The sequence below is a fragment of the Quercus suber genome, unplaced genomic scaffold (genome assembly GCF_002906115.3).
Source record: "Quercus suber isolate HL8 unplaced genomic scaffold, Cork oak 2.0 scaffold_651, whole genome shotgun sequence".
NCBI lineage: Eukaryota > Viridiplantae > Streptophyta > Magnoliopsida > Fagales > Fagaceae > Quercus > Quercus suber.
In genome coordinates this window covers 333,759-396,593 of record NW_027070092.1, presented here as the reverse complement: position 1 = coordinate 396,593, position 62,835 = coordinate 333,759, and the positions used below count along the sequence as shown (strand labels likewise).

Here is a 62,835-nt window from a genome sequence, read left to right as displayed (position 1 = left end):
CTCTTTATGTTGTTATACAAATTATTTCTTTCATTTTGATAGGTAAAGTGCTCAATTTTAGACATAAAGTATACTTTTTTCTACATATTATTTTAAATATTAAATTTATAATATGGTATAGTCTCTTAGGAATGTCTGAGAAATATGCAATTCAAATCTCATGTATCCATATTAGTAAACAATGCCCAATCAATAGTTTGAAACTACTCCTACAATAAGAAAAATTATAAATATGATCCTCTTTTAGGAGAATGAAAATTTTGAATAATATATTTGAAACTTAAATAATTTAGTTGTATAGGAAAAAAATTAGGAAAATATAGTGCAAAATAACATAATTTAGTAAAATATAGACCACCTAAAAAATGAATAATATCAATCAAACAAATCCAAACCATAAAATTATGATATATTTTTTGAGATAGATAAATGAAAAATAATTTTAGAAATTTTTTAAATTTTTGGAAGACAAATTATTTTCCACAAAATTTAGAGAACAAATTATGTATTATACTGTAACTAAAAAATAATTATTTATTCCCACATTTCGCATGGGTCTGCAACTAGTTTATTAAAAAAATCATGTAATTAAAACTATACATGAAGTATCTTTTTAATCACCATATTATGGGTTGGAGCAAAATTAATCCAAGCATATTTGAATTTGAAATTTTGAAACAAACCTTTTCTGTCATTCAATATATGTTGCAGTACATTCATGAATTAGAAGTTTATGGAATATAAATCCTAACTTCATGCATTAAACTTAGATCAACCAAAAATAAATTGGTGTCTTAGTCAAATGATAAAAAAACTATCTTCAAGAACAGACACTATAGGTTGAAATTCTCTCCAAAAAAACAAAAATAATTAGAGCAACCTAAAGCAAATGATTTTATCAATTCATTTACCAATTAGGCCCATCAATGTTATTCTACAAGACAGCCACTAAACCATTTGGTTCGTACAATACTTATGCCTCTCCTCAACGAGATGCTATCTCTTGTTACAGATATATCATATATGTGGATTGAGATACAAATATATCATATATAGCAATCTAGGGTATTGCCCTTGATCAAATTGCTCTCATTCATCTCACAAAATATTTTTACTTCTACAATTTTTAACTTTTCCTTATTTACTTCTAATTTATTCAGAGATTGAAAGTTGTTTTTTTCAATTCTCAATTTCAATTATTGAGAGCAATTGAACATGGCGCCCAACATTCACAATAAGAGGCTCCCATGATCTATGGGACCCATTTGTTGGAAGAGAGCGCTAGCTGCATGTATCTAAAACAAGTGATAATTACTCCTCAATAAGGTGAGTGCCTATGCAATGCAACACCCCGAGGACGTGGTACTCTAAAACTTAGGCCAAAATAAATAAAATAAAAAATAAAAAAGTTTAGTACATGACTAACGCCCGTGTATCACCACTAGCTTCTATTTCAGTCCTTAGCAAGGCCCAACTGTATCAATCATCATTTTAAAAACACATTACTAACTCAAGGCAGGATGGGTAGCCCTGCCTCCATAACACTTTTTGAGTAATGGTACAAACCCAATATGTATATATTTGTATAATCACTTTGAATGGAACTCAAGACTCAAAGAGATATTAGAATTGAACATAAACATTCTGAGAGAGAAGAAAGGCTGAGAGTAAAGTAACGGTCCCTAGCAGCGTTTAGGGACCAAATTGAGATTAGTGACCAAGATGGTAATTTTTGAAAAAGTTTGGGACCTAGTTAGTATTAGCCCGAGGTGTAATNCCCAATCCCTAAACCAACCAAGACCTGAACCAACAAAGGAGGAGGAGAACGATCGGTGGCGTTTCCGGTGTGATTCGTTACCTGTGGTAGTTGCAGAGGTCGTGGGTCTCGTTCCCTTGACGTTTGGCACACGAACCTAGACTCAAACCCAAATCCAAACAGAAGCACAAATTCAAACTCTTTCTTCCATGGCTGTGGAGCACCAAAGCTAGTGTCCGTAGCACCCGATCGGAGCCTTCAGCGAGGAACCAGCAGCAGCGGTTGTGAGGAAAAGCTTGAAAATTCCTAGAAAACTGTTTTCATGGCACTGATTCGAAGAGAGAGAGAGCAAGATGATAGTTTTGCCGTTGTGGGTAAGGAGAGAAGAGAGAGAGTATGAGAGGGAGAGAATAGAAAGCGTTTGAGAAAGAGAGAAGACAGGGTTTGAGAGGAGAAGCTGAGAATGAGTAACGGGCCTAAACGCCGTTTAGGGTCAATTGTATTCAGGACCAATTTGGTTATTTTTGAAAATTTTAGAGCTTATTGGTATTAGCTCAAACTTCAGTATAGTTATTAAAATTTATCCTTTTTAGTTTTTACTTTAGTGCAACTTGATGTACTCGTGATCAGCTCCGATAGCTGGATGCGTCGAGCAGGTTGAATATTGTGGCACACAGGGGCCTAGTTCAACAGACTATCGGTCTTGGCTTTATTTGTATGGGACACAACGTTTTAGTCGAATCAGTGCCATGAAAACAGTTGTCTAGGAATTTTCAAGCTTTTCCTCACAACCGCTGCTGCTGGTTCCTCGCTGAAGGCTCCGATCGGGTGCTACGGACACTAGCTTTGGTGCTCCACAGCCATGGAAGAAAGAGTTTGAATTTGTGCTTCTGTTTGGATTTGGGTTTGAGTCTAGGTTCGTGTGCCAAACGTCAAGGGAACGAGACCCACGACCTCTGCAACTACCACAGGTAACGAATCACACCGGAAACGCCACCGATCGTTCTCCTCCTCCTTTGTTGGTTCAGGTCTTGGTTGGTTTAGGGATTGGGTTTTTTTTTTTTTTTTGGGTGACAAGATTTGGTGATTTTTGATTTGGGTTTGAAAGGTGGGGTTTGGATATGGTCATCTGTGAATCTGTGGGTATTTTTTTTTATTTAGATTTTGTCTGAAAATTGGTCTAATATAGTATTTTTGTTGGAGTATGAATGATTATGGATATGTTTGTATGCTTTGTGATCAATGATTTTTGGGGGTTTAAGGTTTTATATGGCTAAGCGTATATATTTGTATATTCACTTTGAATAGAACTCAAGACTCGAGATATTAGAATTGAACATAAACATTCTGAGACAGAAGAAAGGCTGACAGTAAAGTAACGGTCCCTAACAGCGTTTAGGGACCAAGATGTCATTTTTGAAAAGTTTATGACCTAGTTGGTATTAGCCTAACTTTACTGGAATTTATCCAAACTTAAAAAAAAAATGATATTCAAAATGTATTAAATAATAGTTATGATAGTCAACAAAAGCCTTTGCTGAAAAATTGACGACTAGAGAATTCTCAGTCCATATGCACAAAAAATAAAAATAAAAATAAAAAGTGTTCCATGTTAAGAAACCATTTGCACAAACAAGGATGTGCTGAAAAAAAAAATGTTCAAGTCTTTGATTCTAATCATTCTCTTCTTCAAATTTTGCACTTCCCTGGACACCTTAACAACAAACCAATCCATCAAGGATGGCCAATCTTTGATTTCCAAAGGCAACAATTTTGCCTTAGGCTTCTTCAGCCCTGGCAACTCTAGCTACAAGTATCTTGGCATTTGGTATGTCAAAGTGACACCACAAACTGTTGTGTGGGTTGCAAATAGGAACCATCCTATTATTGATTCTTCTGGAGTTCTCTCAATCAACCAATATGGAGATCTTGTCCTCCATGACAGTAATAGCCCTCTACTTTGGTCTACAAATATTTCTGTCCAAGACCAAGTGACAACCTCCTCGGTAGCTCAGCTTCATGATTCAGGAAACTTGGTCATAGTCCAGGACAATAACAAAAAGGTGTGGCAAAGCTTTGACTATCCTACAGATACTCAGCTTCCAAACATGAAGCTTGGCTTTAATCTTAGAACTGGGATTAACATGTTCCTAACATCTTGGAAGTCAAAAGATGACCCTGGAACTGGAAACTATAGCCATAAGATGAATCCTAATGGCTCTCCACAACTGTTTTTGTACAACGGTTCAACCCCATATCGGAGAGCTTCTCTTTCACCAGGGAATAATGTATCCATTGCAACAAGCTCATCAGGTCAAAAGTTTTTTTTTGTCAACAACCAAGATGAAATATCTTCCTACTACTCTGATGATGACCGTTCCATCATGACAAGAGTAGTGTTGGACAACACTGGATTGCTTCAGAAACTTATGTGGGATGATGGTGTTCATCAGTGGAAGGAACAATGGTCAACACCTAAATATCAGTGTGACAAGTATGGGCATTGTGGTTCATATGGTAAATGCAATCCTGATAATATTAATAGGTTTGAGTGCATGTGTCTGCCAGGGTATGAGCCTAAGTCTCCAAGGGATTGGTATCTCAGAGATGGTTCTAAGGGTTGTGTGAGGAAGAACTCGGGGTTGTCTATGTGTAAAAATGGAGAAGGGTTTGTTAAATTGGAGCATTTGAAACCTCCCGATTCATCAATTGATGCAGTTTTTATAGGCATGACTATGAGTAGCTCCGAGTGCCAGCAGGCATGCTTGACGAATTGCTCTTGCACTGCTTTTACCAGCATGTATACAGATGGGAAGGGAACCGGATGCTTGGCATGGTATGGTGAATTAATCGACATTTTACAGTATACAGATGTAGGGCAGGAACTAAATGTTCGTGTGGATGCAACTGAGTTAGGTAGCATTCCTCGCTTGCATTTTCTTATAAGTTTCATTCTCTCTTTTTCAATTTCTGAATCACGTTTTCTTCATACTTTCTTTCTTTCTTTCCTTTTTTTCTTTTTTTCTTTTTTTCCCTTCAGCTAAGTATATAAGGAAATCCAAACGTTCTCTTAGCAAGAAGAGGAAGCTGGCTATAGGATTAGTGTCTATTGCTGTGCCAATGTTTCTGGTATCCTTATTAGCCTATATTTGGCTAATGAAGAAGAAAAAAACAAAGGGTAAACAAAATCACTTGTGCTTTGTATTGTTCACATATACATGTGTTCCGCTCAGCTATGACAAAATGTTCCATATATCAGGAGTCATTTGGATTAGTCCTCCACATGATGTGAACTATATTATATAGATCCTCAATTACAAAGTCATATTAAGCAATGTCTCTCAATTATGTTTAGGGACAATGAAGAGAAAAGTGCACAATCAATCATTAAATTTTACAGGTACCGAAGGCTCTTTTGAGGGGAATGAGCTCAAGGACAGTGGTACACATCCAGATTTACTGATTTTCAATCTAAGTTGCATAGTTGCTGCCACAGAAAATTTTTCTCCTACCAACAAACTTGGGCAAGGTGGTTTTGGCTCTGTATATAAGGTACAATTACAATTCATAGACATAGTTGATATCTTGCACATTTTTATCTTTTAATATTCCATTACTGTAAGGCAGGACCAAAATTATTGAAGAAGTGGATAGAGCTTTGTTGCTTCAAAATAACAATCATGAGTAAGCTTAAGTTTGAGTCATGATTTCAGGGTCTATTATCTAATGGACAACAAATAGCTGTAAAAAGGCTATCCAAGGGTTCTAGACAAGGAATAGAAGAATTCAAAAATGAAGTTATGTTGATTGCAAAACTTCAACACAGGAATCTTGTCAAACTGTTAGGTTGTTGCATTCAGGAAGAAGAAAAGATGCTTATTTATGAATACATGCCCAACAAAAGTTTAGACTCTTTTATTTTTGGTATGTCTTCTTTCTAAAAATATATGGCCTTCATGATGTGCCTTTATCATATATGTGCAAAAAAGAATATATTTGAAGTACCTAAAACCACATATTTCAGCACTATTACATCACATTTTGAGTATACTTGAACAAATTTATTGTAGATCATACAAGAAGCTCATTCCTAAATTGGAGTAAACGCTTTGAAATCATCATTGGGATTGCTCGAGGGATTTTGTATCTTCATCAAGACTCAAGATTGAAGATTATCCATAGGGATCTTAAAACCAGCAATGTCCTACTAGATGCTGAGATGAATCCCAAGATTTCAGATTTTGGCATGGCTCGTATATTCAAAGAGGGCCAAACTCAAGACAAGACAAACAGAGTTGTCGGAACATAGTAAGTATAAAACATGCATAAGCATAGACACACACTAGAATTGCACGCATACAAATAAAATAAAACATTATGCAAATTTTAAGATTACTTTTGATACTGGTTACCTGCAGTGGTTATATGTCACCAGAGTATGTAGTATTTGGAAAGTTTTCAACAAAATCAGATGTCTTTAGTTTAGGGGTCATCTTATTGGAGATTGTAAGTGGCAAGAAGAATAGTGATTCTTATCAGGAGCACCCTTCCCTAACTTTAATAGGGCATGTAAGTAACAGAAAACAACAATCTTTTACAATATGCATTTACAGTACCACTTTTTATAGATAATACTACCAACCACACAGGTCTGGGAACTATGGAAAGAAGATAGAGCTTTGGATATAGTTGATTCATCGATAAAGGAGTCATGTGTTTTTGAAGAAGTCTTGAGATGCATTCAAGTTGGGCTGTTATGTGTACAAGAAGAAGTAGTGGATCGACCAACAATGTTGGCAGTTCATCTTATGCTGAGTAGTGAAAGAACTTTTCCTTCTCCTAAACAACCTGCTTTCATTTTTAGAAGACCTTCCGAAAAATTGGATTCAGTCACAGGAGCTTCTTGTTCTATAAATGAAGTGACAATAACTAAGTTTGAAGCTAGATAAATGTAATGATTCTAGTTTAAACAATGAGACATCCTTTGTATATTTTTCTTTCTTTTTTTTTAACAGCACACTATTGCCTATTAGAGCATCCACACTAGATGTGGGATATGTGCCAAATGTTAAATATTTGGCACATATCCCACACCAAACCCAATTTTAGCCTATTTAGTAGAAGTGGCATATATTATTTTTTTTGCAACATTGAACAGTACCGTGGCAAATTTGCCACAGTACGGAATACATGTGGCAAAATTTTTTTTCTTTTAATGTGTAGATTGTGTTGATGAGTTGTAATAAATATTATTTTAATGTGTAGTAAATATTATTTTAATGTATAGAATTGAATTATAAAACATCTGATAAATGAGATGTTGTAAAATGATGTGGTAAAATAATAAAGTAAGCCTTTGGTGTGGTAAAATGACATAATTTTTAGAACATCTGCTACGGATGCTCTAACCCTCTTGAATTATGCCATTTGCATATATAATATGTACTAGGATTTTGTATTGAAAAAAATGTGCCTTTTTTGTTTAGATCTCATAGGTTCAAGTGTACATTTTTAGACCCCTTAAAACACAAGTTGTTTAACTTAGTTATTTAGCTAAGTGATTACTTAGATAAATTAATCAAATCTAAGTTAACACAATCAAATCATATCATGTAAAGCAATGCGTAAATATAAAGAACACACAATATGATAACCTAGAAAAACTAAACCGATGAAAAATCTAGGGAGGATTTAACCTAGCTATTCTCAAGGTAAAACAGATCCATTATAAAATAATTGAAGTTTTACAATAGAACTTAGACCACTAACATCCTATTGCTATTCTCGTGTAGAAAACCTACTACCACGATGACGTGACAGCTTCTTTCTCTGATCCACAGCAACCACAAGTTCTCCTCCTTGTGATATTCTTTAAGCTCTTGAAACAGCAACTGAAGAGATCACCAAGCTCTTGACATCAATCTTGATCTTGATAACTCTAAGTGTGTATGAAAGTAAACACCTCTAGATCTCACAAAAGATTCACACACACAGCATATCGAAGCAAAACATAAACCCTACACGTCATATGGGCTTGAGCTGAGTTGGAAATTCTGCAGAAAAAATAATCTGCACGAGTTTCGATTAATCAAGTCTAATTTTCAATCGATCGAGTCTTGCAAAAATTGAATTGTAATTTCCTACAATTACTCGATTCTAACTTTACACATAAACACACTTTAAGTAGCCTAAAACTAGATTCTAAGCTTTGATCATGGTTTGTCAATATTACACATTGAAACTCTAATACATTAAGTTCCTAAAGTCTTAGAACCTAACATCAAGTATGTGGTAAGCAAACTCAGAGAGTTAGGAGCCATTGAAACAAAATTAAGTTGAAGAAAAGCAATCAAAAGGGTTATACTTGGGAGCTCTGTGGTTGTGATATATTATGCGAGCACTTGTAGCAGTGGAGCTAAAAAACTATATAACTATTTTAACTTCACCAAAATACAAAAATAACCATACAGCAGTGGAGTTAAAGCTTTTTTTTTTTTAACTTCATTACTACAGTACACATCCATAGATAGATGATGTGCACTGTAGCTTAGAGCTAAAAAATATATATAATTTGTTATTCCCAACCCGATTGTGTGTGTGACTGTGATGGTTGTGTGTAGTAGATATATTATTTTATTGTAATAGATATCTTATTTTATTGTGATATTTATATTATTTTATTATGTTGAAAGCTAAAATAGATTTACTGTTGCAACATGTGTGTAAGTAAAATAGATAAAATAACTTTTTATGGTGCCAAATAGCTAAATTTTTAGCTCCACTGTTGTGGATGCTCTTGCTTCCTTGACTCTTGTCCTTTATTGAATAGTTTAAACAGGTACTTATGACAGCATGTCTGGAGTAGCTAAACCAACACAATTGACTATATCGTCAAAGGTGGCCGAGACTGTTATGTCAAGTGCAAACGAAAATGAGGCCTAATTGTACCATTAAGTAGCAAGCTAGGCAAACTATTAGGTAGAGAATTGATTCTTCCTTCTTGTTCACAAACTGCTTCTTTGTGTCTTTTCTTTTATTTAAGAAATTTAAACAAGTTAAAATCATTGTACCTCCATGGGGGTCATTCAAATATAAGTAGCAGTACAAATGTGAAGTGGAATTCTGTCACATATAAACCCAAAACAAATGATTTTATCAATTCATTAACGGACTCACTGTCCTTGAGTATTTCTATCTTTGATTTTGGTTCCAAGTTCCTGTAAAAGCATAAACCTTGCTATAGTATCTTGAAAATTCGGTTAAATNAAAAAAAAAAAAAAAAAAAAAGTAACTAAAATTTGGACATTACTTTTTAGTTCTAAAAAAACTTTTTGAAACCCAATTTTTCTACCATACAATCAAAAACACCAAGAAACGTATCAAAAGTAATGTCCAAATTTTAGTTACTTTTTTTTTTTTTTTTTTTTATACAAGATAGAATTATAATCTAAGTGTATATATGTGTGAAGTTTCCTCTTATTTTCATTTTAGTATGACAAAAATTATATATTACATTTGTGATTATCACTATAACAAATGAAAATATGATTATGAAATACATTACTATTTATTAAATTAGTCCAAACTGCAAAAATAAATTTAATGAGACTACCCTAAAATATTATTACGCGCAATGCGCTGGATCCGCAACTAGTTTAGATAATTATTATGGGATGCCTTTGCTGCAAGACTCTACCAAAACTGTAGAATTTGATGTCAATGGAAAGAAAATTAAATCTAAGGACACGTTTAAAACTATATAAGGTAGCAATAGACAACCGAAAAAAAGACTAAGGTAAAAGATTATCCAAGTTTAGACAAATCTTAAAAATCCATGAAGACTAATTGGATGTGAGAAATTCTACAAAGATGTATGCTTGGCTATATGAAGAAATTGAATTTGGATATATAAAATAGGAAGAAGACTAATTGAATTGAATTGAGTTTCCTATCACAAGTCCTCTCCCTCCTTATTGTTTTGATTTAATTTTTGTTCAAGCTAATACTTAGTTATTTTGAAAGTGAGAATTTGAATTTATATCAAAACACAGTCTTGGCTATGTATTTGAATGTGCCTATCGATTATTTGACTAATATCGAAGGTATTTTTGTGATAAGTTTTGATTATCATGATAATATCTTTTAAGAGAATGAGAATTTTGAATAAAAAATTTGAAACTTAAAAAGTTTAGTTGTAAAGAAAAAAAATTAAGAAAACATAATGCACTATAACATAATTTAGAGGAATATGAACCACCTTAAAATTGATAAGTACCAATCAAATACACCCAAAAATAATAGAATTGTATATTTTTAGAGATAGAAAGATGAAAAATAATTTTAGAAATGCTACGCCTACAACGTCTTCACAACAAGTTATAGTTGGTAAGTTGTTATCAGTTATAATTTAAACATATCACTATAATTACCTTTTTGTCCACTAATAACAACTAAGAACAACCTGCTACGTATGATTTGTTGTGAAAGGGTTGTAAAATTATTGTCGACATAACATATATCTCAATTTTTAGGGAGAGCAAATTATTTTCAACAAATTTATGAGAACAAATTATACTTATATCAAAATTACAAAGTAATTATCTATTCTCACATATCACGTGGGTCTGGACTAGTTATTTTAATGCTTGACTCAATTAGGTAACACTTATCGACATTGATCATGTATATATATCTAAAAATTGAAGTGTAGTAATTATTATTGGTACACTCCCATTGAGTCTCCTGATCCACCACATCATTAGGCTTTTTCATATTTATTTTTTAAAATTAATTTTTTTACAATATTAACTATAGGGTCACAATTCGTAGCTCAAACCCAAAAGATATGAGATATGAGATATGAGCCTAATGAACCAAGTACAATGAATTTGTAGAGAGTGGATGAAAGAGCTAGGTTTTGGTGGATTGAACAACGGTTAATAAGGATTTCAAAAGATGAATAAGCACGAAACACACGTAAACCTCAGTAAAATGATTATCCGAGGAGATAGAGTGTGAATTAATCCAATAGTTCTGAAGGTTAATACAGTTCTTAGTGCTACAGTAATTCATTTTCTCTCTTTTCTCTCTCTCTCTCTCTCTCTCTCTCTCTCTCTCTCTCTCTCTCTCTCTTATTATGGGAGATCTTTTACATTATATAGTTCCTTTCAGACCATTCTGATTGTACACTTATTAATTATCTAAACTTTTATTCGAGTGCATGTCCTATCAGACATCTTCTTTGGCTCTCTGTGAATGGTGATAGCTGAAACTGCACTGTTCAGGGGTCTTCTCCACATAAATGCGGCCAGAAAAGTTGCTGTAGTGCAATTAATACAGTGGTAGCAGCTTTTCAGTTAGATATTTCTGTGTTCTTATCATCTTTGTACATGCTTGAGGTTCATCCTAATCGTTGGAACTCCCTGAAAGGTCACCCTAAATTATCCAAATGCATGCTTAACTGACATTCATCGTATTCGAGAAGGAGCTACTCCTCAGACTATATTCCTCCATTCTTTACTTACGTGATTCTCCACTTTGTTGCCTCTCCCAATCATTTACTCCTCCTCGGACATGTCTACGTCCTCGAATACGGCCCAAGGCCCAATATACAAATTTGGGTTCTTATCCCCACATTAACTATATAAATATATTGGCTTTACAAATTCATTTTAGGTGGTTTTAGGTTTACAAATTCATTTTAGGCGGTTTTAACTTTACATATTCATTTACTTTAATTTTTATGTTATAACTAAATAATAAATCAATGGAAAATCAAAACAAAAGTGTTGTCTACGTATATTCCTTTTAGGCGGTTTTAAATTTAAATATTATTTTTCCCTTTTATCTTCTTTATTTTGGCTCTTCTTATTTCATCATCTTATTATCAATTTGCCACCCGATCTCTTCAATTCTATGCATATTTTTCCTATACAAAAATATGCTCTCTCTCTCTCTCTCTCGCTCAAATTTTTTTGTTTTCATTTTTTGTTAGATTTATTATTATTATTATATTTCTTGCATTTCTACCTTAGATTGATGAATGTTTGTGTTTTTTAGAATTCTACTTTTGATTGCTTATAATTGAAAAATGAAATCAATGAAGAATAAAAAATATTTTTTAAAAATTGTCTGTAAAAAATGTATTCACAGGTCTTTCTTAGTTATTGACGGTAGAAAAGATACAACCCGATAGCCGCCCATAGGAGGATCTCCAACTAGAGGTTTGTACCCTCATTATCCTGTTATTGACTAATTCATATGTGTTCCTTGATGCAATTTTTTTTTTTTATCATTTTATTTACAACATTAAATACTTTTAATGAATGGTTCTTGTTGTTGATCTAATTTGGAAAAAAAAAAAAATCATATTATAATATGTTATATTTTGTGTTGTTATCAAGTGTAGGGACTCAATTTGGAAAAGCCCTTATAAATCAAAAGGAAATTCATCCCATAAGCCCAAACAATACATTTTTAGAGGGTGGGTTCAAGAACTAGGCCCTAACAAACGGACAACGCCCAAAACAAGACTTACACCTGTTGAAGACCGGCACACTAAATTTATTCATCAAGGTTTTTCCTCGGCGTCGATCCGAGGATCCTACTCGAGGTCCCCCTCACCATTGTTCTGTTGGTTCCCCTTATATAGCCCTTTTCTCACCATCTCTTTCTTCCACCTATTGATCATTCATGCGCTTCCTTTCTGACCGTCCATCCCATCAGCTGTGTTATCAGTAATCATGTGATTTGTAGTGGCCAAGGTTGCCCTGTCCAGAAGTCACATCTCCATTAGTGCGGTCAGAGGATTAGGTGAGCGCATTTATTGTGGAGGTGACAACCTGTCCTGGGCTTATTCCCCCACTTGGTGTTGTCCTCGGTTCACCGAGAACAGGGTCATCCTCGGCGGGGTCCTTACAGCTCAGGCCTTTATAAAACGTCCTCGGGCGATTCTCCATCCTCAGCATGGGCCTTGGGCCGGACGTAAAATGGGCCGAGGCTATCAAACTTTCAGGCCCCACATTAGGTTTTAGCTTATTTGGAAAATAACAAAATAGTTTGAACAAGCCAATGAAGAACAGTTACTTCTATTGAAGACAATGCTCTTTGTGCAATTTACTTTCACTATTTAAAGATATTTTGTTTAACAAATTAGTAGTAAATTGTTTTGTATTTTTTATATGTTCTTAGATGCTTGGGTAATTGTTTTAAGTGCTTACGAATATTTTATGTTATTCTTCATCTTCCTTATCTTATTAATGTATTCTTTGAGATTTTTAAGAAAACAAATTCAATTTTGTGTTTAAAATTATTTATTTATCTATTTATTTTTCACATATTGGATTAGAAGTTAGATTAGATTATGACAACATTAATACAATACTTCTTCTTCTTTTTTTTTTTTTAAATATTTCTCTACTTTTTTCCCCTTTGGAATTGTATTTTTTGTTTTTTTTTTTTTTTTTTTTTTTAAATAGAGCTTTAGTGACATAATGGATTAAATAGGACCGCATATGACCAAATTGGACGAAGAGGACCAAATGGACCGAATAGAATCAATATGAACTGAATAAGACTTTTGAATATTTATCATTTTATTGCATTTTTAGGGCTCATATTTCTAATGTTTATTTCAGTATTTTCTTTGTATTTTTAAACTCAAAATTAAAGAGTTGAGTCCAATTATAATAAAATTTCATACTTTTCACCCAAAAATGAAGAAAAATGAATTTTTGAGCTAAACTTGATAAGAAAACCTACAAAAAGAATCAATTTAAGGCCTAATTAGTCTAAAATGGTCTGAAGGGGGACTGAAATTGACCAAGTGGGCGAATTAGATCAAGTGGAACAAATTGGACTGAAGTAGACCTAATTGGATTGAACATAAATTTTTTCATTTTTAGGGAGAACAAATTATCTTCAAAAAATTTAAGAGAAAAAATTCTACGTTATATTACAATATAAAATAATTAGTTATTCTGACACAACGTATGGATCTACAACTAGTTGTTTTAATGCTGACTCAATTAGGTAACACTTATCCCTATTGAATGTCTTTATAAACTGGGTCATCTACTCATCTGTGGGTAGGGGTGTCCACGAGTCGGGCCGGGTCGGGTTTGTTCCCAACCTGGACTCGACCCGAATGAGGTGGGTGGATAAAAAATTGACCCAAAACCGACCCGGAGATCTGGTCGGCTTTTTCGGTTTGGGTCTCGTTAGTTTTGGGTTGATTCGGGTTGTCTCGGGTTTTATCACCGGGGCGAAATCTGGCCTGCTTCAGCGAGATCAGGCTGAAATCTGACCAGATTCGGCGAGATCAGGCCGAAATCTGGCCGGATCCGGCGATATCAGGCCTAAACATAGTTGTCAGTATCGTACGATACGTGATACGTATCGTACGATACGTATCGAATCGTGTGTAAAAAGTTCTGTATCGTATCAGCGTATCGTAAGTGCTCATGAATCGTACGATACAGTGTGTGTATCGTATGAATCGTATCGTATCGTAAAATTGTACGTATCGTACGATACATAGACAAATGCTTTAAAATGAGATTTTTTGTTAAAATTTGTACTTTTATTTGAATCTAACAAGTTGTTAGATTTGTTTTTAACACAAAATTATTAGTTTTCTTAATTTAGCTTACTAAAATAACATATTCATAAGTTTTTTTCCCTCCTTCCTACAATTGACTACACAATACACACTTACCTTTCAATTTAATATTTTAAATTTTTATAAAATTTTTTATTTTTATTTTAATTGTTATTGTTATAAGTCCAAGAAACTAGAATGCCAAAAAAATTTATAGAAATGGAAAGAACAAGAAGAGATAGTAAATGTTAATGACGAATAACGATGAAGAAATTTTAATGAAGAAATAAATTTACGAAATTATAAATATGATGATAGCGTTAACTTAGATGGGGTTGATTAGGCAATTTGATGAATATGATGAAAATAAATTTTTATTTTTGAGTCATTTGTAATATATTATCACTTTTGAATTTAAGTAATTTTAATGTGTATGTTATGAACACTGCTAGTTTGATTTATTTAATTAGTTTGTTAAATATTATTACATAAGTGATGAATAAATTAATCATTAGTTGAACATATTTAAAATTTATAATGAATATATCATTTATATAAGTATATTTATAATTTTTTATAAATTTTATTAAGTGTTTGTGTATCTTACGATACACGATACGATACGATACACGATACAAAAAATTAAAAATCGATTCACGATACGATTCACGATTTGACAACTATGGGCCTAAATCTGGCCGAATCTGTTGAGATCTGACCTAGATTTCGTCAGATAACGGCAATATCTCTCCGGATCTCGAAGGATCTAGACCTAATTTCGCCGAAAATGGTTGGGAAATTCGTAATAACTCATCAGAAAGAGAAAGGCTTGGTTCGGGTCTGGTGTCACAGGTTTTGAAAGGAAAAACCGACAACCGACCCGCGTGGATTTGGGTTGGCGAGTTCAGAACCCGTGTCCGACCGCCGGAGTCATCAGATCGGGTGGCGGCGGGTCGGACACGAGCAGGTTGACCAGGTTGAGCGGGTCTCAGGGTCTGTTGGACACCCCTATCTGTGGTTCTAATTAGCTCATGATAAAATCTCTTGTTGTGAATAAGACAGTTAAGGTTCAAACCTCTCCTTACAGAAAAATCAATTAGTTTCTTAGCCTGATTAATGATAATGAAGAGCAAAATAAATAAAATGGGTCAACTATTGTGATTTTTAGCATGCCATTAACATAAACTAACAATTACCTTTTTAATTCTTTTTTTTTAGCTAGACAACACACTTGTATAAGAGTCTTGTATCTCAACTGGTAGGCACATTATGTTTTTATATGAATCCAAATTCAAAAAACACTAAAATGAGGCAAACTGACCATTAAGTTGCAAACTATCTGGGAAACTATTATTCATGCAATTGATTTTAATTATTCAAAAAAATGCCCCAAGTTCCAAGTACTATAAATCCTCACTCCTTAATGTTTTTGCTCCCTATTCTTCTTTCTTCTTCTTTTTTTTTTTTTTTTTTTTTTTTTTTTTTTTTTTTCCAGGTCTCTTCAAACAGTGTAATGTCTTTTCCTGCAACCCAAAAGTTGAAAATTTAAAATCATATTACCTTGTGGGGTCATTCAAAGACAAAAGTTGCTCCAAATGTTTATAGCTATTTTTTTCAACTATTACAGACAATTTATAAAACTATTATGTGTATATTTAAACAAGTCACATAATCTATATATATATATATATATATCTAAAAGTTTAAGCGTAGCATTTATTGTTGTTACTCTTTTGTTAAGCAACATTAGCGACCACATCATCTACCTATTTCCAACCATAATGTCTCTTTTACATTTTCATCTCTCCACAACTTTCAACCTTAATGTCACTCTTCATCTATCCTTCCTCTTCTTTTTGTTTTTATTTTTACTTCAAATTCTCTTCTTCTTCTTCTTCTTCTTCTTCTTATTTTGGCTCTACTTATCCCCATTCTATTACTATAAATATGTTATTCTCTCTCCCATTCTATACATATTTTCCCATGTGAAAAAGGTTATTACTCTCTCTTTCATGTTTTATTTTGTGTGAATTTTTTTTTTTTGTATCTCTACTTTAGATTGATAAATTTATGTGTTTTTTAGAATTCTACTTTGGGTTGATGCAATTTGGCTTTATGTTTTTAAGTTATTATCTTCTTCTTCTTCTCTTCTTTTTATGATTGTTAAATGTTATCATATTACATATAAGATAATTTACAAGAATATAAAGTTATTCTATTATATGGCATGGCTTGGATAATTTGGTGTTTGACTAATCATGACTATATTTTTATTCTGACGCTTCTTCTTCTCATTTTATTTTCTATTCTCTCCCGAAAATGTGATCTCTCTCTCTATATATATATATATATTATTTATTCTTTTTTGCAACTTTACTTTAGGTTGATGAATCATTGTATTTTTTTTATAATACTACTTTGGGTTAATATGACTTGGCAATGGTTTCTTTTTTTTTTTTTTTTAGTTTTCCATCACAAGTCTTCTCTCTCTCTCTCTCTCTCTCTCTCTCTCTCTCTCTCTCTCTCTCTCTCTCTCTCTCTTCTCTCATAGCTTTTATTTGATTTTTTTTCTTTTGACATGATACTTAGTTATTTTGGAAATTAGATTTTATATTTATATCAAAGTACAATCTTGGTTATGTATTTGAATGTGTCTATCAACTATTAAAATCACCCAAGATGAATATGTATAGACTTTATTTTGTTTTAATTTTTCATTGATTTATTGTTTATGATTATGTTATATCAAAATTAAATTATATGAATTTGTAAACTTAAAACTGCCTAAGATAAATTTGTGCTCCTTGTTCGGCTAGCCCTAGCAATTGGTTGGTTGCTATTACTGGTTCAAATCATTCTTCTATGTGCTTGTTTGGTTTAAAGCCTATATATATATATATATATATATATATATATTTCAAAATTTTAAAACTAGAAAGTAAATATAAAAAGAATATAATGTAGCCATGATGTGGAGGATGAGGAGGCTCAACAAAAGCATAGTAACAATAAATGCAATATAAAGATCCTATTAAAGGCAATTAAATCTTAATAAATAAAGTCTATGTTGTCTNTTTTTTTTTTTTTTTTTTTGTTTTTTTTTTTTTTTATAAGGAAAAATGGTTACAATCTTTTTCTTTTCCTTTCTTTTTTATTTTAAAATGTAGTTTTGATGATTTTTATTAATTTTTTTTCGTTAAGTTTCTCGGTGTTTTGATTGTATGGTAGAAAAATTGGGTTTGAAAAAGTTTATTTAAAACTAAAAGAATAATTTCCAAATTTTATATACTTTTTATGATACACAAAATATTATAAGGAAATTTATTAAAAATAAATATTTTCACTTACTTACTTTTTGAATTTTTGAGAAAAATTGTATTGTTTTTATTTTGGTATGATAGAAATTAGATTTATTACATTTGTAATTGTCGCTATAATAAATGAAAATATGATTATGAATTACATTATTATTTATTAAATTAGTTCAAATTGAAATATATATATATATATATATTAATGAGAGCACTCTAAAATATTATCACGCGCAACGCACAGGGTCCGCGACTAGTTTTTATAAATTGGGTTATCTATTTATATGTGGGTTATAGTTAGCTCATTTGATAAAATCTCTTGTTGTTGAATAAGACAGTTAAGGTTCAAACCTCTACTTACATGAAAAATCAATTGATTTCTTAGCCTGAATAATGATAATGAAGAGCAAAATAAATAAAATGGGTCAACCCTATGTGAATTTTTAGCATGCCATTAACATAAACTAACAATACCTTTTTAAAGCTTTTTTCTTTTTATTTGGCTTAGACAACACACTTGTATAAGAGTCTTGTATCTCAACTAGTAAGCACATTCTAGTATTTTTATATGATATCCAGGATTCAAAAAGACACTAAAATGAAGCAAAACTGGACCATTAAGTTGCAAACTAGCTTGGGAAACTATTAGTCATGCCAATTGATTTTTAATTAGTTCAAAAAAATGCCCCAAGTTCCAAGTACATAAAAACATCCCACTTCTTAATGTCTTTGCTACCTAATATCTTCTTTCTTCTTCTTTTTTTTTTTTTTTTTTTTTTTTTTTTTTTTTTTTTTTTTCAGGTCTCCTTCAAACCAAGTGTAATGTCTTTTCCTGCAACCCAAAAGTTGAAAAATTAAAATCATATTACCTTCGTGGGGTCATTCAAAGAACAAAAGTTGGCTCCAAACATGTTTATTTTTTTTTTTTTTTTTTTTTGTTAGATCATGTTCTCTTTATGTTGTTATACAAATTATTTTCTTTCATTTTGATAGGTGAAGTGTTCAATTTTAGACATAAATTATACTTTTCTCTACATATTATTTTAAATATTAAATTTACAATATGGTCTCTTAGAAATGTCTGGGAAATATGCAGTTCCAATTTCATATATCCATATTAGTAAACAATACCCAATCAATAGTTCGAAACCACCCTTACAATAAGAAAAATTATAAATGTGATAATCTCTTTTAGGAGAATGAAAATTTTGAATAATATATTTGAAACTTAAATAATTTAGTTGTATAGGAATAAAATTAGGAAAATATAATGCAAGATAACATAATTTAGCAAAATATATACCACCTAAAAAATGAATAATATCAATCAAACAAATCCAAGCCATAAAATGATGATATATTTTGTGAGATAGATAAATGAAAAATGTTTTAAATTTTTTTGGAGATAAATTATTTTCCTCAAAATTTAGAGAACAAATTATATATTATACGGTTTCTAAAAAAGTAATTATTTATTCTCACATATTGCATGGGTTTGCAACTAGTTCATTAAAAAAGTCATATAATTAAAACTACACACTTCGAAGTATCTTTTTAATCACCACATTATGGGTTGGAGCAAAATAACTGCAAGCATATTTGAAATTGAAATTTTGAAACCAAACCTTTTCTGTCATTCAAATATATGTTGCAGTACATACATGAATTGGAAGTTTATGGAATATAAATCCTAACTTCATGCATTAAACTTAGAGCAACCAAAAACTGATTAGTATTTTGATCAGATGATAAAAAAACTATTATTAGGAATGGCCGCCATAGGTTGAAATCTCTCTAACCAAAAAAAAAAAAAAAACTTAGAGCAACCTAAAGCAAACGATTTTATCAATTCATTTACCAATTAGGCCCATCAATGTTATTCTACAAGATAGCCACTAAACCATTTGGTTCATATAGTACTTATGCCTCTCCTCAACGAGATGCTATCTCTCGTTACAAATGTATCATATATGTGGATTGAGATACAAGTATATCATATATGGCAATCTAGGGTATTGCACTTGATCCAATTGCTCTCAATTATCTCACAAAATATTTTTACTTCTTCAATTTTTAACTTTTTGATATTTACTTCTAATTTTTATTTATTAAGATTGAGAGTTACTTTTTTCAACTCACAATTTTAGTTATTGAGAGCAATTGAACATGGCGCTCAATCAGGGGCGGAGCCAGGGGGGGGCGAGGGGGGTCAAGTGCCCCCCCTAACTCCTCTTTAAAAAGTTTATGAGTAATGGCATGTAGAAGTCAGTAGAACTCCATCTTAAATGCTTTGCTAGTTTTCCCATTCTGGTTTAAGAAAAAATGCAGAAAACAGCCTCTTAAATAGCTTTGATGTCGAATAGAAATTAAGAAGAACAGTTTCACAGCATTGAGAGATTTACGGTACTATTTAACCAACTACATCACTTTTGTTTAAAACATAAACTTTTATCATTTTCATTAAAAAATTTTTTTATCATTTCCCAGATTTTAGCGTGTCACTATTCACAGAATTTTGATTGTTTTATCCTTTTTTTTTTATTTTAATTTCATTGAATTTCAATTGGTGGTGGGGGTTTTATATTTTATGCAATATATATATATATATATATTAAAGCCTAACTAATTAATGTCCTTGTACCATACTCAAATTCAAACTCTGGGTCTAGGTTTCTACTATAAAGTAGAAACCCAATTTAAATACTTTGAAGAATTAATATAAAGCAAAAAGACAGAATTCTATATATTTTTTTAAAGCAATCAAGACAATATACGTATATTGTATAGAACTTTAAAGGTATTAACACTTTTACATTGATTATTTTTTCAATTTATTACAAGGAACTAAATTAGATATCTAAATTTATGTATTTAGATTAATATATCTTGCTTTGATTGTTACTAACTACTGTATAAATTAGTTATTTTTGTTTTGATATAAAATATATATTTGTAGTTAATTGAAATTATGGAGAATACATAGTATAATAATAAATCTTGCCCCCCCTGAATTGAAATTCTAGCTCCGCCACTGCTCAATCCCATATATGAAATGGCCATTCACAATAGGAGACTCTGATGATCTATGGGACCCATTTGTTGGAAGAGAGCTCGCTGCATGTATCTAAAACAAGTGATAATTACTCCTTCTCAATAAGGTGGGTGCCTATGCAAATTGCAATGCAACACCTTGAGGGCGTGATACTCAAAAACCTTAGGCCAAAAAAAATAAAAGAAAAAAAGTTTACTACATGACTAATGTCCCCGTGTATCACCACTAGCTTCTATTTCAGTCCTTAGCAAGGCCCAACTGTATCAATCATCATTTTAAAAACACATTACTAACTCAAGGCAGGATGGGTAGCCCTGCCTCCATAACACTTTTGAGTAATGGTAGAAACATGTTTTACAATTTTTTCACAATTGTTGATATGGCCTATTGTGATCTATGCAACATCATTTAAGATGTGGCTCAAAGCAGAATATGATGGCCTAAAGAACGGAACTTTCACAGGACCACCTGTGAAAACGCCAAGTTTGGTTTTGTTCGCTCATGACCGTTGTTACCAAAACATTGTGGTCCCATACAATTAAAGCCAAGACCGATAGTCTGTTGAACTAGGCTCGTGTGCCACAATATTCAACCTGTTTGAATTTTGATGCATCCAGCAATAGGAGCTGATCAGCGAGTACATCAAGTTGCACTAAAAGTAAAAATAAAAATAAACGATATTCAAAATGTATTAAATAACAGTTATGATAGTCATCAAAAGCCTTCGCCGAAAAATTGATGACTAGAGAATTCTCAGTCCATATGCATAATCCTTAGTCAAACCTTTTTTTTCTTGGGGTCTCAACAACAAAAAATAAAAATAAAAATAAAAAATGTTCCATGTTAAGAAACCATTTGTACAAACAAGGATGTGCTGAAAAAAAAATGTTCAAGCCTTTGATTCTAATCATTCTTTTTATCAAATTTTGCACTTCCCTTGACACCTTAACAACAAATCAACCCATCAAGGATGGCCAATCTTTGATTTCCAAAAACAAAAAATTTGCCTTAGGCTTCTTCAGCCCTGGCAACTCTAGCTTCAAGTATCTTGGTATTTGGTATGTCGCAACACCAAAAACTGTTGTGTGGGTCGCAAATAGGAACGACCCCATTAATGATTCCTCTGGAGTTCTCTCAATCAACCAATATGGAGAACTTGTCCTCCATGACAGTAATAGCCCTCCACTTTGGTCTACAAATATTTCTGTCCAAGACCAAGTGACAACCTCCTTGGAAGCTCTGCTTCTTGATTCAGGAAACTTGGTATTAGTCCAGGACAATAACAAAAAGGTGTTGTGGCAGAGCTTTGACCATCCTACAGATACTTTGCTTCCAAACATGAAGCTTGGCTTGAATCTTAAGACTAGGATAAACACATTCCTAACATCTTGGAAGTCAAAAGATGACCCTGGAACTGGAAACTATTGCTATAAGATGAATCTTAATGGCTCTCCACAAGTGTTTTTGTACAACGGTTCAACCCCATATTGGAAAGCTTCTCTTAATGTATCCTTTGCAACAAGCTCATCAGGTCAAAAGTTTTTTTTTGTTAACAACCAAGATGAAATATCTTCCTACTACTCTGATGATGACCCTTCCACCATGACAAGATTAGTGTTGGACAACACTGGATTACTTCAGAAACTTATGTGGGATGATGGTGTTCATCAGTGGAAGGAACAATGGTCAACACCTAAATATCAGTGTGACAAGTATGGGCATTGTGGTTCATATGGTAAATGCAATCCTGATAATATTAATAGGTTTGAGTGCATGTGTCTGCCAGGGTATGAGCCTAAGTCTCCAAGGGATTGGTATCTCAGAGATGGTTCTAAGGGTTGTGTGAGGAAGAACTCGGGGTTGTCTATGTGTAAAAATGGAGAAGGGTTTGTTAAATTGGAGCATTTGGTCCTTCCCGATTCATCAATTGATGCAGCTTTGATAGGCACGAGTATGAGTAGCTCAGAGTGCGAGCTGGCATGCTTGACGAATTGCTCTTGCACTGCTTTTACCAGCATGAATACAGATGGGAAGGGAACCGGATGCTTGGCATGGTATGGTGAATTAATCGACATTTTACAGCTTACAGATTTAGGGTCGGAACTAAATGTTCGTGTGGATGCAACTGAGTTAGGTAGCATTCTTCACTTGCTTGCATTTTCTTATAAGTTTCATTCTCTCTTTTTCAATTTCTGAATCATGTTTTCTTCATACTTTCTTTCTTTCTTTTTTCTTTTCTTTTTTCTTTTTTTCTGACTTTTTTTTTCCCTTCAGCTAAGTATATAAGGAAATCCAAACGTTCTCTTAGCAAGAAGAGGAAGCTGGCTATAGCATTAGTGTCTATTGCTGTGCCAATGTTTCTGGTATCCTTATTAGCCTATATTTGGCTAATGAAGAAGAAAAAAACAAAGGGTAAACAAAATCACTTGTGCTTTGTATTGTTCACATATACATGTGTTCGGCTCAGCTATGACAAAATGTGCCATATATCAGGAGTCATTTGGATTAGTCCTCCACATGATGTGAGCTATATTATATAGATCCTCAATTACAAAGTCATATTAAGCAATGTCTCTCAATTATGTTTAGGGACAGTGAAGGGAAAAGTGCACAATCAATCATTAAATTTTACGAGTACCGAAGGCTCTTTTGAGGGAAATGAGCTCAAGGACAGTGGTACACATCCAGATTTACTGATTTTCAATCTAAGCTGCATAGTTGCTGCCACAGAAAATTTTTCTCCAACCAACAAACTTGGGCAAGGTGGTTTTGGCTCTGTATTTAAGGTACAATTACAATTCATAGACATTGTTGATATCTTGCACATTTTTATCTTTTAATATTCCATTACTGTAAGGTAGGACCAAAATTATTGAAGAAGTGGATAGAGCTTTGTTGCTTCAAAATAACAATCATGAGTAAGTTTAAGTTTGAGTCATGATTTCAGGGTCTATTATCTAATGGACAACAAATAGCTGTAAAAAGGCTATCCAAGGGTTCTACACAAGGAATAGAAGAATTCAAAAATGAAGTTATGTTGATTGCAAAACTTCAACACAGAAATCTTGTCAAACTGTTAGGTTGTTGCATTCAAGAAGAAGAAAAGATGCTTATTTATGAATACATGCCCAACAAAAGTTTAGACTCTTTTATTTTTGGTATGTCTTCTTTCTAAAAATATATGGCCTTCATGTGCCTTTATTATATATGTGCAAAAAAGAATATATTTGAAGTACCTAAAACCACATATTTCAGCACTATTACATCACATTTTGAGTATACTTGAACAAATTTATTGTAGATCATATAAGAAGTTCATTCCTAAATTGGAGTAAACGCTTTGAAATCATCATTGGGATTGCTCGAGGGATTTTGTATCTTCATCAAGACTCAAGATTGAAGATTATCCATAGGGATCTTAAAACCAGCAATGTCCTACTAGATGCTGAGATGAATCCCAAGATTTCAGATTTTGGCATGGCTCGTATATTCAAAGAGGGTCAAACTCAAGACAAGACAAACAGAGTTGTCGGAACATAGTAAGTATAAAACATGCATAAGCATTGACACACACTAGAATTGCACGCATACAAATAAAATAAAACATTATGCAAATTTTAAGATTACTTTTGATACTGGTTACCTGCAGTGGTTATATGTCACCAGAGTATGCAGTATTTGGAAAGTTTTCAACAAAATCAGATGTCTTTAGTTTAGGGGTCATCTTATTGGAGATCGTAAGTGGCAAGAAGAATAGTGATTCTTATCAAGAGCACCCTTCCTTAACTTTAATAGGGCATGTAAGTAACAGAAAACAGCAATCTTTTACCATATGCATTTACAGTACCACTTTTTATATATAATAATACCAACCACACAGGTCTGGGAACTATGGAGAGAAGATAGAGCTTTGGATATAGTTGATTCATCAATAAAGGAGTCGTGTGTTTTTTATGAAGTCTTGAGATGCATTCAAGTTGGGCTGTTATGTGTACAAGAAGAAGAAGTGGATCGACCAACTATGTTGGCAGTTCATCTTATGCTGAGTAGTGAAAGAACTCTTCCTTCTCCTAAACAACCTGCTTTCATTTTTAGAAGACCTTCCAAAAAATTGGACTCAGTCACAGGAGCTTCTTGTTCTATAAATGAAGTGACAATAACTAAGTTTGAAGCTAGATAAATGTAATGATTCTTGTTTAAACAATGAGACATCCTTCGTATATTTTTCTTTTTTTTAACAGCACACTATTGCCTATTACCCTCTTGAATTATGCCATTTGCATATATAATATGTAGTACTAGGATTTTGTATTGAAAAAAATGTGCCATTTTTGGTTAGATCTCATAGGTTTAAGTATGTGGTAAGCAAACTCAGAGAGTTAGGAGCCATTGAAACATAATTAAGTTGAACAAAACTAATCAAAATGGTTATACTTGGGATATCTGTGGCTGTGATATATTACGCTTAGTGCTTCCTTAACTCTTGTCCTTTATTGAATAGTTTAAACAGGTACTTATGACAGCATGTCTGGAGTAGCTAAACCAACACAATTGACTATATCGTCAAAGGTGGCCGAGACTGTTATGGCAAGTGCAAACGAAAGTCAGGCCTAATTGTACCATTAAGTAGCAAGCTAGGCAAACTATTAGGTAGAAAATTGATTTTTCCGTGTTCACAAACTGCTTCTTTGTGTCTTTTCTTTTATTTAAGAAATTTAAACAAGTTAAAATCATTGTACCTCCATGGGGATCATTCAAATATAAGTAGCAGTACAAATGTGAAGTGGAATTCTGTCACATATAAACCCAAAACAAATGATTTTATCAATTCATTAACGGACTCACTGTCCTTGAGTATTTCTATCTTTGATTTTGGTTCCAAGTTCCTGTAAAAGCATGAACCTTGCTATAGTATCTTGAAAATTCGGTTAAATCCTGAAGTTGATAAAAAAGCAGCTAAAAAAGATTACCTTTTCAACTGATGGAACAAGAATGCTGGAAATACATTATCCTTGTCTCCCCAAATTATTAGCGTTTCCTTCACCCAACATGGAAAACAAAATTACAATGCTTACCCAGTTTCATGGACTTGGGCATGTTATTACATAGGAGCTAACATTATATTTTCCTTTGTATATACCAATTTACCTACATGATGTGGGTTACCGGTGACCGGTGGTGGAATTAGAAATTTTTTCTATGGGGGCTAAACTAGATAGAACAAAATTTCAAGTTAATATATATATATATATATATATAAAGTATACAAATATAACAAATTTTTTTTTTTTTTTTTAGTGCTCACTAAGAGACTTGAATCCAGGACCTCATGAATCACATGAGGTTTGGAAACCATTAGGCCAACTCATTGGGGTTTAGAATACAAAGTTAAGCTATGGCAAATATTCAAAGCATATAGAGACATATAAAATGCTTCTAGAGCATAAAAGATATGCAAGTAATATGTGTATGACATTAACATTTAAATTTAAGAGGTTATAATAGTGAGTTGATGAGATGCCTTTGCTTAGATACTTTTATGTACATTTGGCCCATAAGATCAACAATTAAATAAACAGAACATATGCAGAATCAGTGGAAGTGATTAAAGCATTAAGTATGACCAAGTAACCAAGGAAAAAAAATGATTATATATGTAAATAAATAAGATTAAAGTTTACCTTAGTTAGAATGGGAAGGTTTGGATCTGCCTTTTGGGATAGCATGTGTTCTGCCAGCTCTAATTTCTCCTTCCTATTCTTCTTAGATATCATCTGATAAAACAACACACAGACCACTATAAAAAAATAATAATAATAATAAAAAAAAAATGAGGAATAATTGATATATATTTGACAACTCAGAATGCATTCTATTTATTGATTTTAATTCCCATCCCAAAAAGAAAGAAAAGAACAAAACACAAACACCAAACATATACATATACCAGTTTGTTTTTAGGATTGTAATAAAAGTTATTCCTACTAATTAACTCACATTAAATTAAAATGTTGCAGAGTAGAAAATCACAGGCTCACTTGAAGAAAGTGTAGGTGTGCATGGATAGATTCACTGGGGTCCGTAGATCAAGTGGATTTTTTAGTTCAAGAAGCTAGCTCCAGTACATTTTTCCCATTTTCTTGTGTTTGGATTAACTTAGTTTGATTATATAATAAAAGTTGTGCAAAAAAAAATTTTGGTTTTTGCTGAATAGTGCAAAAGTGTAATTATGCTTAGAAAAAATGAGACTATAAAACTACAAGAGAGAGCCCCTTAAGGCATAAATTTTCAACAATCAATTGTAGTTTTGACCTGATAATAAAGAACAATCATTATGAAACTGATGTTTTTGATTGAATTTCAATAGTATCTAAAAATAAATACTACACCTGGCTTATTGAACACCACATAGCTGGAAGTAGAGTGTTAGGAGTGTATCAGGCTATCAGCAAGTGTGACAAGAATGAAAAATCAAATTGAGGTATTGAAAATTGGCTAGAGCGGTTGGGAGGTTGACAATGACTCAATGAGAGTATAATGTCAAAGAAACAAGAAAAATCACTCTTCTTGAGGAAAATATGCTAAAGATATGTTCACTTCTACTATAAAAATCTTACAAATTAACATGATAGTGAATCTGATTAGTGCCGGTGTGCTGCATCAAGCACGTAATAAATAATTTCTTAATTAATATTTTGTTTTGTATTTCAAAGTTGACACACGACTTTGTAATGCCTATTTAGTAAACTTATGTTGTAAGAATAGTAGTATCTCTATGTCACTTTTGTCATTAACATCAAGATCCTGCGTGTAATATATATTCCAAGCATGAGAGAATAATGCGTGTAATGTGTTGCCACAATGCACGAGATTTAGAGTTGGAATATTATAGAATCATTGCTCAAAACAATGATTAACAATACAAAGAAATACAAAAGTGCACATATGCTCATGAGGTGGAAGTGCAATACATAAGGGAGGTAATAATATATGCATTTTGGTGTTGCTTAACATACAAAGATCTGGTATCAGATGGGGAAAATCTCAGAGAGAATCAATCTAGAATAAAAATGAGGTGGGAATGATTCAGCATTTCATGGAACTAAATCTTCTTTTTGCTGTTGCAATTGGGATCCTTTTAAATATTCTATATGCTGAAATGATCTCCAATCTAATCAGAAATAACTTATCAAAGAAGAATGTTATTGGAGAAATTTTTGTTCCTTCAAAAGCCATCACATGTATTGAGCATGTAGTCCCATGCTTTTCAGTCTAAATTGCTTTGGTGATAATATTGGTGCTTAATTTCTAATAAATTATAATCTTATTTAAAATTGGGTTTAGAATAATGATATGTGCTTGAAAAGAAATTAATTTAAGGAGAGAAACTCAAACCTCCAACTAATAAATTAGCCCCTAAAGCATTAATTAAGAAACTTACTTGGACAAACCCCATCAGGAAAAAATTTGGTATCAATTTAAATGGACTACTCTTGTATATACACAAGTTCATGAAGAACCTCATATCTTGTGCTTTCTCTGGCACTATAAGATCAAACACATTCCTTCCTATCTTCTTCAACTGCTCCTCCTTTTGGTCATCAGTGCAACATATACCAGAGCTCATAATCACAACCTTCTCCACCTCATCTTGATAATTTCAGCCATCCGATATGTCACATACCCTCCATAACTAATGCCTACTACACTAAAATTGTTGACACTCAATCTCTTTAATCCTTCTCTTATGCACCTAGCTTGAAACAGTTCTGACTGGTCGGTCCGATTTGTATAAGACTTGCCAAAGAATAATAAGTCCGGCACGTACAAATTGAAGCTCCACGATAGTGGCCAAACCTGGGTGAAAAATTGCCACCTTGAATTGCCACCAAAGCCATGGATTAAGACTAAGGTGGGTTTATTAAGCTGCCTATGGTTGGGGGTCCAAAAATGCATGGTGGTTTGATCATCTAGAGAAATGGTACATGGGGACATGCTACATAACCTGAAGTTCAGAGATAGCATTGTATCAAGAAATGAAATAAAAACTCTTCCAAGATTTGATAAGACTGAGACCTTGCATTGTAAAATTGATAGTAAGATATAGAAGTAGGATGAGAAAGCTTGTAACAATTGCACAAAGTCCATACTGTGATTGAGGTGAGACTTTTGTTGTCTTCTGTGACTCTGAGACTATAAATAGGGGATAGAGAGAAGTAAATTAAGTTGTACAATTCTTGGATTCACATAAAGCTCATTGCCTAACGGCCTAACTGATAAGTGTTGGGCATAAATTTCTCAATTTCAGCCATGTTTTCAATGTTACAAATATGTGAGATTTGCATTGGATGAAATTGACATGCTTACTTGACCACTAACAACAAACAAAGAACAAAAGTGAAAAGGGTTTGCACATCCTCTACCTTGTTAATCCTATCCAATCTAGTGCCTATTTTTTATAGTCTGGCCAGTTTGTATCACATAATAAACCTTCATGTTCCGAACCAGATGGGTGGATAGATAGAATTCATTTAAGGTTGTGTCTGGTAGTGCATAAAAGAACCTTTAAAGGGTCCTTAAATTTGAGCTTTAAGCTTAAAACTGAAATTTTCAACTTTATAAAGCTCTTAAGGGTATTATTCCAGTTTTTAATAAAAACAACTTTTTGATATAATGTCTATACTTATTTTTCAAAATGACACATAATGGTGGAAGAGAGCAATTATGAAAATACAGAACATTTTTATTATGTCGTCTTTTATTATTTCTCACATCTAAAAACTCTTTAGCAATTGACAACCAAACAATTTTAATAATTTTTTTTTTTTTTTGATAAATTTGAAAGTTACAAAGGGCAAGAGGAGATTTAAACCCTAGACATTTTTATTGAAAACACTATGAGATATCAATTGAGCTACAAGTATTGTAGTTTTTCAAAGACAAACACGCTAAATACTAAAGCTCTTTTCAATTAAAGTTCTTTATTGCAAAAACACTACAACTAAAACTCTACGGTTAAAACCCTACTTCCTAAAGCAATACCAAACGGACAAATTGTCCACTATATTACAGACTTTTGGTACCCTAAAATTGTGTAACAGCTATTATTCTGAAAAGAACTAGAGGGACTTTCCATGCTAACGACAATGAATTGAACTCAAAAGTGTGCAGGACAAGAAATGAGATTTAATTTTTCAAAAACAATGTTGATGTCATCTCTAGTCTATATCGTTTTTCATTAATCTTTTTTGTTTGATTGAAGTGTAGGCAAGCAATAGGCCAATAGCTAGTTCCCCACAAAATTGAGTACAGCTAGAACTTTACTTTTGGTGTTGTATGAACACACAAAAAAGATAGAGATATTCCTTACTTCTTAGGCCTTGCAATCTTCTGTCTTTACCTTCTTTTTCATCTTTCCACAAGTTTTGTCCATAGTTTAATTTCTTTACCTTTATCCTTTTTCACTTTTTGGACGGCTTGTCTATCGCTTTTGTCATCCAATTACAAGCTTTCCATCTAGATTCCTCCACTAATTTCATCTTCTTCCCCCTTATATACCCACCAATCCACCTTAAGTTTGCCCATCAAGTTGGGTCTTCTGCAAGAGAAAAACCAACATTGATAACCATTTGAGCCAAACCAATGGCTACCTTTACTTACACAAGCCAATATTCATCTCAAAGATCAGTGGCCATGGTGCTGGCTCTAGTTTCTGCCATTGTTCTATCGCCATTGTACGTGACGCGAAAAAATGACTCGCAATATTATGAGACAAAATGGAGTTCTGGCTTTGTTCTACCTATGGTTCTAGCAGGACTCATAATTGCCATTAAAACAACCTCATCATGTTCATCCATGTCTGCACAAGGAGGAGGTAGAGCTTCAATAATTCCATCTCCAGACCCTTCATGGGTACTTAAAATTGGAAGCTCATCTTGGGGGCTTGCTGGTATCTTGGTTATGTTGTTGCTTGTGCTGTCATGGCAAGAATCTGTACAAGAGTTTTTCTGGAGATAGAGAGAAGAACTCCACATGTTATCTATGTCTAATGTATTTCATTTTGACTGTATAAGTTTATATATCAAATAATTTGATAGTTCATCTAGTTATAATTAAATCTTTCTTCTTCTTTTTTATATAATTTTGAAAGGATCACAAAGTGAATGGGAATGCTTCGCCAAATCCAGCTATGTTCTATGTTCTAGATAATTGCACAAGGTAACCATATACAAGTGGAGCCTTTACAACCTATGGATTTCAATAAGACCACATACGCCACTGTTAGCTAGCTTGACTAGATGAATTCTAGATCCATTATTTTCATTACTGACAGATATAAAGAACAGTCTTGGGAATTAAAACCCACATAGCTGTTGTTGGTGATCTATTTTTTTTAATCCAAATGAGTTGCACACAGGGCCTGGTCCTGGCCAAGTTTTTTTGGCAACAGTTCAATAGTCCAATGCTTCTTCATATAATGTTACATTGTAAAAGTGGTTGGGATCAGGCTAAACAACTAGAGTTTTATTTTTGTATGTTCTTCATTCTTCTTCTTCTTCTTCTTCTTCCGTTTTTTTTTTTTTTTACAATTAAGATTATCCAAAACTCTTCGAGTGTCTGACTGTTATTTCGGGTATATGCAGTCCCCTCATCCCACATACACCAAGTTATTACCGGAATGAATTCTTTAGGGTATCCCAAGATGTTATAAAGAGTTAAATTGGTTTATATCCATTTTTTAGCTCACAAAAGAAAATTAGATTTCTGTTGGCCGAAGAAAATACGTAAATTTGATTTCTTTACCTCTCAACATTTTTTTTTTTTTTAACGAAAGCTTTACTTCTCAACTAAATAAACAAAACGGTATCAACATTATTTACATGGGTTAGTCTTTTCAAACATGGCCCAAATTCCATTTTATCTCATTTCAAATGTGAGGCCCAAGTTAGGGGAAAATTTAATTAACCCACATTTTTTTTCTCTTAATAAATGGGAGTAGGGGATTTGAAAGGGGAAGATCCCCTCCCATATAAATTCTTTAATTTTTTTCTAATTTTTAATTTGTGACCCGTAACATTATTTTATGTTGTTTATATGGGTTTTTAAGACTAGTTGGATTTGCTAAATGCCACATTTCTCTTACATGACCAAAAATTATAGGGAATTTAACAACTTAAATAGGAAGGTAGCTTTTTCCAATTTGAAACTAAATTCTCACTAATAAGTGTCATCAAGACATACTTGGCAACTAATCCACCTAAATTATAGTCAGGAGGGAGGGAGGGAGGAGGGGAACTCCCTCCCAATAAACAATTGTACACCATGTCATGCACAAGTTTAAACCTGCTTTTCTAAAATAAACTAGATTTAGGGCTTAATGAACTTAAAGGACATATTGTTAACTTAGAGGTTCCAAATTACATCCACCACAATATTGATTCATGGGATTTTCAATGTCTCATTAGAAGAGAGTAAAATAGTCTTTGTCAAAGAGCAGAAGATCACTTCCTTTGTGGAATAAATTTTATTTGTTGTTTTATTTTACAACAGTCACAATATATAACCTCAAACTTATATCATTTTTAATCCAAAAACATTTGCTAGTTGATTCATTGTTTTTTTTTTTTTTTTTTTTTCTAAATAGCTCAACTGATCAAGGAAAAAAAAATGCTAAAATATTATTTTCATCCCTAATTTTACCAAATATTTATTTTTCATCCTTAAACTTTAAAAAGTTTATTTTTCCTCCACAAATTATTTTTTTTTTAAAATGTCCTCAAACTAATGAAAATGTTTTACCTCCTATCCTTAAACTTTAAAAAATATATTATTTTTCATTTCTTAAATTACTAAAAAAAAATACTTGTTTTCGTTCTTATTTTTAGTCCTAATACCTAAACTATTGAAAATAATAATAATAATAATAATAAAATAATATAAAAAATAAAAACTTTATTGAAGTTTATAGACAAGAAAAAAAATACTTTTAAGGTTAAGCAACCAAAATAATATTTTAGACAAAAACAACAAACAAAAACAAAACAAAACGGTAAAAACAAAAAGCCGTTTACGAGGCAAATTTACTGAAATGACTACAGTACCCACAGACCCCCCCAGTTACAGTATTGTGAATCCAAAAGTCTCCACCGTCTCTCTCTCTCTCTCACGGTAGAGTAAGACAAGGAGCAAACCTCGACGCTGTCTTCCTCGGTCGTCGCTGTCGGTTGAAGTGTCCTGCAAAACTGAAAAGGTATCATATTTCTTGTTTTTTTTCCTAAATTGAATTTCTTTCCTGTTGAACCCAAATTTGTTACAACCTATATTTTGATATATCTGATGAATGTTTGTGAAAATTTTTGGATGATTGATGATGGGTTTGTCGGAAATCATGTGGGTTTATCTGATAAATTTGCTGGGTTTTCCTTACTTTGTGGTTTTATCTGAAAAAAAATTTCATGTTAATTTGTGTTTTGGTTAAGAGGGTATATGGTCTCAGAACTTGGGGTTTATGGGTTTTGTGTATAAGCTGGAACTGGTTTGAATGGGTTTATCTGATATTTATTGAATTTTAACATAGTTTGGTTTTATCTGAAATTTTTTCATGTTAATTGGTGCTTTGGTTTAAGAGGGTGTATGGTTTCAGAACTTGGGGATTGTGGGTTTTGAGTATTAGCAGAAACTGGTCTGAATGGGTTTGTCTGATAAAGTCATTGAATTTGCTCATAGTTTGGTTTTATCTGAAATTTTTTTATGTTAATTGGTGTTTTGGTTAAGATGGTATATGGTTTCAGGAATTGGGGTTTGTGGGTTTTGAGTATTAGCAGAAACTGGTTTGAATGGGTTTGTCTGATAAAGTTATTGAATTTGCTCATAGTTTGGTTTTATCTGAAATTTTTTCATGTTAATTGGTGTTTTGGTTAAAGAGGGTATATGGTTTCAGGACTTGGGGTTTCTGGGTTTTGAGTATTAGCAGAAATTGGTTTGAATGGGTTTATCTGATAAATTTATTGATTTTGCTCATAGTTTGGTTTTATCTGAAATTTTATTCATGTTAATTGGTGTTTTGGTTTAGAGAGTATTTATGGTTTCAGGACTTGGGGTTTCTGGGTTTTGAGTGTTAGCAGAAACTGGGTTGAATGGGTTTATCTGATAACTTTATTGAATTTGCCCATAGTCTGGTTTTATCTGAAATTATTTCATGTTAATTGGTGTTTTGGATTGGGGTTTGCAGGTTTTGAGTATAAGCAGCAATTAGTTTGAATGGGTTTTGATCGTGAACTTTTTTATGAGAATGTGTTTGAATAGATACATTTCATAAAGGTTCCAATCCCACCACCCATTTTTGTTAAAATTGCTTGCTTTTATGAGGTTGATTCTTCTATTTCCTTTGAAAATAGCTGTGTTTTGTGTTATGGAAGAACGTGGGAAAACTGAGAGAAGGTGGGAAAACTGACACAATTGTGAAGCAGGGGAAGAGAATGAACTACAATAGAGCAGATTTTTCTTCTTCTACAGTAGTTTTGTTAAGAGAGGATTCAAACCCTTTGTTAAGATGCTGAATTTGAGTTAGAGAGGAAAATTTACTTTCCTTTCTGCCTTTCTTTTTTCTTTGTTATGATCACAATTTGCAATCCCAGTTGACAAAAGTAAACATTTTGGTAGTTGGTTTTATATGATTTTCATGGTTCTGATTTTTTTTTTTTTTTAAATCCCTGATTTTAGGTAAAACCAGTAAAGGAAATGGCAGAGGGAGATGAGGACTTGCCAAGAGATGCAAAGATTGTGAAGTCACTGCTGAAATCTATGGGTGTCGAGGACTATGAACCTCGTGTTATACACCAATTTTTAGAACTGTGGTATCGATATGTTGTTGATGTATTGACAGATGCACAGGTCTACTCAGAGCATGCTGGCAAGCCTGCAATAGACTGTGATGATGTCAAGCTTGCAATTCAGTCTAAAGTCAATTCTAGCTTCTCACAACCACCACCACGAGAGGTAACTTTAGCTTACAATCTGGCATATGGTGTGCTAAACCATCCGTGTTCTTGGTGTTTAACTAACTTCTGAACTCCAATGGAAGTCCAATTCAGATTGATTTAAGGTATTAGATAATACCCTTAATTGAAGTATTGATTTATCTGATGTGGACAATGGAATTCATCTCTGAGTTGGGTAAGGTTCAAAAGCCAACAATCTCTTCTGAGATTTAAATTGTTAGAACTTAGGCCTTTGAGACAACTGTCATGGATTTTTCTAGCCAATTGACAAATTTGAAAAGAACTTATTTCAAAACATTTTACTAAAAGACAAAGTCCTTTACCATATATAGGTCTTAAGCTGTTTTTAGAATCTGTAGTTTTGGCTTTTGAGCCAGAGGCAATGCCTTTTGTTTGCCTAAGCAGGTCGCTAATCATCACATAAAAACTAATGAAGTTACAAATGGTCTGTGACATTTTTTTTCTAAATTTGTTTGTTTGTGTAATTTTATGTTCTTTTTTTTGTTTCTCTCTTTCATAATATTTCTTTGTCAGGTCAATGATTGCTAGTAATGCCACAATTTATGTGTCTAAAAACTGTGGGATTTTACTTGAATATCTTGAGATTTATATGAGCTTTTGATGCATGATTTTCTTACTCAGATTTTTATGCTCAATTGACAAGACTTGGAATTACATGTACACACACGCACACTCCCTCTCCCCCCACTCTCTTTCCCTTAATTACATATGTTTTTTCATGCTGAATATGTGTGATATATTTAATTTATCATCCATCAGGTCTTACTGGAGTTGGCACGAAACCGGAACAAGGCACCATTACCAAAGTCTATAGCCGGACCTGGGATTCCTCTCCCACCTGAACAGGACACGCTGATCAAACCAAACTACCAACTTGCAATCCCAAATAAGCAATCTTCCCAAGCAGTTGAAGAAATGGATGAGGATGAAGAAGGTGGTGTTGATCCTACTCCGTCACAAGAACAGAAGACAGATATGCCACAGCATACTCCTCAAAGAGTGGCCTTCTCCCTCGCAAAACGTCCCAAGTGAAAGCTTTATGATTGAAAGAGCAAATGGATCCATAGGTTTTAACAAATAGAAAATGTCAATGGTATATCTACTGTAATGCTGATCTGTTTTGGAATGGTGTACAATATTCTGTTTGATGCAGATTCTGCATGCCTTCACTTAGAATTCCATTATGTTTAAGGTTATATGGTAAATTTAATTGTGTAGTAATTGTCAACCTTGTGTTCGGACACTGCTACCAACTTCAATTCTATTATGAGTGTGTTTGGATATCGTTTATTTGCTAAAAACTAAAAATTTATTGTTGAAAATACCGTTGCAAAATAATTTTTACATATGTGAATGGTAAAAGTTTTGTTAGAAATCTGTGTTTGGAAGATTTTTGTGAGCCTGTAAACAGTATTCATGGAACCCACAGACAAAACGCAAAACGCAGGATTGAGCAAAACGTCTTAATTCAATCGCACGCTATGTTTAAGATTACACAATGATCCAAATTGCATAGTAATCGACAACCATGTTCAAAGTTCAAAGATTTGCCTTTTTGAGCGTGCGTTTGGATTAGATTTTTGTGGAAAGTTGATAAAAGTAAAATACTACCTAAATAAAAGTATACTTTTAAAAAAATTTAGTACACTTTTGTCATCATGCTTTTCATTGGTGACCGGTAAAGTGAAACATTACAAGAGTGGGGAGATTCAAAATTCACAACTATTTGATAATTGTATTCAAAGCGATATGAAAAGATTCTCCCTTTATAAAGCACTAGAGACCATGTTTGCTGGTCTCTTGGCAAAATGATTAGTGACCACTGACCAGTGACCACACAGAACAAATGAGTTATAAGCTAGTTATTCACTTGGAAATTTCTGAATAAGATCTTATATATTTTCAAATTTAAAGTAAAAAACTCATTGATAATAATTTTGTGTATTAAATAATCACATAAATTTTGATTTTATCTATAAAAAAATAAATATTTGCATCATATGATGCAATTTTCATGTTGTACATCACTACGTCTATACTAATGAAATAAATATATTTAATTTTTGAACAAATATATCTAAAAAATTCAGTTATGTTTAATTAGCAACCAAATACCAAAATATTTATCAACACATATGAAAATATTTTTCAAGTTCCAAGTTTAAAATCCAAAATAAGTTATCAAATGGAAACTAGCTAACTAAAATATGAAATCTAAAAGCAAGATGAATATTAAGATGAAGTAAACATTTAATTATTCACATTCTAGGTTTCTTATAACTACCATCCTAACTCCTAATCATCATCATTCAGTTCATCATCTATGTAGACATTGTATATTTGTATACTAGAGCTACAAAAGAGATCAAGATACAACTTTACACTCAATTATTCAAGTTATACCACTCTGCAATAATTATAGAGCATGCTCAAAAAAATCTATCAATCAATATACATATACAAGCATACCAATAAAATTATATAAAAGAAAAACATTTGAGTAATATTAGAACACAAATTAGTATATTGATCAAACAAATTTAACAACATTATAGCTTAAAAGGTAGCAAAGCCAATATAAATTCTTTAGTTGGAAATGATGAAACATTCCTTCATTTTGATTACAAGTGAATTAGAAACTGGAAAATATTTACTTAGGTTTTTTTTTATAAACATATTTACCTTGGTTAACATATATACATATATATATATATATATATATTTAAAGTTATACCATCACAACATAGAAAAATAAAAACCCTTAAAGTTTCATCAAAACCAAAAATTTATCCCATCAATAATTGATATTTTGGTAGGATTGGTAGAATCGATAAGATCCCATACGATCCTGTAATCCTACACAATCTTACATACAATTCTACTATTTTTACGACCCTAGTGCGATCCTAAATATTTTGAAAATGTAGGATCGTAAAATTGTCTGATCCCACAATCTAGATCGTAATTTTGATAACCACGACACACGAACACCATTTATCAATGGTTTGTTACAAGCAATTCTAATTGGCAATTCTATTCTCATCATTCTCTTGTTTGTTTCCCAGACATAAATGAAGGTGGTTATCTAATTGGCAATGCCACAATCAAGCGTACAACTGACGAATTACCAAGCAAAAATAACCAAGTAGCACCTTTTTGCCAACTACGTTTGCAATCTACCACTATTTTGAAAATATGTAAAAATCTACCACTTTTTGAGTACTCGAATTTGGCAAAATTGAGTTTTCCATAATACTTGAGTACGGTAGAAAATTTTTGAAAAATTTTTATGTTACTCAAGTTCCATGATCTCAAGCACCATAAAAAATTTTCTGGCAAATTTAAAGTATATTTTTTCAAAGAACTCGAGTTCCACAAATTCGAGTTTCAAAAAAATGGCAGATCTTTACATAAAAGTGTTAAATCCTTACATATTTCCAAAACAGTAAAAAATTACTAATTTGTTTGCTAAATAGTAGTAGTGGGCCATTTTCGCCCAATTTACCAACTACAAACAGTTGTGCTTAAAACATGCATGCAGGCGTACAAGGAAGAATGCCAAACTCAAGTATAGCACAGATGAGATACAGAGAAATCAAAGTGACTTTAGAATATCAATCATTCATCACTTTGTTGAATCCAGTTAGTTGTCATTTCTTCATTACAGAACGATACATATGTTCTGTACAAATATATAATGATTTTATATGTACAAGAATGGTTGATTGTCACTGAAATGTATATATATATATAACTAAGAAAAGGGGCCATCAAATGGGTCAACTTCTCGATCCAACTATACTGCTAGCAGCAGGGCCACTGCTAGATACAGTCAGCCCGCGATCATACATTCGCTGAATCTCTTCCCTGTACTCTGTCAAAGACTTGTCAGATATGGCTGGAGTTAACTCCAACACATCCCCCATTTTCAACTTGCACATGGGGTCATTCACTGGCTGATGGTTCAGCCTTGGCCTCAATTCTTCCTTCAAAGGGAAACCATACGGTGTCCATCTTGAGCTTCCTCGTCCAGATCTTTCCAACAAATCCATTATCGTCGAGTTAGCAGGAAACTCCTGTACTGACATCTGCAATATCCCCACAAGAAGCATGTCAAGGTCTCTTCACTGAATAAATTCAAAACCTCATACATGACAAAAGCCATTGCTAAAGGGTAGTTAGAACACAACATAGTTCTATTTATTTCTCCGTTTACTAGATCGACTTTAAACAAGGTAGCACAAATGATGAATAGACATTTAGATGGACCATCAGCTTATTTTGTTTATTGTGTAAAGTACAGTTGTACCTAGAAAAATGTGAAGCTTTCAAAACCTATACTTAAGAGATAAGCTCATCCAAATAAGCTACAAGCTACTAAATTAATCAAATTGGGCCCTTGAATAAGACTTGGAGCAGCACCTAGTCACAAGATTACTATTACGTTCATCCTAGTTCATACCATCTATAATAGGGAAACAGCAATCAAATAAAGGAGCATTGAACTAATACAAATTCAATCACAAACCTTATCATTCTCAATCATGATCACAAACACAGGCCCATCCTGGCCACAGTGTGGCTTATATGAATACGGACAATCCTCAGAATGCGAAGGGAATGTGCAGGGTGGCCTAATCGAATCAGCATAGGCAATGGATGAATTCATTGTCTCACATTGCCAGGTAACAACCCATCGAGCCCACTCAACCATCTGAAGAACAAATGAAGGATGTTTACAATCACCTTCCTTGTATCTCCAATGAGCCGCAAATCCAAACTCCGCCTGCAAATGCATCTCCCTTGTCCGGATTTGAACTTCAAGAGGAACCATTCCTTCATCCATCACTACTGTGTGTAGAGATCGATACCTATAATTATGAAATCTAAGTTAAAAAGGAAAAGATTGAAGTAATCAAGTGCTGAGAACCACTTTTAAGCTACTACAGACCCATTAAACTTGGGATGACTTATGTAGTCCTTGAGCTTTCCAGGTACTTCAGGCCATAGCTGGTGAACAACTCTCAATGCTTTATAGCAATCCTCCTCATTGTCAACAATCAAACGTAACCCATGAATGTCATGAATTTCATCCATAGTTAGCTTCTTTCTGCCAAACAAGAAAACAATATCACATAATTAATGTAATAATCAAATAAAATACACCATAACTAATTGAATGATACTATAAGAACAATTTTCTCAAATACATTTCACAGCTCAGACTAAGAAGTGATTTTAGAAGCCCTGAGATTCACTTTATTCATACAAAAAATATCTAACAAAATTAAACCATAGTTTCACACACCCGATACCCGATATCCAATATGGTCGCATAAATCATCATTGATTAATGAAGTTTCCAGGTAAGACTCAAAAACAATAGTTAATTAGGTGACTTTTTTTTTTTTTTTTTTTTTTTGGCAAGTAACACAGGCACCTAGTGTATCTTGAACCCACATACCTCGCCCTCCACCTAGTACATGCAAGGGGATGAGGTGCTAGTTGAGCTAGAGCTCATTCGCCCGAGTCACCTTTTCATTAATTCTAGATGCAAAATTGAAGATTAGTCCTAAAAAACTACATGGACAACCTTCTCCAGATTCGAAAGTTTAATTAGCAGTGGGCATGGATGTTTAGAGAGAGAGAGAGAGAGAGTGCATACTTCAACATTTTGGAGTATATGCTATACAAGCTCTTATGCCGCCCAGATAAGTCCTGATAAGAAACGGATTTAGCCTTAAGAGCCTGCTTTAATTTTTCTGTGGCAGAAGTGATCATCGCCTCATCAAACGACTCAACAAGCTTAGAGGACAATTCTTCATGCTGGTCTGGGTGGAGATGCTTAAAACACAGATTTTCTAGCTGATCCTTCCAACTAGAGATTCCTAAACGATTAGCCAAGGGTGCAAAAATCTCCAAGGTCTCCTTCGCAAACCTTTGTTGCTTAGCTGGAGGCAATGCATCTAGTGTCATCATATTATGCAATCGATCTGCCAATTTAATGAGGACAGCCCTTGCATCAGCCATCGCAAGGAACATGGTATGCAAGCGATCAGCCTCAACTGTTTTATTAGCTGTATTGTTGTCACGTGCAAGCTTACTCAAGTGACTTAGCTTGGAGACCTAAACAGATGCCATAAAGAAGTAGAGGCTCATAAGGTCAAAATGTCAAGATAATGCATCTCAGTAAAGCCAAATGATAAATTCTATACTGCATAAGATTTTACTTTAAAAGGTGAGAGAGAGAGGGAGAGAGAAGGGGGGGGGGGGGTGTTAATGAGAATCAAAGTTCAAATATAAATTCTATACTGCATAAGATTTTACTTTAAAAGGTGAGAGAGAGAGGGAGAGAGAAGGGGGGGGGGGGGTGTTAATGAGAATCAAAGTTCAAACTTCTAATCTATCACACAGATGCTTTGAGAAATACTACGCACTTAACAATTCATATAAACGAAAGCTTAGTCACCTAAAGTTGCGACAATATGCCAGATACCTTAAATCTGGAATATGTATTCTAAAAAAAGCAATAGGAAATGGAATTACAACCAAAACAAGTGTGAAAAAACATAGAATCTTCATAAATAGAAAAGGTGGGGTGGCAACTGAGACAGTGTCATGAAGATACACCATATCTATCTATCATATCTGTGGCTACTCCAAAGAAAATGACATATAATCAACATGCAAATTGACTACAACATCCATACTTCAACACCATAGAGATCCACACTTCACATCAAGAATCCCACAACCTTTTACAAAACAACAAAGTAGTATATTATCAATCTTAAAAGCTGGGGTTTTACTTACAACTACGAGGCAGAACACCCAATAACATGATGCTCAAGGGAAAAAAATTCATTCAAAAGCAGCATTTAAAAAGGTGAACATATTACATATGATAGAAACAACTACAATCCCTTCACATACAACAAACATTGATCACACAGAATTATATGCCCTGCTGTATCAGAATCTAATCAAGTGTCGCATCAATAATTTCTTCTTTATCTGATTCACAATTAGATCTTCTTTAATTGAATACGTCATCTAGAATTCTGCCAGCTCATGGTCCAACACAGCATTTAAGAAACAATAAGCAATCTACAAAACCATTGCTTGTAGATATTCAATTTAGCCCATTAAAACTTTCTTCTTCTTCAGCTAGATTATTCAAATAGTAAATTATAAACAGTTCATCATACATGTTTTCATGTACAAACAATAGAAACAATTTCAAGCATTGAACCAACAGTACTATTTTCTACTTAACGGTATCAAATAAAACATTTAGTTATAAAAATTCAAACTCTCACCCCTTCAACCAAATCAGCAACCCCAGCACCAAAAGTCCCAAAAACATAGTCATAATTCATAAAAGAATCATCCAGAGTGTCATGCAAAAGCCCTGCAGCAACCACAGTCGAATTAGCTCCAATCAAAGCCAGCATCACTGCAGTCTCCACACAATGCTGCAAATAAGGATCTCCACTAGCACGCATCTACAACAGAAAACAGCAAAAAGACTCTCAAACCCAAATCACAAAAACCCCACACAAACACAATAAAATCAATAAAAAATTCAAATCTTTACCTGCCCTCTATGAGCTTTCTCAGCCTCATAAAAAGCCTTAACCACAAAATCCTCACAGAAGATCTTGTGTCTCAACTGTGCCCCCAACAACAACTCCTTCACATAAGGCTCAGCAGTCCCTTGCTCCACCTCTATGTTAAAAGTCAGCTCCTCCACATTTAACTCATCCCCACAAACCTCCAATCCTGATGTAGAAGAACCATAATCTAAACAAGGACCATAAGCGTTCCTCACAAACCCATTAAACAAACCACTTTGGAAACTCAATGTGGGACTACTAGTATTATTAGTACAAGCACTACTACCTCTAGCTGAACCAACCACCACACTACTACTACCACTACTACAACAAGAAACTGGTCCTTGAAAAACTGAGACAGGGCTCAAATCCTTTTTCAAAAAGGACCCAGAAAACTTGCTTGGAGAAGAATAGCCATAAGAGCTACTCAAGCTCAGCTCCTTCAATTCCTCACTTTTCAACTCGTCACTACAAAAGCTGGAAGAGGATCTGACTGAAGAGGACGATGAGAAGAGGCAAGAGAGGCCTCCAATCACAGGCTTCTGACACGTGGACGGTGGAGATGAGCCCAGCTCGAAATCGTACGATGAGTGTGGTGTGGAGCACACGCTGCTTGGTGGACTTGCGTATAGAGCAATGGTTGGAACCGCCATGGCCTTTTGTTTTTTGCTTTGGCTTTTTTGCTTTTTTTTTTTCTGTGTTGGGTCTCAGATCACACACACAAAACCTTCAACAAGCTAATCAAAACCGAGTTTTGACGAAAACCCAGTTGATTTTTGCATTCAAAGACATAAAAAAATCACTGATTTTGAACTTTTTCTTCCACAGTAACCCAAATCCAGAGACCCTTTGAATAAAAGTTGAATCTTTTCAATTTTCTCCAGAAACCCAATTGATTTTTGCATTCAAACCCAAATAAATCAGTGATTTTTAACACAAAAACCAAATAAATGTTCCAAAATCAGAGACCCTTATTAAAAAAGTATGTTCTTTTTTTTTTTTTTAGATACAGTATTTTTTTTCCCCCAAGAAACCCAGTTGATTTTTTGCATTCAACCAAATAAATCAGTGATTTTTTTTTTTTTTTTACACACAAAAAAAAACCCAATAAATGTCCTAGACTCTGAAACCCAGTAAAGGAAAAACAACAAATTTGGGAGAGACAGAGACCAGGGAATTGAATCGGTTTGAGAAGTAAAAAAGGTTTTGATTTTGATAGAAAGAGCGAGAAACTGTGCTACAGTATGCACAAATTTATAGAAAATTTTGAACGATTGGGGGGGTTACAAAAGTACAAACAAGACAAAAAAATTTCTAAAATTTAGAAGGAATTTACAAACCTTAACCCCCAGAATTTTCAAAGGAACGGAGTCAAACAAAAGGACTTGGGAGTTGGGATTGTATTTGTTTTGAAAGAGAGAGAGAGAGAGAGAGAGAATGGTTTTGGTTTTTATTATTTTCCTCTTTTCTGTGTCTGTGTTCTTAAAATGGTTATTGCTTAAAGGCCAGGGAAAGGATATGTGAGATTACAATATTGGCCTTGGGGGTTACCTGAAATAACAGAAGGTTGAAGTGCCAAAGGACCCAAGTTGGTGTTTTTGGTTTTTTAAATCATCAACTATGTCTATGAGTATGACAGATTCATAAAAATCTATATTTAGTTTAGTTTGAAAAGCTAATTAAGGTTGGTGGTGGTTTTAGCTTTTTTTTAACTGTACAGTATAAATGAACCTGGATAGGTTTATGGGATTGGTTGAAAAAGGAGAAAAAGAATCAAAACAAAAGAAGAGAATTGAATGAATGTGGATATTGGTTACTGTTAGTAAAAGGAATTATTCCAAATTTTAGATTTGAATTGATTCATTTTGAAAAGATTGAAGTTATTATCAATTTGGGATTAGTAAAGGAAAGAAAAAATATATATATCAAAATGTAAAAAAAAGAATAGTGAATGATTGTTTGTGGATATTGTTAACTTGGGAATCTAGGATCCATGTCAGCCAAAGGAATTATTCCAATTTTACATATGAGAAAAAGCGGAAGTTACTATCAATTTTATTAAAAACAAATTATTATAGATTTAATGATAATGAACAATAAATGTGACTAGCATTAAGTAACATAATTTTTTTTTTTTGAGAAAGTCAAGTAACATAATTGAACACATCATTTTGTATTATTTATATAATAAATTTTTAATAACTAAACCATCTTCATCTTTGGTGATCAAATATTAAGCTGTGTCACTTTTTTTTTTAAGATAAAAATCATACTCTAGTATAATTTAAGAATATATGTGTGAAGTTTCCTTACCCATCACGCTCCCTTACATTTCCTTCCTCACAATAATTTATACTTGTTAAATAACTATCACGCTAAAAATTCGTAATGGTTAAGCAATGTCACACGTTTGATTAGCAACAACATTGTTAATACTCTTCTAACCCGGAAAAATATTAAAGACCATTAATAGAATCCCCAAGTTTTGTGCCTTTTCTTCCATGTAATGGTCCAGGCAGGAACCGACAGATGTTAGGCCAGCCACTTGCTCACTTGGGCTATTGACAACTTGGACATTTTGGTTTTTTTTTTTTTTTTTTTTTTTTTTGGATTTTACTTCTATTTTGGTTTTGAGAAAGAAAAAAGATTGTTATTTATTTATATAAAAAAAATTATAACATATTTGTGACACTATATTTAGGAACTGGATCAAGCTTATCTCTAAGATTTCTATTAAGGATCAAATTTTTTATATAATTTTTCTAAACAAAGATAAACAAATCCACCAAATTTTGGTAGTGTCAGCAAGTGCTAAATATGAAGCTTTTGAAGATATCATCGACAAAAAAACTAAAAGAGTGTTTGATAATATTGTTCTAGTAACGTTATTTGTATATTTTAAAAATACGCATAAGTAAAAAAGTGTATAAAAATATATGTAATATTGTTTAATCACTAAAAACTGTTATTTAAAATACTCTACCAAACAGCTTTTAAAGTCCATCGGGAGTGTATTATTTATTGGATGAATTATTTTATTCTAAGCTATCTCTATAAATCTTTTCTTTCACTATTACAATACTTTATTTAGTACTTATCCTCTTAAAATTTAATATTTGATTCTTTTATATTTTTTTTCCTGATTGCTTTTTTATATTCCTTGATTCATTATTGGAATGATCACAGCATTGAAACTCAAAGCAATAAATAGTATTAATAATATTTTCCAATTGCGTGCTCCAAATGAAGCAGCAAGATAAAGCGGGGTCCACCCTTTGATATTTAATTTTTCTGGGTACTATTTATTTGCCTTGATAGTTGATACACAAATCACTGATACAGGATTAGAATCTCACAAAATTCTTGATTTTTATATGTGAAGTTGTATTCCCACAATCGCCCATTGTTTCAAAATCAACTCTTTCGTGTTTTTTTCTCTCTAATAAAGGTTTATGTCTATATTCATTAAACCCCAATTTTATAATAAACTATGTTCATCCTTGTTGGTAGGATCCTACACATTTGAAATTTGAAATTATGTTCTCTTAAAATGATAAGTTATACTATAATGCTAATAAAAAATTTGAAAGATTTTATTCTACACTTTATGTTTAGGAGTAAGCTTGGGGATGCAGCCAAAATATTGACCTCATCCTATGCAGTATTGTTTGATCTGTTTATTCTCCAATATCTCTTTGGATTGTTTAATTTTTATTTTATTTTTTGTTATTTGATCTATTATTTTACCACTTGGATCAAATGTCCAGTGGTCATTGGATTGTTTGATCGAAACTCACCAATAAGAGCTATTTGATTAACTTTTGAATTTGAAGATGTGAAAGCTAAAACTACTATTAATTTTTTAAATTAAAAAAAAATTTATAAACTCAACGGATGTGATAAGTATTTTTATTTTTGTTTTCAAAATAGTATAAAAATATTTTTCAAAAATTTAAACTTGAAACTAGTTTTCAAATAATAATTTTTATATTATACGTGTTTGACTCTCACTTTAAAAAAAAAATTCAAAATACTAAAAAATAATAATTGTTTGGGAAGCCATTTCTATTTTTGAGATTTAAAAAATATATATATTTACAAAAAGTAACGTGTAGAATCTGTAATTTTTTTTTTTTTTTTTTGTGGATAATGATAAGGGATTAAAGCTTATCATGTACTTTTTTTTAATAATAAGTTTCAAATTTGAAGTGTGGAAATTCTTTTTGCGATAAAGATAAACTCTTTAATTTAAGAGATAAAAGAGTTTAGACAAATATGTAGGATTCACTGTTTTCAATTTATTTACAACTATGTCATTAAAAATATTTTCTGTATCCTGAAAACACCCCTTTAGCCATTTTCAAAATCTTGTTCTAAACTAGGAAAATATGATACAATTTTGAAAACTGTATTTAGAAAATATTAGCCAAAAAATCAATTCAAGTGTGAGATCCACTATTTTATAGATTGCAAAAAAAAAAAAAAAAAAACTATATTTAAATACTTTTACCAAACAGGTCCTAAAAAAATTAATAAATAAATGAGTAATACTAAGAATATTACAAATTTTGCTATGTAGGCCTTATAAACTAATGCATCACTAAGAATTTTGTGATTCAATTAATACCCCTTGGTATTTCTAATAAAGACATTTATGGTTCTAACCAGTTAAGTTACATAGTAAATACCAAGAGATGACAAATAGTTGAGTTACAAAACTCTCGATTGTAGATGCTAATATTATAAATTATATATATATATATATATAAGAGAGAGAGAGAGAGAGAGAGAGAGAGAGAGAGAGAGAGAGAGAGAAATAATTACAACATGCTATTAACCTAAAGTTATGCTTGTGCCACAATTTACCAATGTGGTGAGTTGTGAATGGTAGAGGAGTGATGGTGGATCTATGTGGGGACACCTCTCTACCATTCACAATGTGTCACGTACGTGAGTTGCGGCACAAGTTGTGCCACTTTATGTGACACCCCAATCATTTCATGCTCTTGAGAAGGTAGTGTCTCCGAAAGATCCTAATTTTATTTTTTAATGGAAACAAAACTTGTAGTTTCAAAAATGGATGGTATAAAGGAAGGGTTGAAGCGAACCCAAGGATTGGTGGTTCTAAGCAAGGGGCAAAGTAGGGGATTAGCCTTCCTGTGGAAAAAGGATTTGAAGGTGGATGTTCAATCTTATTCAAACAGCCATATTGATGCGATTGTTGGTCAGGGGGATGATGGGCAAAAATGGAGATTAACGGGTTTTTATGGAAACCTAGAAAAAAGTAAAAGGGAGGAATCGCGGCTCTTGCTTGATGTGCATGAAATATATACAATAAAATACTCACATATCTACATATTTGGCCTTACTTTTATGTTATTTTGTGACTGATTATATAATATCTTTGCGTTGCAAGTAACAAGGGCTTTACATGCAAAGTGGGGATAGGCCAATTGAATCAAGCCAACTTACATCCATCCAGGCATGAATATTAAATTTAAGTCTAATTGGAGTAAGGAATCAAAGGAAATTTGCACCAAATCCAAGTCCAATTCGGATTAGGATTTCAGCCTGCACATCAGTTAGTATTTTTAGCATAACTTTCGGCTCAGATGTCCAATCGAGATGATTCAAGTTGGGCTGGAAAGTTAACTTAAAGGGCTACAACTTTTTAGTTAACTAGGAGCCCGAATTCTGAAGTTAAGTAGGCCTAAATAGTCGGTTAAATAAAGCCTAAAAATCTGGATTTTCTCCAAATGGGAATTCAACTTGTAATAGGATTCATTGACCTATTTAAAGGCTTTTTAGGGCAAAATTCAGGGGGGACTGAGGCTAGTGCTAGGGCTGAGATGCAAAACAGAAAATTGGAGTAAGAGGCAGTGCCGCATGTGTCTTCTCTGTAGCTTTTCTCCATGATAGCATTGTGACTATTTCTTTCTCTATTTTATTTGTCTAGTTTAATGTTTAGTATTTTATTCTTTTGTTTTCTTTCAATTATTATGAGTAGCTAAATTTATAATTAGGGTTGAGGATGAAACCTTGTTAAGGATTATCAGTAATATTTATGTGATTTGATTTTTCCCACAATAGTTGTTCTTTAATGAATTAAATTGTTCTTGCTTCATATCAATTGACTAAGATGGGATTCTAGATATGAGTTCAATCATGTTTTTCTCATGATTTAGGATTTGTCTTAATTAATTGAATGCTTGGTTTATTAATTCTTGATTATAAAATTGGATATCGTTTGTGATTTGTTTGTCAATGGATACAAGTTATGATTTGATTTTTAGAATTGGATATATCTTGTGATTTGTTTGGCTACGAATACAATTGATAATTTGATTTTATACTTAAGAAGCGAAGAAGAACATGCTTTTGATTTTTAAAATAAGGATTTTAATGAGGATATTTTCCATGATAGCAAGATTGATTTCTAGATTATCATGTAGTGATTGGAAAAAATTAATGATCATAAATATATGCTGGTATGACTTACAAGGCGGATTCCAAAACCTTAATTCCTTTCCCTTGATTGTTTACATCTTTTTATTGCTTTATATCTTTTGCTTAGTTTAACTATTTGCTTAATTTTATTATTTGCTTAGTTTATTTAATTTCAAAACAACCAATTTTTAATTAAACTAGATTAGGATTAATTTGGTTAAGATTTGATTTAATTTTCCTACATTTATTCAAGTCCCTGTGGGTTCGACCTCGTTCTTGTCAAACTATACTTCGGTACGGTTCGTACACTTGCAAGTATTTTAAAATTTCACAACATTGCTCAAGCGGCTTTCAAGATTAAATTCCCTACCATGGGTATGTCTAGGAGATTGATGAATGGCGGAGAGAAGGAGGGTGGTAGTACTCATCCGATGAGGCAGATGGAAACTGTGCGGGTCGCAAATGAGGCCAATGGGCTCAGCCCCACTTGGGCTCACAACTTATTTGTTATGATACAAGTTATGATTTGATTTTTAGAATTGGATATATCTTGTGATTTGTTTGGCTACGGATACAATTGATGATTTGGTTTTATACTTAAGAAGCGAAGAAGAACATGCTTTTGATTTTTAAAATAAGGATTTTAATGAGAATATTTTCCATGATAGCAAGATTGATTTCTAGATTATCATGTAGTGAGGTGGGAAAAATTAATGATCATAAATATATGCTGATATGACTTGCAAGGCGGATTCCAAAACCTTAATTCCTTTCCCTTGATTGTTTACATCTTTTTATTGCTTTATATCTTTTTCTTAGTTTAACTATTTGCTTAATTTTATTATTTGCTTAGTTTATTTAATTTCAAAACAACCAATTTTTAATTAAACTAGATTAGGATTAATTTTGTTAAGATTTGATTTAATTTTTCTACATTCATTCAAGTCCTTGTGGATTCGACCTCGTTCGTAGTCGGTAATGAAATTGGGCATTTCATCTGTGAAGACTATAATATATCAATCACGATGATTTGTCTAGATCATGGAAGTGGAGACTTCTGATTGATGTGTTAATATGTTTTAAGAGTTAAGATATATTAAACTGGACCGTTGTGAGATTTATTATTTTCCTAACGACAGTCAAATGAATAATAAATCTCACGACTTGTATTTGCATGAACTCTTAATCCTGAGAGAATAATGGACCTGATCATGAGGTGTAAGTTGCTTTGATATATCAGGAGTGAGATCTATAGTAATTGTCAAAACATCAGTATGTTGGGCTGCCACATTTAGTGTTGATGGAACATGTATTCTCAAGATGGAATTCATAGTCTCTTAATGGAGATATAAAGTATTCCCTTGAGATAAGTTTAATGAGTTTGTTATTCAGAGAGTTAGACCTAATCACTTTAGTAAGACTAAAGTATATATTTATGGAATTGTATTTCATAAATATATGATGAATAACTTAAAATGATTAAACCGGATACTCAAGGATTAAGATGTAGTAATTTACAAAGTGGCAGTCTATATTAATGACTTTGTATTACTACGAATATTTTATGAAATGGTTGCATGTATAATAAAATCTTGGGATATAATTTATAGATAAGGTCTAGAGTGCAACTATATTTATATAGTAGTATTAAATATAGTTAATGGTAACTTTGGACTTGTCAAAAGTTGACAGAAAGCACAAAACCCATTGGAGCTAGTGTCTTATTGGCCCATTTTGGTCCCACTCTAAGCCACACATTTAAGCCCAATTGGAAAGGCTCAAAAGGCCAGCCCAATTAGATAATTTGTTAGATACAAAAGGAAAAACATACAAAATTTTCTGTGTTAGAAAAACGACATTGTAATGGTGTGGAAGTGAATGTATGACACTCTCTAATCATCCCTTTATAACCAATTGAGAGTCCACACTTCTTGGGTGTTAGTGGAATTGGAGTGAAGATTAAAAGTATTCCTAAGTGCTTCAATATTCAGGTTTTGAAATTCACCACTTCAAGGTACGCTCACTTGTTCTCTAATTCTGAAATTTACTTAACGCATGTTATCAACTTCGAATGATGTAAATCCGTTAATTTTTCGCTGCGTACACATTTATTTCTATCAATTTGATGGTACCATCCTCATATTGTGCAGTACCAACATCACCTGTAATTGTACTTTTATTACATTCAGTGGTTCCCTTATTTGTTTCTTACGTTTGATAATACTATTCTCACATTGTGTAGTACGAACATCACATGTAGTATACTTTGTCACATTTGGTGGTTTCCTTTTTTTTTTCTCACATTTGATAGTATCATCCTCACATTGTACAATACCAACATCACATGTGACTGTTCTTTTGTCACATTTGGTGGTTCCCTTATTTTTTTCTCACATTTGATGGTACCATCCTCACATTGTGCTGTACCAACATCACAAGTGAATATACTTTTATCACATTCGGCAGTTCCTTTTTTTTTTCCTCACATTTGATAGTATCATCCTCACATTGTGCAATACCAATATTGCACGTGATTGTACTTTTGTCACATTGGGTGGTTTCCTTATTTTATTCTCACATTTGATTTACCATATTCACATTGTACAGTACCAACATCACATGTAACTATACTTTTGTCACATTCGATGATTTCTTTATTTTTTTTCTCAATGGTTCCATTGTCACATTGGGCAGTACCAACATCACATTTAATCGTACCTTTCTCACATTCGGTGATACTTTAATTTTTTTTCCTCACATTTGACAGTTTTATTGTTACATTGGGTATTATCAACATCATATATAACTGTACTTTTGTCATATTCGGTAGTTTCTTTATTTTTTTCTCATATTTGATGATTCCATTTAGGTAGTACTAACATCACATTTGACCATACTTTTGCCACATTCTATTGTACACGTATTTTTTTCTCATATTTGATAGTACTATCTTCAAATTGTATAATACCAATATCATATGTGACTATACTTTTTTCACATTCGGTGGTTCCCTTATTTTTGTTTTCTCACATTTGATGGTTCCATTGTCACATTGGGTAGTACTAACATCTTATTTGACCATACTTTTTGCATATTCGGTGGTACTTTAATTTTTTCTCACATTTGACAGTTCCATTGTCACATTAAGTAGCATTAACATCACATGTGACTGTACTTTTGTCACATTTAATAGGTCCTTTTTTTTCTCTCTCACATTTAGTGGTTTTATTATTACATTAAGTAGTACCAACATCACATATGACAGTATTTTTGCCACATTCAATTGTACTCATATTTTTTTTCTAACATTTGATGGTACTATCTTCAAATTGTGTAGTACCAAAATCACATATGACTGTACTTTTATCATGTTTAGTGGTTCAATTTTTCTTTTCTCATAAATGATGGTTCTATTATCACATTAGGCAGTACCAACATCACATTTAACTGTACTTTTCTCACATTTGATTGTACTTTAATTTTTTTTCTCACATTTGACGGTGCCATCCTCACATTTTGCAGTATCAACATCACATGTGACTGTACTTTTGTCACATTTTGTGGTCCCTTTATTTCTTTCTCACATTTGATGGTTCTATTGTCATATTAGGCAATACCAACATCACATTATGACCTAAAAAGTGACTGTAATGCACCTAAAATCTAAAAAATGACTGAAGTACTCATAGAACCTTAAAAATGACCAAGATGACCCTAAACCCTTAAAAAAAAAAATTTGAAACACCCTTGAAACTTATAAAATAGCCAAAGTACCTCATAAAACTTGTAAATAACCAAAATACCCCTAAAACCTTCAACAATTATCAGAATACCCTTAGAACCAAAAAAATTATCAAAATACTCTCAAAACTTAAAAAAAATGACCGAATGACCATTAATCCTAAAAAATGACCCTAAAACCTAATAAATGACCGAAATAACCATGAAACCTATAAAATTACCAAAATACCCTCAGAACAAATGAAAATGACCATAATGCCCCCGATACCCAGAGAATGTCTGAAATACCCTTAGAAACTAAAAATTAATTGAAATACCCTTAGTACCTCAAAAATGACCGAAATTACCTCGAAACCTAAAAAAGGACCAAAATACCCCAATTCCATCTAAAATCATCGGAATACCCTTAAAACCTAAAAGATTATCAAAATACCCTTAGAATCTAAAAAATGACCAAAATACCCTTAATACCTAAAAATAATTTAAATACCTGTGAAACCTAAAAAATGATTGAAATGCCCTTAGGACCTAAAAAATTATCGTAATACCATCGAAATAATCTAATATTTATTTTTTTTAGTAATAATTAAAATTTTACAATGAATCTTCCTAAAATAATCATAAAATTTATGAGTTGAGAAAATAACACAAAACTTTGAAAATACTAGAAAAGATTAAAAGAATATCTATAAATAATATAAAATCAAAGACATTTGACCATTAGTTAACTTCATGTTGTGCCACATAAGTTTTGAAACCTCAACAATTTTCCACATCACCAATATTATTTATTATTTAAGATACATGTGGTTAAATGCTTGGCAAAAATGTTATAGATTTTGTATAATTTTTTGGGAATTAAATATAAAGAAACCAATACAATAATCAATATATGTGAGAGAAGCAATCTGTATATATTAATAGCCAAAGTTGAATGAAAATCTAATTAGATTTGAAAGTGGATTTCAATCATAGTTTAGTTTTGCATCACGTGTCTCATCTAATCTGAGTTTTAAAATTTTTGTGCCAAGTGAGTTAATTCAGTGTAAAAATTGGATTCCAATTAAAGTTTAATTTTAATTTCTTCTCAAATTAAAGTTTAATTTTGTGTCACGTATCCTATCTAATTTAAGTTTTTTTAATTTTTGTGTCATGTGAGTTAATTCAGTGTAGAAAACGAGAAATTCAATATAAATAAATCATAAAAAACCTAATAATATATCTAACTCTATATAAAAAATCATAGGAAGAGAGAGTTTGGGTGATTTTATATTTATGAGTTATTTTTTTTTTGTAACTAAAATTAATTCAAATATATTAGTCATTTATATGCAATATACCATGACTATGTACGGTCCATTACTAACTAGGTAATATATATATATATATTTAAACTAAAATTTAGAGAAAATTCAATTAGAATCATAATTGGATTTTGCTTTTGCTAGCTTTCCATAAAAATTAAATTGTTTAGATTTTTATTGTTATTCTTTCTCTAAATTAATAAGCATATTTTTTATACTGTTTCTATTCAGATAATTTTATACGAATATATTTTGCTTAAAAAATTGTAGTTGAGTTGAACGATCCCATGCATTTATCCTCATTCAATTTAGGAGATACTATTGAACCAATCTATTCTTTTTATTTTGTGTTTTATTTAGTAGAATTTCACGAACAATAATTGTGAATTGATATTGTATATGTAGTATCCAATAGTGATTTCCAAAATTATATATATAATAGCAAAGTAATGAGAAACTTGACATAGCTAATATCATGAAAATTGCAAGGAAAACCATTTTAGTATCCTTAAATGTCTTAGTCAAACTAATGTCCTATATGTTTAATAAGTAATAACCCAAGCTAACATCAATAGCACCGCTAAAATTCATTGTTCTCGTGCATAAGTATGGATTACATATTAGTTTTTAATAATTGAAAATAAATCAAATTTGAAATATCCTACACCTCCAAAAGAAAAAGACCAAGATAGCCCCCCAAAACCAACAATATGACCAAACCCTTGATAGTTATAAATATACGTAATCTCTCGAATAATTAAAAAAGAAACGTAAAAAATGATTTCTCTCTCTCTCTCTCTCTCTCTCTCTCTCTCCAATAAGTGATAATATTAACTTTAAAATATTCATTTTTTAGGATACTTTTTTAATTTTGAGGTGATTTTTAGGATAATTAAATTTCATTACAAGTGTAAATATAACTGTATAAATAAAATATTTTTTATATTAAAATAATTCTTGGTGTGTGGTCATTTGTTCTAATCATAGTTACAAATATAATAAACAATGATTTTGTAGCCAAAGCTTATATTTCTTTACTTTTATCGTTTGATTTTATAATTTGTGCCTCATTCACTTTTATTTCCCCTAAAGAAGCTTTAGAAGATAATTTGGAGTTTGCATCCAATGGAAAGTCAATAAGTGTGGCATCTTTATCTCTCGAATTGAGACTGCTCACAATGATCATGTGTAGCAACCTCTATCCTTTGTCAAGCACTAGGTTCATGAATCTCGGTCAAGCACTATTCTTGCATGATTTGATCATTGACAAAGAGATTGATGTCTGCTCTCATATTTTCACATCTTGGTAAAAACGGCTGAACGAACTGCTTCACAGAACTGTCTTCCTTTCAGCCGCCTTATCTCAAAGATTTTGAAGCTCAAAGGCGTGCATCCCTCGGAAGATGAGCGTCCATATCCTCGGCCAAGTCCAATTAACATTCGCACACTTCATGCCAGTATGAATCACACCAAGAAGAGTACCAAGCAAGAAAGTCATGCTACTTCAGGAAGCTCAAGCTCTACCTCCCATACCTATGATGAATAGCTAGACAACATCATGGCTGCACTTCAAGAGATTAATACCAAAATATCCGGACTAGCAACCATCATGCACTCTCAACACATTCGCTTCGACACAAAGTTTACATCTCTCCAAACTTAGATGGACCAAATTCAAAGGAAGATAGAAGAACATGGAGACTAGCTATTCCATGACAAAAAGGGGGAGATGGTATCGTTGATAAGGGGGAGTGTAGTGATAGGGGGAGGAAAAGCTAGAGAAGCTAGAAGTTGCTGCTTGTTATTTTTTTATTGTTTTTACTGCTTTTCTTTTAAAAGCTTTAATACTCTATTTTTAATTTCAGTTTATATTCAGTATTTGTGATCATCTCAATGCTTTGTAGCATTCTTTTTTTGTACTTTTAAGATATTGCTAATATGTCTTACGTACCTCACTCTTGTACCCTTAGTAGGATTTGTATCCTAGATGCAAATATTTCGTGTATTTTGCATTAGTTGAGTGTTGAACATGCAATTGATCCTTGGGATTGTTCTTTATTGCATTGCATGTCCAGATGAGCATTTACTAGCTAAATGTTCATTGTAGTCATTCTTTAATGACTGTTCCTATTTGATCAAGATATGCTTACGTGTTTATAGTGTTTACAAACTTGATCGCACTTTACTTGCTCATGTACATACCATGTATTCAACTTGTCATAAGCTTAATGGAAGTTTTGTTTGTGTGCAAGTATTTCAAGTTACAGGTATATACGTGCAAGTGCTTCACAGCTTCTAGATTAAGTGTGAGTGAGTTTTGCCATTATTCCCAAACTCACGTTTAAGTCTAGAGTCTGTTTTAGGGGTTTTGTCATGGAATAGCCAAAGGGGGAGATTGTAAAGTTGTAATTTACAACTATATGTTTTGTTGGCTTTTATTCCGTGCCAAATTTGATTGTAATTTTATTCAATCCTTTATACTTTGTATTTATTGTGGGATTTTATTGAAAGGGTTGTGTGATAGAGAGAGAGAGTGTGTGTGTGTGAAGACTCAAGCAATTGAAGACTGAAAGGTTTTCGCGGGTAGCTTGCGACTTGGCATCCTGCGAAGTGATCCATGTGACCTACACATGCTGGAACATGAAGAATAAGGACAATATGGAGATAGTTGTGTTTCGCGAGTAACTCGCGGGTAAGGCCTTCCTGCGAGATACCCGCGAAACATTCTGTTTTGCTAGACTGTCATATCTGATATACACTTTCTGTACCCACACTATATATACCCATATTACCTACAAATGTTAGAGAGTGCTTCTGAGAGAAAACCCTAGCCATAAACCTTAAGAGTTAGAGATTGTTATACCCACATTTTTCTACATAATTATTTGTAGATTTTCCTCAACTCCTACCTCTCTATTTCCATATCATTAAGAGGTTGATAGCCCAAACACTTATCACACCATTTCAGAGTGTCAAGTGAGATTTCGGTGTTGCTGGGAAGTATTGGAAGAAGTCAAGGATGGCAGATGCAACATGAAGCTTGTTGCGGGATCCGGAGAGTTAGATGATTTTAAGAAGTCTTGTTGAAATAAGACTTGGAGGGCTTAGGTACATCGAATAGATTAGGCTTGGAGGGTCTCTTACTAACCCATGTATCCCAACTAATTATCTAGTAGATCGATTACCGCTTAGAGGGCGGTGGAGAGGGTTTTTGCCAAATTCTTCGATTTCTTCTTCGATAATACATCAGCATGTTATCTTGTATTTGCATCTCTCTTCCATACTCTTTTACATTCCATTTTACTGTTGTGTTGTCATGATTATGGATTAGAGTAGTTTGTTTGTTTATCTGCTCACATTTACACTATTCCGCATTTAGTATTAAGTTAATGTAAAATCTATCGAACCGTAACTTTAATTTGGGGGTCTAAACAGCTCTTGTATTTTCAACACATTTTCGAGCTTTCACTTTGTATTCTCACTTGGATCATTTTACCTTTGACTTGCAACGCTTAAGGGGTAGATTTCAAGTTGAAATTGTTGTACCCATTGCTTTTTTGTAAATGTGGTTGTGGGAACACTTTAGGAACTATGCCCCTGTCCTCAAGGTGTTAAACTCTTATAAAACTAGTCTGTCATCACCCTAAGGCCTGCCACACTATTGGCGTTGGATCAAGGTGGCAGTGTCTTCAAATAGTTTCCTTAGTAAAGTATTTGATGACCTTACTAATTGGACAGCCAGACCCTATTCTGCCTTGGAGGGTGGACTTTCCCCACTGTTTACTTCCTTAGAGCGTTTCTGTTTCTCATTACTGGGACACCCCATGGTCTACGGAAGAACTCTCTTTTGTTGCTTGTGCTTTTTCTTTTTATCTTTAGGCACGTTTTCAAGATGAGTATGAAACTTAAACCTATAATCCCCATAGGTTTGCCTACCAATTTGGTTTTGACCAAGGCATACTAGGACATCTCTCTACCTTAACCTTACTTGTTGTAATGGCCTCTTTGGCCTTTAAAAGAGAGAATCTTATCAAGATATTGGCATCAAGCCCTGAAATCCCCTTTACTTCCCCTACTAGAGCTGGATTGCCTTCTTTTAGGTTTAAGTCATAGTGGTCTGACATTAGAGATCGTGTTAGGAATTTTGGGGAAAGTGGTGACCAACGAGTGGATGTCCCACCTATTTTCAAGAGGATTTATCTTTAAAGCCCCTTCCAAAAGCCAAACCTTCAAGTACTAGGAGAAAGAAGAATGCAAAAACCCCTTCTAGCAAGAAGCCCAAGTTACGCTCTTTTCTCTACAGTGGCTAACTCTTGTAACCTCTTCTTTCAACCCATGGCACAAGTAAATTTTCTTTCTTTCTCCATTTTTGACCTTTGACAGGTTACAGGATCTATTTCTCAAGCTCAACCCAAAGTAAAGATCACTTCTTCAACTTGAGAGGTTTTTGTATAAGAAATTACTTCTAATGAAGAAATAGAGTCTAACACTGAAAGGGAGGATTCAAATCAGGTATATGCTGAAAATCCTTAAGAGAAAGAAGATTTGACAGAAGCTACTTCCAAGGAACAAGAAGGTGAAATCACCTAGACAGAATCTAATCCATTCTTCTTATTGGTTTCTCCTAATTTAAGAGCAATCTGTTCTCAATTGCTCTCCAAATATCCCGAAACCATGAGGGATACTAGCAAATGGACCTTGTCACTTAGGGGCTTTCTCTTACATCAAATTGGGTCTATCATATCCCCACTACATTCAAAGGGTAAAGAGGATTGTTTAGCTCTTCCCCTTGACAATTTCCTTTCCACACCGAGTGAGGCTGAGAGCCTAAGTGTCAATGCCAACTTGTTAAGGAGCCATGTTACTGCATTGAGGGAATTAAAGAAGTTAGGACCCTTTGTTCATGCTTCCTTGTCCTCACTTCGTGAATGGTGATAAAAAGAACTCATGTATCAATAAAGCAAAGGAAATAAAATCAGCTTTACAGGTACATGTCACTTCTATCACTTAGCTCTAGGAATCTATTAATAGACTTTAGGTGGAATTAACATCCTAGCAAGAAGCAAGTTCTATCCTTCAAGCTCAATTAGAAGGTGTCACCGCAGAATGGAATTCTTTGAAGGAAGAGATTGAGAAGTTGGAAGGCGATTTAGGAGCTCTGAGTGATCTAGACTTCTCCCTTGAAAATTCTAGTTTTCTCGCAAACATTATCTAATTTTCAAGTTGTAATAATTTATGGTCTTAAGAGGCTATGAGATTGTATTATAAACTTTACTATACTTTATTCTATCAAGTTATTTAGACTCTTTGCATGCATATTATGAACAATAGCATATGAAATAGCTGAATATAAGTCTTTGTTTATAATAGTATGAGTTTTGTAAAACACAATATTGGTTAGACATGATGGCCACAAAAAGATATTTTTACATGCCTAAGCATGATACTTCTTAAGGTGAGCTCCGCTAATGGGACTATACGCCTTTATACCTGTTTGATCTTTTAGCCAATAATGTCCTGTTGGATGTGCTTCTTCTACTATGTATGGTCCTTCCCATTTTGGAGAAAACTTGTGTTTAACAGCTCCAGCTACTCCTTGTACATGCGGGGTAGTTTTCCAAACAAGTTCTCCCACTTGAAACTTTCTTTCTCTAACTTGGCCTTCATTCCTAGCCTTCATATTAGCTTGGTAAAAGCAATTATGAGAGGCAGCATTATCATGCATTTCTTCCACAACTTCCAAAGTGTCTTCTTTAGGTATCCCTGCAATCTCTACCAGATTCACTGCTAGCCTTACTAAATCTGTTAGGATAACAGCCTCTATGCCATAGACTAGAGAAAAGGGTGAATATCCTGTAGCTTGTGACTTGGTTGTTCTATGAGCCCACAATGCTGTAGGAAGTTCCTCTTTCCATCCCTTTCAATTTTCCTAAGTCATTTTTCCCAATATTTTTAGTAGTCTTTTGTTAGAGGCCTCAGTTTGACCATTTCCTTTGGCATAATAAGGTATCGATGTCATGTGAGAAATGGAGTACCATTCTGTTAAACGACACACATCCTTATTCAAAAATGGTGTGCCATTATCAGAAATAATTTTGTTGGCACCCCAAAATGACATATTATATTCTCCCTTAAGAAATTAGCCACTGAGCTACCTGTTGCCTTCTTCATAGCCACAACCTCTACCCACTTGGTGAATAGCTCAGTGGCTACCAGTATCCATGTACATCATTCAAAGGGGGGGGGGGTTTATAGGTCTTATAATATTCAACCCCAAGTTATGGAATGGATATGGAGCCACAGTTGGATGAAGACTCTGATGGCTAGTGTGCATTTCATCCCCTCGCTTTTAGCATTCTTGACATTTTTTGGCAAAGTTCTAAACATCCTTTTGCATTGTGGGCGAGTAATATCCCTGGTGTAAAGCCATTTGCCATAACTTTCTCCCACCTGGGTGTCATGCTAGCTCTCCCTCATGCAAGTCTGAAAGAATGCCATTGACTTCTTTAGTGGGGATACATACCATCCACCTTCCTTGAAAGCTTCTCTTGTATAACTTCTCATTTACTACTTTAAACCTAGTCACGTATTTTTTCAATTTTTCTCTTAGTACTCAATCAACAAGCAATACTCCTTGTAAAAGGTATCTCAAGTATAGAACTTGCCAATCTTCTCCCAGTAGTTCACCATTAAGCACCTCTGCTTGATCTGGAGGAATAATAGAACAAGTTTTACAATTCCTTTGCTCTTCCTTAGCATCATTGGCCATTTCTGGCCAAAAGATTCCCAGCCTTTATAGTCTTCTGTACAGGCTGACATCTAGATTTACACCACAAATGTCATAGTGCAACCTGTGCAACAATGTCAGTCCCTCCAGCCTCAAGAGACACTTCATCAGTAAACCCTCTACTCCCCTAAAAAACAAATCCCCATTGATCTTAAGGTATTCACTGGTAACTCCGACCCAACGTACTTCCCTTGAGTCATTGCTTTTAATAAGGGTTCTTGCCAATCTTGAGGGAAACACAGCTCATTCTGGGTCAACCCAGGTTGCTTCTCTACTCAAAGTGTTATTTTCTCTTTCTTCAACACAAACTTAATTGCTAGGGTAGCCAGCGAATCAATGAGTTTGTTCTCATTCTTATTAACCACCTTGTATTCTATGGAAGTAATCCATAATTCCCTGTACTACAGCTCTATAAGCAGCCAAACTAGGATTCTTTACTTCATAAATTCCTTCAACCTGCCTTATTACCAACTAAGAATCATCAAATATCTTCAATCTTTTTATGTCTAACCTTACGACTACTCCTATCCCTCCCCCTTGAAATGTAGATGACCCATTGAAATACATTGACCACTCCTACTCCTCTGTCACCAAAATTTCCTGCTAGGGAGGTGAAAAATCACTTGTCCCATGGAAGTTAGTCAGTAGATCAACTACTGCCTTGCCTTTGATGGCAGTTGGTTTGATGCATTCGATATCAAGGCACGACGTCAGGTTAGCTCATTGTGCCATTCTCCCTAATAACTGAGGGCATGTGAAGAGATACTTCACAGGATTGCTCTTGGTCACCAACTGCACATGATACCCTAAAAAGTAATGATTGAACTTTGACATAGCAAAGGCTAAAGGTAAACATACTTTCTTAGCAGTTGAGTATCTTAACTCTGGTCCCTTCATAAGTCTACCAATATAGTATACTAGCTTCTCTACCCTTTCTTGATCCTGAGCTAATAATGCTCCCAAGGATTGCTCTGTGTTGGCTATGTACAACAATAAGGATTTTTAAGGTATAGGGGCCACCATTGTGTGAGGATCTGCCAATATCATATGGATTTTCTTGAATGCTTTTTGACATTGATCACACCATACAAAAGTTACTCCTTTCTTTGTCTGCTCCATAAGAGGCTTCGAAATCTCAACTAGACCTGGGATGAATCTTCTTAAGTAAGAAACTTTTCCCATAAAACTTCTTAACTTCTTTAAAGTTGTAGGGGGACTGAGGGTAGTTATTGCTTTGGCCTTTGTAAGATCCAAATCAATCCCTCTGTGGTGAACAAGAATTTCCAAGAACTTCCCTAAAGATACCCTAAAGGCATACTTGGAAGGGTTCATCCTCAAGTTGTGCTCCTTGCATCTTTCAAAGACTTGCCTCTATGCAACAAATGCTCAAAAGGATTCTTTGCCTTCACCATTAGATCATTAATAGAAATATTCCACCTGTTTATGAAGCATATCACCAAAGATCAAAGTCATAGTTCTTTGGTAAGTAGCACCTGCATTCTTCAATCCAAAAGGCACCACCTTATAGAAATTGTTCTCGAAAGATGTCCTGAAGGCAATTTTTTGGGCATCTGTTGGGTCCATAAAGATCTTATTATAACCACTATAACCATCCATAAAGGAGAAACGTTTATGACTAATTGCTGCATCTACCAGAATATCAACATTAGGGAGTGGGAATTCATCATTTGGACAAGCTTTATTGAGATCTCAAAAATCCACACAGATTCTTATTTGTCTGCCTTTCTTCTTCACAAGAACTATGTTGGTTAACCAACTTGGGCATTCAATCTCTTCAATGAATCCCACCTTTAAAAGCTTCTGCACTTCAAACTTTATCTTTTTTCCACATCCAAACGGTATTTTCTTGGTGGCTGCTTCACAGGTTTAGCATTAGGATCCACCTTTAACTTGTGCATTACTAGTCTCAGGCTCAAACCTGGCATTTCTTGGTAGCTCCAAGCAAAAACATCCTTGTATTCTATCAATAAGGTTACCAACTTTCTTCTTTTCTCTTCAAACAAACTCTTGCTAATCTTTACCAGTTGTTCACTTTCTTTTCCATCATTTAGATCGATTGCAACAAGTTCTTCTTGTATATTCTTAACAATGTCATTCATGCACTCAGGGGCCTCTTTCACCAGCTCCTCAACTACATGAATTCCTCTGGCCATTGTGTCGAACTAAGGGAATTAGGCTCGC

At 33.2% G+C, this 62,835-nt stretch overlaps 5 protein-coding genes and 1 long non-coding RNA gene across 8 annotated transcripts; 4 read left to right on the top strand and 2 right to left on the bottom strand.

Annotated features, from left to right (window-relative positions):
* Positions 1–2,498: 2,498 nt before the first annotated feature.
* Positions 2,499–6,747, top strand: LOC136064245 (G-type lectin S-receptor-like serine/threonine-protein kinase RKS1). 3 transcript variants are annotated; one of them, XM_065765770.1, is made up of 7 exons: positions 2,499–4,672; positions 4,797–4,934; positions 5,157–5,308; positions 5,470–5,680; positions 5,827–6,064; positions 6,175–6,325; positions 6,406–6,747. In XM_065765770.1, the coding sequence occupies exons 1-7, from the start codon at positions 3,412–3,414 to the stop codon at positions 6,703–6,705; spliced, it is 2,451 nt and encodes an 816-aa protein (XP_065621842.1). In that variant the 5' UTR covers positions 2,499–3,411; the 3' UTR covers positions 6,706–6,747. The 3 variants fall into 3 exon arrangements, with proteins under 3 accessions (XP_065621842.1, XP_065621841.1, XP_065621843.1); XM_065765769.1 differs by having other exon boundaries at positions 5,112–5,308; XM_065765771.1 differs by lacking the exon at positions 6,175–6,325 and having other exon boundaries at positions 5,112–5,308; positions 6,406–6,494.
* Positions 6,748–11,906: 5,159 nt separating this feature from the next.
* LOC136064246 (uncharacterized) lies at positions 11,907–12,910 on the top strand. Its single transcript, XR_010625906.1, has 2 exons — positions 11,907–11,979; positions 12,165–12,910. It is a non-coding gene; the product is annotated as an uncharacterized LOC136064246 (long non-coding RNA).
* Positions 12,911–21,602: 8,692 nt separating this feature from the next.
* LOC111990898 (G-type lectin S-receptor-like serine/threonine-protein kinase RKS1) lies at positions 21,603–25,018 on the top strand. The gene is made up of 7 exons (XM_065765766.1): positions 21,603–22,851; positions 22,992–23,129; positions 23,307–23,503; positions 23,665–23,875; positions 24,019–24,256; positions 24,367–24,517; positions 24,598–25,018. The coding sequence occupies exons 1-7, from the start codon at positions 21,603–21,605 to the stop codon at positions 24,895–24,897; spliced, it is 2,484 nt and encodes an 827-aa protein (XP_065621838.1). The 3' UTR covers positions 24,898–25,018.
* A 449-nt stretch (positions 25,019–25,467) lies between these two features.
* LOC111993850 (uncharacterized) lies at positions 25,468–28,742 on the bottom strand. Its single transcript, XM_065765765.1, is given in 5 exon segments — positions 25,468–25,603; positions 25,688–25,755; positions 26,399–26,491; positions 28,159–28,376; positions 28,379–28,742. Coding segments are annotated over 5 exon segments (879 nt in total).
* Positions 28,743–32,781: 4,039 nt separating this feature from the next.
* LOC111993865 (transcription initiation factor TFIID subunit 9) lies at positions 32,782–36,023 on the top strand. The gene is made up of 3 exons (XM_024025685.2): positions 32,782–32,967; positions 34,440–34,715; positions 35,498–36,023. The coding sequence occupies exons 2-3, from the start codon at positions 34,458–34,460 to the stop codon at positions 35,768–35,770; spliced, it is 531 nt and encodes a 176-aa protein (XP_023881453.1). The 5' UTR covers positions 32,782–32,967; positions 34,440–34,457; the 3' UTR covers positions 35,771–36,023.
* A 2,300-nt stretch (positions 36,024–38,323) lies between these two features.
* Positions 38,324–43,838, bottom strand: LOC111993866 (probable GTP diphosphokinase RSH2, chloroplastic). The gene is made up of 6 exons (XM_024025687.2): positions 42,336–43,838; positions 42,058–42,243; positions 40,404–40,864; positions 39,690–39,848; positions 39,267–39,609; positions 38,324–38,826 (listed from the first exon to the last, which is right to left on the bottom strand). Exons 1-6 carry the CDS (start codon positions 43,005–43,007, stop codon positions 38,518–38,520), a joined length of 2,130 nt encoding a protein of 709 aa, XP_023881455.1. The 5' UTR covers positions 43,008–43,838; the 3' UTR covers positions 38,324–38,517.
* Positions 43,839–62,835: the final 18,997 nt, after the last annotated feature.

Excerpts from the sequence above, each read along its gene's own strand:
- LOC136064245 (XM_065765769.1), top strand. The coding sequence starts at position 3,412 with ATGTTCAAGTCTTTGATTCTAATCATTCTCTTCTTCAAATTTTGCACT. Across the intron at positions 5,681-5,826 it reads TTTAGACTCTTTTATTTTTG|ATCATACAAGAAGCTCATTC; the intron begins GTATGTCTTCTT and ends AATTTATTGTAG. Across the intron at positions 6,065-6,174 it reads AACAGAGTTGTCGGAACATA|TGGTTATATGTCACCAGAGT; the intron begins GTAAGTATAAAA and ends GGTTACCTGCAG.
- LOC111993866 (XM_024025687.2), bottom strand. The coding sequence starts at position 43,007 with ATGGCGGTTCCAACCATTGCTCTATACGCAAGTCCACCAAGCAGCGTG. Across the intron at positions 40,865-42,057 it reads TTGCTGATTTGGTTGAAGGG|GTCTCCAAGCTAAGTCACTT; the intron begins GTGAGAGTTTGA and ends GCATCTGTTTAG. Across the intron at positions 38,827-39,266 it reads TCATGATTGAGAATGATAAG|ATGTCAGTACAGGAGTTTCC; the intron begins GTTTGTGATTGA and ends GGGATATTGCAG.
- LOC111990898 (XM_065765766.1), top strand. The coding sequence starts at position 21,603 with ATGTTCAAGCCTTTGATTCTAATCATTCTTTTTATCAAATTTTGCACT. Across the intron at positions 23,876-24,018 it reads TTTAGACTCTTTTATTTTTG|ATCATATAAGAAGTTCATTC; the intron begins GTATGTCTTCTT and ends AATTTATTGTAG. Across the intron at positions 24,518-24,597 it reads CCTTAACTTTAATAGGGCAT|GTCTGGGAACTATGGAGAGA; the intron begins GTAAGTAACAGA and ends CCAACCACACAG.
- LOC111993865 (XM_024025685.2), top strand. The coding sequence starts at position 34,458 with ATGGCAGAGGGAGATGAGGACTTGCCAAGAGATGCAAAGATTGTGAAG. Across the intron at positions 34,716-35,497 it reads CACAACCACCACCACGAGAG|GTCTTACTGGAGTTGGCACG; the intron begins GTAACTTTAGCT and ends ATCATCCATCAG.